Consider the following 72,089-nt stretch of genomic DNA (forward strand, 5'->3'; position numbering starts at 1 on the left):
AAAAAAATGGCTCATTGTTTCTTGTCAGTTCTATTAGTGGTGTGGCTATCTTAGCATATTCCTTCATAAAGACCCGGCACCAACCTGCTAAACCCATGAAACTACGAATTTTAGTGACATTTTTGGGAATTGGCCAATTGACGATGGCTTCTACCTTTCCAGGATCTAGAGAAAGCCCTTCTCTTGAAAACACATACCCTAAGTAGGACACCCTCTCTGTGAAGAATGAACACTTGCTTTTCTTGGCAAACAACCTTTCCCTTCTAATAATGTGGAGGACTCTTCAAAGATGCTCCTCATGGCTTGATTCACTCTTTGAGTAGATGAGTATGACGTTGAAGAAGACTAGTAAAAATTCATCCAATTTTTTCTTGAATAGGTCGGTAAGTCAATATTAGGTAAAGTGAGAAAAATATCACGGAATACAAGAGGATTCTAGGCCATTAAATGACCCAAAAAATTGACTTTTTCAACAAAGTCTCCAAAATTCAAAATTTCCCTCTCAAAACATATGTCAAGTAGTATATATATCAAAAAATCAATTTTGAACCTCTACATGCTCTCTAAAAGCCTCCCGCGCATGGAAAAAGGCCCAAAAATTGACTTTTTCAAAAATTAATTTCTCCCTCCAAAAAGACTTCCTAAGTCATACACACAATAGAAATTTATTTTTTGGACCTTCAATCTCTCTCTAGACTCCATAACCTATAGCCTCACTCACTCTTCTCCCTCTTCTACTGCAAACCTGCAACCTACATCTCCATAGCTCTCTCTCTCTCTATACATCTCCATAGTTCTCTCTCTCTCTCTCTCTCTCTCTCTCTCTCTCTCTCTCTGAGTAATCTTCATCCCTTCACCTCTTCCTTGAGCAATCAAACTTGTTGTTTTTTATTAGAATACCATTATTGTCATTACTATAGGTTTTCCTTTTCCACAGCTCTCTCTCTCTCTCTCTCTCTCTCTCTCCTATTTACATTCCCTTCTTTCAAATTCATATCAGTGATCATGTAAGGCTCAAGTAGACGCCTAAGAGAGCAGATAAATTCTATGATGTTGTGCAATACTAGGAACATTGAAGGAGCTTGGATTGAGCAGCAGTTCCAAATGGGGGATTGGGTGTACATGCGACCTTCAGTTGTTGGAGTCCATCGAGTCAGGGGTCGGCATGTACTTGATTGACACTAGAAAGGTTGGATAATGAGTTTCAAGACCTTGTCCAACATGTTTACTCTTTGTCAGACATTCACCTATAGCCACAATGAAACACCTCGAAGTTCCCCTATAATGGAGTAGTGGACCTTATCCAACATGTTTACTCTTTGTCAGACAATCACCTACAGCCACAATGAAACACCTCGAAGTTCCCCTATAATTGTATGTAACATTGTATTGGATTTGAAAACACTTGTCTTTTGACTTTTTCTTTTATGTTTAATTTTTAAATATATTTTCAGATATTTTCCCCTCCAATCTGGTAGAGGAGTATCATTTACGTAGCCTAACAGGTTAACTCTATGGCATGCATGCTCATATAGGGAACCTGCTATTTCATGATGTAGTTCCCTCTATCCTCTCCAAAGAAGGGATTCATTTTATTCCCATAACGATGTTGTTCCCAAAAAAGATGGGGGTTTTGGATGCCTTGAAGAAATCCCGTTACCTCTCCTTTCTAGTCAAGAATGTCCAACACTAGATGCTTGGATTGTGATCTCTTTGAAAACAAAGATGGCCAATGACATTCTTGCTTCATTGAAATACAGTCAAGCCTCTAGATTAGTTCACCTCTACTGGGCTTGCCTAATCCATGTGTTTTCTCAGATGTTTAATGCTATGAATTGTAAAGGAACCCCTACCATGTTTGCATGCAAGAGTGCAAATGCGCAAGTTGTCTGATCTATTTGGAGGCGGTTGCCGACATGGTTGAAGGGTGCTCAAGGATGAGAAGTTTAAATGTAATGTTGTAATCTCCTCCATTTGCTTCACATTCTTGAAAGCACACTCTACTTTAAGCATCTATTTTATATATGAACGATGGCATTGGAAAAGAAATACATGGGCTCCACTTCAAGCATAGGAGGAGGTCATAAAAGTCTTAGATCTCTACATATGTTTTCCAAGTAATGGAATTCATCTCATTCAAGAAAGAGAGAGTTGGACCTTATCAAATGTTTGTGACCACCTTGGAAACATGGGGTTCAAGGGACTCTCTACTGCAAGCTTTAAATTGAATGGTAGAAAGGTATTGGCTCTCACGTTTTAGTCACAAAAAGGATGCATAATATGGGGTTTTTTCATTTTTATCATGACTATTATTGTGTGGACATAGATTGGCCATTGCATGGAGAAGGCGATTACAATATCTTTAGAGTGGGCAACAGGTGCTCTGATTTTTTTGTGAGCCTATTGATGCTCTTCCAGCCATCATCTGACATAATCTAAATTCCTTCTATTGTAATTTTGTGATGATTTGAGCACTCATTTTGTATTCTTGTTGCTCTCGTTTTTAAATTAATCATGGTTTTTTGAAATCGGTTCAAATGAGTTCATTTTTTAGAGAGAGAGAGTTAGAGAGAGGAGGTAGAGAGAGAGGGAGAACTTTTTTATATAATAAGAGGCATGACGCCCTCATTTTATCACTTTTGCCAAGAATGACCAGTTAGAGCTCCGAAACCCTCTCTGCATTAGCCTCCTCACAGCCTTCTACAAAAACTAGTTATGGAAGCATTTGAGAACTTTCTCTCCACCACTGAGCATAGATCACGAGCAAAAAAGTTATTTGCAATGTTCAATCACAAGATTGACTTTGTAAAGACTCTTACCCTTGCCACCGCAGACTACGTCAACATCATGGACTACATGATGTCGATGCTAGATGAGTTCACCATCATTATCCCCAAGTGTAGCGATATCCAATGGGTGCCTGCCAATCTCCTCCAACATATCTACAAGTAGGACTCCGCATTTATCATGCACCTTCACCACTTCATTAGAATTTCTCACAAGTGTGGAGAGGCCAAAGTGCTTGGAATGCAGTAGATGCTGGCATACCAGATGGGAAAACTCGACAAGACCTTCATTTCATGGGTGGCTTGCTTCATCCTCCTCATCAATAATGAGGAGAATGCTCCTGAGGTCGAGAGCATAGCTCTCACAATAGGTGGCCTTGCTCAAGACTCCAGAGATCTCCATCTGATGTTGTTGGACCCAACCAGGAAGCTACATGGGGATTGACTACATACCCCCATGGACAGGAGCAAGCACTCCTTGCCTCAGCAGAAGGAGATGTGAACCCTCCAGTACTTTTAGAAAAAGTATTTTTTTCTCTCCCTGAGCAAGAGCTAATCACCCTGAGCACGATCGTCATCGATGATGATGGAGTTTGTTTTTATGCATGACTTGGGAAAGTCATGCAAGATTCAACATGATGAGTGTCTAAGCATGCTAGCAACATAGGCACAAATCCAACTTGATGATAGGGAAGAGGGCCCACTTTCAGTACAGTGCATCCCCATCTCTAGTGACCTGGCCTCTATCCTAGAGAGCACAGTTGCCATTGTCCAAGCCAGTATTGTAGAGGTTGATCAGGCTTCTATCATGAAGGAGGAGTTTGAGGATGTGCAGAGTAGGCTTGTGGCTAGTTAGAAACCCGTGCATATAGATGTGGTAGGCAATGGAGACATGGAGCCAATCCGTGTGGAGGAGTGGTCATCCATTGACCTCAGTAGGCCCAATGACAATCATTTGGAAACGATAATATTTTATTCCCAAGATTTTTTTTGGTTTAATGTTTATGAGTTTTTGGTGCAATACTTACACTAAGTTTGTGTACGAAATGTCGTGGAGATGGACGAGTGGGCATAGAGGATGGGTGGGACAAGGATTGCATTTGGCCCCAACTCTGCACTTGTGTACTACCTTGGCAAGCTTCCAATTAAAGACTTCACGATCTTCCACTCCCAATTCTGCCCCGCTCCTTCATTTAGTATTCTAGCCCTTAAAGCTTTATCTAGATGCCTTTGCATATCAACCATAGCTGCCACTTTCAATTTTGTCATACTTGTAAAAAAGAAACTTTTCCTTTTCACTTTCAGCTCTAGATTTAGGGGTAGAGTTTGGACACATACAGCTATAGGCCAGAGCGTAGGTAGTACAGAGCTCGCAGATATAGCAAGTAGAATTCTTAGTTGTGAGCTTACCACAAGGGTGCAGAAATGGCCCCTACACTGTCTTTGAAATTCTTGTTTCTGTTCCCTTATGGGTTTACTATTTTAAGATGTCAATTATACGTGAGCAAGACAAAACAATATCCTTCGTCATAAGTGACAAGATCCTTTTTTTTCCCGTATTCTTAAACTTAATTTCATGAAATGTGAAAAATTAACTTATCAAAAATTGAACTTTTAAATATTTGAAAAGTAAATATATTTGTCGAGTAGACCAAAGAAGAAGTTTACAATTTCAATAATTTCACAAAAATAGGATCATCCACAAGGGTGCAGAAAGCTCAAGGACAGGGTGCTTGTTGACTCATTTTTTGCACTTTTGTGAAAACCTTGTTATCTGACATATTTCTAGTCTAGCATACCTCAATGAACCTTAGTTATGAATATGATAACAAATACCATGTTAAAAAATTACATGGAAATGTCAAACAGACTTTGTACAATTTGCTTCCAGAAGGGTGCGGGAAATGGGATGGCGGCCTCCTTGATTAGACAATTTTTCTGCCCTTTTGGAAACTCTTCAAATTAATGACTACATTATAAAACATTGTGTCAAAGAACATATAATTACAAATATGGAAAACAAGGAAGTAGATAAAAAGGTTTTTGCATTTCACAACTTGTGATATATTATATAATCTTGAGTACAAAATTTCTAATAGTTGGGATTCTTCTCTCCGCAGATCCTATGGGCTAATTGCATATCCTTAGTCATTATAGTTAACCTTTTGGAATGTATTGTGCAAAGATTAGTATCTTCGAAGAGGCCTACGAGGTACGCTTCTGCTGCCTTACAGAGCTTCTAACGTTGCACTCTGAGATCAGAATTCAGTGTTGTAGGATTGCATAATCTCCTTGCATGTTTGTTGGAAGGGTGCCTTGCAGATCAGTAGCTCTCATGTCTTTTGGTAGTGCTTGATCTCATATAGAGCTACCACTCCCGATCTTCACCAAGAAGGTGCCCTCTATGTTGCCTGGGTCCTTCGAGGCTTGTAGTACTTCTTTCTTTTCTTGGGTCATCTAGAAGATTATCCTTCCTCTTCATGATTTTGTGCGGCGATGTGCTCTCTCTATTCCTCCTCATCATTATCTCGTTCCTCCTCATCACTGCTGCCTGTGCTAATGATATGTCTGTACCTTGCCTGTCAAGCCTCTTGATGCATTTCTCACATCTTGGGAATTGATTTTCTAGCTACTTGGCCCAGAGGTGTGTTAGGGTTAGAGCTATGGAGATTAGGGTTTAGTCTATGTTAAGAGAAAGAGCATTAGGGTAGAGTATAGACACAATGAATAAGACTCAAAGTGCATTTGATTAATGAGAGTGAAGCCTCTTAAATAGGCTTTGTACTTTTACATCATTGGCTAGAAAAGCTACATCTACTTCCAATTGGACCATGTCATCTAATCATTCATCCTAGTAGACTAGGTATGTTTCCCATGTGGTGCCACGTGTGGGTTTACCAAATACACATCTATCTATGAGGATATGTTGATAACTATGCCAATCCATGTAAGAGGACTAGACAAAGAGGACTAGACACTGCCATGACACATGGTAAGACCTTCCTCATGAGGCATCACACAATGAGCACACACATGAACACAAAACATGATATGTATGAATGATTTGCACTATTGGTCACAAAGATTGCATTCTCAATAAGCATTCCCACATGAAGATGAAGAAAAGAAACAACATCTACAACATGAAGATCAAAACCATGAAGGGGGCGACGTAGACAACCTCTCAATTCTTATGAATTAACCCATGAATGAATTTTTTGTTGTACTCTAGATCATTAGGGAACCTATCTTAGATCTCACATGTGAAGAACCATAGCGATGAATCCGGTAGAGAACCGCTATGATGTATCATGATACATTGAACCATGGTCACTGAATCCATTGAGACTCACCACGATGTATCCAATTGAGAATCGTGAGTGTTAAATCTAGTGAGAAACGACATGTTGAATAGATGAATCCTATAAACCTAGGAGTACATTGGGACATGAGGGTTACAACATCTTTGTATTTTTCCCCAAGCTTGGCTTAAGAGGGCAAATGTTAGGGTAAGCCCACACTTGTGGCACCACATGGGAAACATCCCTAGTCGACATGGTCCAATAGGAAGAAGATGTAGCCTTTCTAGCCAATTATGTAAAAGCACAAAGCCTAATTAAGAGGCTTCTCTCTCATTAATCAGATGCACTTTGAGCCTTATTCATTGTGTCTATACTCTACCCTAATCACTTGTCAAAGCTGGATCTATGTTTCAAGAGACTAGATAAAGAAGGTGGACAACTTAACCCAAAGAAGTGTAAGCTTACCCAAGCTAGAGTGCTTTTACTTGGTCATGTGATTTCACAAAATGGTATTGAGGCTGATCCTGAAAAGGTAAAGGCTCTTTTGTTGATGGGTCCTCCATCGAGTGTACAGAGTTTGGCTTCATTTGTTCACAAGCTTTGCTATTTATCTCGCTTCTTTTGGATGTTGGCTCAATATGTTTATCCCTTGCATAAGCTCAGTCAAAGTGTTCAAGGTTTTGTATGGACGGAAGAAGGTCAGGGTGCATTTGACAAGTTTAAAGAGGTGTTATGCCAGCTTCCAGCGGGGCGGTGAGCCCTCCCAACCATGAGGATGTTTTTTATAGTGTTGGTACTGTTGCATTTGGGGCGGTATTACTTCAGAAGCATGAGAAAAGTTTGAAGCCAATCTACTTTGAAAGTAAGATCAAGAGCCCTAGTGAGATGATCTATACAGAGATGGAACAATGGGTGTATGCCTTGGTGTTTGCTTGCAGGAAGTTCAAAGTTTATTTACTTCCAAAGAAGTTTGTGGTTTTGACATCGTCTAATATGCTCCCAGATGTGGTCTTACATCTAAAGCCAAGCAAGTGCATTATGAAGTGGGTTTTGGAGCTACAAGAGTATGAATTTGATTTTCAGGTTGACCATACAAAGAAGGCTCAGCTGACGGATGTATTGGTTAACAAAGAGGTAGACATGCCTTCTTACCCCAAGGTAGCTAAAGCAAATTATGATGAGGAGCCAGATATTGGTGATGCATTTACATTATGGTCTGATGGGGCATATCGCAGGGTTCTTCAACGAGCAAGCGGTGGAGTTGTCATACAGGACCCTCAAGGCAAAATCATTTTTAAGAAAGCATATGATCTTGATGATGTTCATACCAACAATGAGGCAGAGTATTTGGCTCTATACTTGGGTCTCAAGCAATGTAAAGAATTTGGGATTTCCAGGTTGATTGTTAGGGGGGATTCCCTCTTGGTGATCAAGCAGTTGCTTGGCCTATGGCAGGTTAAGAAAGACTCTTTGAAGACATGGTTTTATGGCATAAAGAAGCTTGCTAGGGACTTTGATGCAATTCAATTCAAGCATGTGCTTAGAGAGAAGAATCACCTTGCAGATGCTTTGGCTAGTGAAAAGCTTCAAACGTATGTCATGGGGTTACAGGTATCGCAGGCTACTTATGTAGGAAGAGAAGCTTTGAAGGATGTGGAAGCTTTTTTTGATGCTGGTCAATGCCGAGATTCTATGACAAAGGCACAAAAGAGAAGGGTTGTGATGAAAGCTCATCATTACACCAAGATCGGTGAGGATCTTATGGTCTTTGGCAAGGATGGAGTCCTTAGAAGGGTGCCTTTCAAAGAAGAAATCGGACTCATTGCGTCAGTGCCATGATGAGAGTGGACATCAAGGCAAGGATCACACTGTGTTTCTCATTTTGAGAGCAGGTTTTTGGTGGCCTTCATTGGTAAGAGATGTTTATTATTGGTGCAAAACTTGTCATCCCTGTCAAGTCAATGGTCAAAGGAGGTTGTTGCCAGAGCCACAAGGGAGTATCATTGCATATGATGCATTTGAGAAGTGGGGAATTGATGCTATTGGTCCCCTCCCAAGGTCTTCAGGTGGGGAATTGATGCTATTGGTCCCCTCCCAAAGTCTTCAGGTGGGGAATATGATGCGTTTGAGAAGTGGGGAATTGATGCTATTGGTCCCCTCCCAAGGTCTTCAGGTGGTAAGAAACACATAGTGCTTGCAATTGATTATCTGACCAGATGGGTTGAAGCAAAGGTAGTGAGAGAGGTGAATGCAAAAGTGGTGGCTTCTTTTATCTATGATCAGATATGTTGTCGATTTGGGGTGCCTCTCGTTTTGATTTCAGATAGAGGTCAAGGCTTTCGAAGTGAGCTAGTGGAAGCTCTTGTGGATAAGATGGGGATTCAACACAGGTTTTCATCTCCTTATCATCCTCAATGTAATGGTTTGGTAGAAAATACCAATGATCAGATCATAAAGATGCTCACAAAGTATGTATATGATTGTCCTGAAACATGGGAGTCCAGCTTGGAAAAGTGTTTATGGGCTTATAGGACCTCCTACAAGGTGGCCATGCATTTTACTCCTTATGATCTTGTTTATGGTAAGGAGGTAGTTTTACCTTTGCATGTGCAAATGGGTGTCTTGAAGGAATTGCAAGTACATGGACAAGAGAAGGATGATAGCCTGGAAAAGAGGATTGCTTATTTATAGGTTCTTCAGATGGATAGAGATCGAGCGTGTGATTTCTATGCTGAGCAGAATGAGCACAGAGTGAAGAAGTTTAATGAGAAGTTGCCAGAGAAGCATATTGCAAAAGGGGATCTTGTCATGAAGTATGAAAACTGCACTTGACTTTACCTTTCAAACAAAGTTTTGCAAGAAGTAGTCGGGTCCATATGAGGTGAAAGATGTCTTTCCCAATGGCACATATCAACTTGCAAAGTTGGATGGGTTGTACCTGCGACATTGCATAAATGGGGTGAGGTTGAAGCTCTACTTCGAAAGGGCTTCAGTTCTTGACATAAAGAATGTTTTGGGTTGAGCATGAATGCTAACCGTGTGGGTTGGGCATGATGGTGCACCCGCATAAAATCATGCTCGATTTGTACATACGGCCATGTAAATAGGCTTGTGGTTTTGTTCAAATGTGTGGGAATCAGTTTGTGGGAGGCGAATCGGTCCACAGTTTGAGAATTTCCAGATGTCATTTAGGCCGGGCGCATGCGAAAAATACTTTTTGGTGTCCGTATCTTCTTACGGCTTGACGGACCTCTACCGGCGGTTTTGCGGGATATTTTGGTAGTTCTAGGGACTTCTGGGCAGATTTCCTTCACGAAAGATGCTGTTTACAACTTTTTGGAAGTTTTCGGTCAAAAAAAAAATAAAAAAAAATCCTCGCAAACCGTCACGGCACTGTAATGGTTATGAGGAGAGAAAAAAAATTATATAATTAAGAAGGAAAGTTAACAGAAGAGCAATAGAAGAAGGGGGAAGTGTGAGAGTGAGTGAGGGAAGCCTCTTTTGTGTCCATCCATTGCCGCGATTGTCATCCCTATCACGAGCTAGCTCCGTATGTGAGCTTGGTCTTCATGGTTTTCTTCTTTGAGTGGTTCATCTTCACTTTGGTTGTGTAAGCTTCGCCATCGAGGGTGGAGGAGTAAAGGGTGGTATTCCTCTCTAGAGATTGAGGTTGAGTGGTGCTCCCTGCGATTCCCAGTGTTTGTGAAGCTAGAGTGTGAAGACTACGAAGAAGGAGATTTCTTGTGAAGCTTATGGTTATTCTGTCATGAAGATGGTGATGGCTATGGATGTTATGTATGGTTTTGTGAGGAGAATGGCTCTCTTCTTCTTCATTGTAAAGACTTATACATAATCAAGTGTGTCAGGGTTTTGTAGATTCCATCTCAATTTGTCCTCTTTTCATAGTTCTTTATCACATGTGAGGAGTCTTGTCTATGATAAGCTTGGTGATGGAAGCTTTTTGTGGTATGGTTATGGTCGCTGGTGTCTTTACCGCTTGTGCATAGGGAGGTATAGGGGATTTTGAGTCATTTGTGTGCCGTCCCGCTTGTTGTTTGAGGGCTTTCTGGTGTTGTGTCGCTTTTGCCAATTTACGCTCCTCAACGTCATCAAATTGGTGACTAGGATGTTGACTTAGTTGACTTTGCTAGGGTGGCACAATGATAAGGCATGCTAACTAGGATGAATGCTTAGGTGGAAAATCCATGTGTACAAGCTAAGAAATGGTTTTACACCTATAGCGGACAAAAGTCTAAAATCACTTCAAAATCACTAAAACATGGCCTTCCAATACTCAAATTGAGCCAAATTTTTTTTGACAAGCTCCACATGATATGAGATTCAAGATCCTATAGTAGAATATACATGGAATACGTCTATTGATTTATTATGATTTTAATAATAAAATCTCATAAGCCCTCTAAGAGATTGCACGTATTTTCAAAATTAGATACTCGTCAAACGATAATGCCAAACAATCAGATGACTACATTTTAACATTCTACACATAAAAACCTATAAGTAGACACCATGGAGGCATAGGGATCATGTTTAGATCATGAGAAATTGTGAAAAAAAAATGGTGCATATTCCAATAATTTATACTTTGAAAAATTAGAAACATTAGATTTTAATAGCAAAAAATGACCAATAAATTATCCTTTGTACTTCCCAATGTGGCAAACCTATGTGCAAAATTTGGGATTGATTAGATGTTTGTAAAAATAATTTTGAAGAAATTTACTAAAAGTAAGATGTGATGACATTAGTGATGACATTAGTGATGACAGGCCATACATGTCTACATTCTATTCAATGTAACATGGGTCAAAACCTATTGTTTCTTACCAATATTAGCGTCGTTTTATCACCTTTTATGCATGCAATGTGACAAAAAAAATTATGTAATACTCTATTATAATTACAAAGATATGTGTGTGTAAGTTACAAAAAAGGGCTATTTCTGTCCAATTTTTAGGGCGCCCGTCTGTCCAAACTGGGTCACCTCTATCTTGCTACCACCCCTAGTCTCTCTCTCCCTCCTCCCCTCTCATATTCCCCTACCCCCTTTCTTTCTCTCTCCCTCCCACCCACCCACACACACACACACACACACACACACACACACACACACACACACACACACAACACACACACACACACACACACACACACATTCAATGAGAGAGAGGCTTTTTTGTACCTTTGGTGAATCTTTATGCAGCAACAACAGATATGGAATGTGAGAGAGAGAGAGGGAGAGGGAAAGAGAGAGAGAGAGGGAGAGAGACACACACACACACAATGAGAGAGAGAAAGAGAGAGAGGGAGAGAGATAGAATGAGAGAGAAAGAGAGAGAGAGAGAGAGAGAGAGAGAAAGAGAAGAGAGAAAGAGAAGAGAGAGAGAGAGAGAGAGAGAGAGAGAGAGAGAGAGAGAGAGAGAGAGAGAGAGAGAGAGAGAGAGAGAGAAAAGAGATAGCAAATGAGAGAGATAGAGAGAAAGAGAGAGAGAGAGAGAGAGAGAGAGAGAGAGAGAGAGAGAGAGAGAGAGAGAGAGAGAGAGAGAGAGAGAGAGAGAGATTGAGAACTTAGAGAGAGATAGAGAGTGAGTAAGAGAGATAGAGATAGAGAGAGAGAAAGCATTAGAGAGAGAGAGAGAGAGAGAGGAGAGAGAGAGAGAGAGAGAGAGAGAGAGAGAGAGAGAGAGAATGAGAGATAGAGAAAGAGAGAGAGAGAGGGAGGGATAGAGAATGAGAGAGATAGAGAGAAAGAGAAGAGAGAAAGAGAGAGAAAGAGATAGATTGAGAAAGAGAGAGATAGAGAGAAAGAGATAGAGAGTGAGAGATAGAGAGAGAATGAGAGAGATAGAAAATGAGAGAATGAGAGAGAGAGAGAGAGAGAGAGAGAGAGAGAGAGAGAATGAGAGAGAGAGAGAGAGAGAGAGAGAGAGAGAGAGAGAATAGGGAGAGAGAGAGAGAGAGAGAGAGAGAGAGAGAGAGAGAATGAGAGATAGAGAAAGAGAGAGATAGAGAGAGAGAGAGAGAGAGAGAGAGGAGAGAGAGAGAGAGAGAATGAGAGATGTGGAACATTTGGAGAGCTCGTTGTCTCCATGTCCTTAGTCACACGCGGCAATCGACACGTGATACTCTAGTCCTGATTTGGCTCGATCTTATCCGTGCACTGCGTTCCACGTATGATGATTCCTGTCGGCCTTCACAGACAGCTCAGGACAGACTCCAGGCCTTCATTCGTCGTTGGGGGCGCATGGGTCTCTTCTTCAGGATTGTTGGAGGACATGCTAGATGGGAGTACACTCCCCCACAGTGGTTCATATTGCACACATCACATCATCCACCGTGATGTAGCACCGACTGCTCACAGGCTTCACGCCTCCCACTGCACAGTTTGTATGCCCCCTCAGTAGGCCACCTCTGGCACTTTGGGGTTTTTTCATACCCAGTATTATAGCTCTGTGTTTCCTCAAAAAAAAAAAGATATAGAGAGAGAGAGATAGAGAAGGAGAGAGATAGAATGAGAGAGAGAGATAGAATGAGAGAGAGAGATAGAGAGAGAGAGATAGAATGAGAGAGAGAGATAGAGAAAGAGAGAGATAGATAGAAAGAGAGAGAGAGATAGAATGAGAGAGAGAGAGAGAATGAGAGATAGAGAAAGAGAGAGATAGAGAGAAAGATAGAGAGATAGAATGAGAGAGAGATAGAGAGAAAGAAATGAAATGAAATGTTATATTAACGTCTTCAAAAGGCCAAAATGACCTATGAGACCAAACTGATACAAAAGTGGTGAATCCGTTACAATGTTTGGGTACATTAGTACTAAAGTACTAAGTGAAAATAAATGTGAAATGTGACTAAGAGAGAGAGATAGAGAAAGAGAGAGATAGAGAGAAAGAGAGAGAGATAGAATGAGAGAGAGAGAGAGAGAGAGAGAGAGAGAGAGAGAGAGAACATATTAGTCCAAAAAAGAGAGAGAGAGAGAGAGAGAGAGAGAGAGAGAGAGAGAGAGAGAGAATGAGAGATAGAGAAAGACAGAGATAGAGAGAGAGATAGAATGAGAGAGAGATAGAGAAAGAGAGAGATAGAGAGAGATAGAGAGAAAGAAATGAAAAGAAATGTTAGATTAACGTCTTCAAAAGGCCAAAATGACCTATGAGACCAAACTGATACAAAAGTGGTGAATCTGTTACAATGTCTGGGTACATTAGTACTAAAGTAATAAGTGAAAATAAATGTGAAATGTGAAAAACTAAATACCAAGTACTGAATAAACTTCTTAAGAGCATTCTGTGTGTCTGGCTAGAATGCTTCTAATCCTTTGCTGTAGTCTCTGCTAGTGAAGTGTGCTTTTGCATCTCAATCATGGTCATCTCGATTTCCCAAGCTCAATCGCCCTATCAATGAGGGTGCCTTGGTATGAGTGTGGGTAGCCCTTTGTGTTGGTTGTTGGCTTCTTGCTTCTCCTTCCTCTCCTGTTTCTCTCGATCCAAAGAAATCTGTGATCTGCCTCTGAGACTATCGTGCTCTTTGTCTTCTCATTAGATTATCTCTATGTCGGTTTAGTTCAAGTAGATACAGGTCCAAGCATCTTTGATCCTGGTATTTCATGACTTTATCTAGAGGTCCAAAGCCTTCTTTAAATAGGCAATGGAAACGCCCACGATTCTCATAGTACACGGTGCAGTGGCATATGTAATGCAACTCTGTCTCCGGTTCTATTCCACATAACTTGCAAATTCTACTCTCAGGTGGAATTCCCCTAAATCTTCCGAATTCAATTTCTAGCTGGTGAGAGAGAGAGAGAGAGAGATAGAATGAGAGAGAGATAGAGAAAGAGAGAGATAGAGAGAGATAGAGAGAAAGAGAGAGAGATAGAATGAGAGAGAGAGAGAGAGAATGAGAGATAGAGAAAGAGAGAGAGATAGAGAGAAAGAGAGAGAGATAGAGAGAATGAGAGAATGAGAGATAGAGAATGAGAGATAGAGAAAGAGAGAATGAGAGATAGAGAATGAGAGATAGAGAAAGAGAGAGAGATAGAGAGAAAGAGAGAGATAGAAAATGTTACGACATAGCGCTATGTGGAAAATATTTTATCGTAGCGCTTGACGCATAGAATGTTGGGTACAAAAATGTCGAGTACTGAAGACGATAGATCGTCTCCACTTGATGCAAATCTCTCACAGAGGGTGACTTGTCCTTGCAACCAATGCAAATTTGGAGTGCGACGACAACGTCGTGTAATGTTGCAACATGTGCGAGATTATGGCTTCTTTGATCGGAACACCATTGATCAAGCCATTGTAGATTTCAATACATTGGTAAAGACTTAATTGCTATTATTAGGATAGTAAAAATATTGGGCATACGCGTCTCTAATATTGGTGTATGTCATTGTATGTGCTTATGACAGGGCTCTAGCAACGAGTACACACCCATAAGCTTGCAACCTACTATTCAACGAGCTCGCATGCATTCCAAACATCATATGGGAACTTCTTCACATCATCCTATGACACCATCTTCACCAGATAGGCACACAATCGAAGATCCACCTATGGAGATGCATCAAGAGGAAATGAATGACATGGTGGAGGCTATATTCAAGGCCACCAATTCCATAGCCGATGACATGAAGCAAGAGGCTCGTACGACATTATATGAAGGCTCGAGGATTTCTTGCCTTAAGACCGTGCTTGCATTGCTAAATCTTCAAGCATTATTCGGGTGGAGTGATAAAAGTGTCACAGAGCTATTCAGGTATAATTGACGGTATATGAAATATGAAGTACATAAATTTTGATGACCATAGATATATGTTTAATATCATGTGGTGTACAGGCTTTTGAAAAATCACATACTACCCGCACAAAATACAATGCCAAGCTATAGAGACAATGCAAGAAAGATACTCCAAAAGCTTGGTGTGGACTATGACACCATACATGCTTGCCCCAATGATTGTGTCCTCTTTTGAAAGGAGTATGCAGAATTGGAAAAGTGTCCAGTGTGTGGTGCTGATCGATATCGTAAAGATTTACAGGGGGATACTATGCTAGAAAAGGTGTTGAGATATTTTCCATTGATACCATGGATCAAGCACATGTTTAGGTGCAAAACAATAGCACATCTTATGTCTTGGCACTCCAAAAATTGCTCCCAAGATGGTGTTCAATGCATTCCAATAGATTGCATGGCTTGGAAGCACATTGATGAGCGTTGGTCATAATTTTCACAAGAGGCTCGTCATTTGCATCTTGGTTTAGCGATGGATGGGGATAATCCATTTGGTCAGCGCTCCACAACTTACTCTGTATGGCCTGTAGTAGTTGTGAACTACAACATTCCACCATGGTTGACAACCAAGAAGGGGCATTTGATATTGAGTTTGCTTGTGCCTAGTTGTTACAAGGTAAAGAATATGGATGTTTATCTTCAGCCCCTTGTTGATGAGCTAAAAGAGTTGTGGTCTGGCATCGAGGTGGTAGACAAAAGTAAGCGTCTTGATAGACAAATAGTCGACATTAGAGGCATACTTATGTGGACTATGCATGACCACCCTGGATATGGGGAGTGCTTAGGTATAATTAATATAATATTGTTAGTATGAAATGCTTTAATGGATCTGAATCTCCAATTATCTGAATCTCAGGTCTTGTCACTAGTGGCTATCATGCATGTGGCATTTGTGGGCCAAGATTAAATGCACGTTACTCAAATGCTCTTAAGAAGATAATATACCAAGGGCATTGAGCTTATCTCTCTAAGGCACATGAAGATCATGAGGGATTCCTTGGGCGTCGACCCCTACATATGACAGATAAGGATTGGCAGCTTATGAAGCAACGACATCATGAAGGGTTGCCCCCTGGGATGAAGAGGTTTTCAATTCTATATGAGCTACCTTATTGGACAAACTTGTGCATCAAATCATCTCCTAGATCCAATGCATATCTTCAAAAATGTTGGGAGTCTATTGTGGGATCACATTACCGGAAGAAAAGACTCATGCCCGAGTGGATTTGCAAGAAGTGGGAATTATGGAAGAGCTGTGGCATGTGACCCATGCAGATGGTCGCATTACTTTGCCAAAGGATCCTTGGGTATTATCAAAGGACGAGGAGCGTAGTGCAAAGCATATTATATGTTCCATTCATATGCCAACAGGTCTCATGCACTCACTTTGAACGGCTTTCACTAAGGATGGAAAGCTGAGTGGTCTCAAATCGCACGATTGGCACAAGATGTGTCAGGTACATCCTCTCAAACTTACTCATCTTTTGTGACATAGGATGCTCTCAATGTAGCCCCACTGATAATGCTCTCAATCTATTTTTGTAGTTCATTCTACCCATCTGTGTGGCAGGGTCATTGACAGTGGAAATTCGCTCAATTATTTACAAATTGGCAGAATTAGTGCGGCAGATCTCTCAAAAAGTGATTAAAACCACCTCTATTGATTCAGCACGAAAGAATGTTGTTGAGTTGGTGTGCATGATTGAGAAGTATCTCCCTCCGTCTATGCTCACTATCCAAGTTCATTTACTAGTGCATGTTGTGGATGAGATAGAGATGGCTGGCACTGTGCATTGCCGCTGGATGTTTTTCTTAGAGAGCTTCATGAAGAATTTGAAAGGATTTGTTTGACAAAAGGCTCGTCTAGAGGGTAGCATGGTTGAGGGTTGGATTGTGCAAGAGTCTCTTGTGTACATTATTGAATGGATTGTCGAGTTTGACAAAGAGTCTCCAATGTTATGGCGACTGGGTGAAGATGAACGACTCATGACAGATGTGGCTCATGGTGGAGGTACCTCAAAGCAAATGGACATAATGCTCGAAGAAAAGATAAATTGCTTCTCTATGTTGCATCATTTGACAATGGATAAATGGCTCACAACATAGAAACAGCTAAGGAAGAGAGATATGATGCACGACGTGCATTTAGAGCACACCAACGTGGAAGAATAGTGCGGTATCCACCGGAGCTGGAGGTATTACCTTGCTTTATGCCCCTTTTATGGCTACATTAGTAGCTCACTAAGGCGGAGGAAGAAGGGGTTCATGTCAGCTTGGAAGAATGGAAATTTTCTCGTGGTTGTTCTGACAAGGTAATATACAAGAATGTACTAAACAAACTAGAATTCACAAGGTAATTAATTTAATATTGAACGAAAATATCATTCTTTTGCAGTATAAGTCATATAGTGCTGCATGGTCTCGTGGACATCACTTTTGAGTGGACCACATCGATAAGAAGTGAGTGATATTTGACTCCAGTGTGATGGCAAAGTTTGAGCAAGGTAGTCAACACCATGCAACAGATCAAAACATTGTGATTGCAGAGATGCAATACTTTGGGCTGTTGAAGGAGATCATAAATGCAGACTATCAAAGCTTCACAATTCTCATTTTTGATGTGCAGTGGTTTAAAGTGATTATGGAAGGATCCAATGCCACCGTTCAAAGAGATGTATCGGGGTTTATAGAAGTCGACTCCACAAAGCCTTGGAGTTGTGGCGTTTTTTTTGAATAAGCTTCTTGTAGTTGTTTTGGTAGAGCTGGATCAGGGTTTTGCATGTGTAGATGGTGCATGGTGTCAGCATGATAGCAAAATAAGCCCCCCATTTTTGTTTTTGGTATAGTATTATGCATTAGATGCTAGCAGTGTAGTGTTTCTTTTTGCTTAGATATGCTAAAGTGCAAGGGAATCAGTGGATGAAGAGCTGTGGTTGATGTGCATGAGTTACAAGGGTTTTATGTGGCTTAAAGATGAGGAAACAGGGCTTTAATGCAGTTGGAATCCATTGAGAAGACCAAGTTTTGGAGGACATAGAGCAGGTGCATGCAATGTGGGAACAAGGTGGATGGAGGCTATAAAATGTGCTTGAGTATGCTACTTATAGGCTTGTGAAGACAGATTTGTGTTTGGACACCCCAACAGGAAGTTATGCATGCTTGAACCTTGGCAGTTGGCTTTTGGGACTATTTTTTTGTTCAGAGGTTGATGAAGCGCCACTTTGATGTGGATTTGGTATTGCCTCATGATATTGGATTTGCTTGGATATAGGTGCCTGGATATAGCCTCTCATATGTGCTTCAGGGCTATGTAGTTGGTTTTTCATTTGGGTGCATGAGCAGTAAGTTGTGGATGCTCCAATGTTACCAGTAAGTTGTGGACGCTCCAATGTTGCCAGTAAGTTTATGATGCTTAATGATGTTTTATTTATGAAAGGTCCAGATATGGTGTTGAGAAAGGTATCTTGGAAGGAGGAGATTTACAAGATTTTGGAGGCCAACCATGAAGGCTCATGCGGTGGACACTTTGCTATGAAGATCACCTTACATAAGATTCTGCAAGAAGGGTATGTATGGCCAAGTATTGGCAAAAGGATGTACATCATTGATGCAGGTCATGCAAAAAGTGTCAAAGTATGGCATCCAGGGTTTTGAAACCAAGTTTGAGGAATACAATTATTGCTTATGATGTTTTTGAGAAGTGGGGATTGGATGCGATAGGACCATTGCCAATTACAACAAGGGGGAAATGTTATATCTGAACTGTAGTGGATTATCTTTCTAGGTGGGCGGAAGCAAAGGCAGTGATGCAGATTGGAGCTAAGGATGTTGCTAAATTTATCTATGAGGATATTTGTTGTAGGTTTGGCATGCCTTTGGAGCTTTTATCTGACAATGCACAAAGTTTCAGAAGTGAGCTTGTTAATTATCTTTGCAAGAAGGTAAAAATTTGACATAGTTTCACAACTCCATATTATCCTCAATGTAATGGTTTAAATGAGAGGTTTAATGGAGAACTTATGCAAATGCTTGCCAAAATGACTGAGCATCATGGTAGAAACTAGGATTTGGAGCTTCCTTGTGCTTTGTGGGCTTACAGGACAGGTGTTAAAACAGGTACAGGTTTTACTCCATTCTAGTTAGTGTATGGTAAGGAAGCTTTGTTGCCTATACAGATAGAGATTCCGACTATGTGGATGTTGTTGAAGCTTACTGATGATTGTTCAAATGGTTTGAAAGAAAGGTTAATTTTCTTGGAGAGAGCTACTTTGGATAGAGATGTGGCTTTGCAGCATTATATGCAGGAGAGGGAAGATAACATCAAAAGTGCAAATGAAAAGGTAAAAGAAAAGGGCATTGAAGAAGGGGATCTGGTACTCAGGTACAATAGCCGTTTGGATAAAACCATGCGTAAAAAATTTCAAATCAAGTGGGAAGGGCCTTTCATGGTGGTTCAAAAGTTTGCTAACAATGGTACCTTCCAGCTTGCAGATTTAGATGGTTTATTGCATGTATACAGGGTTAATGGATCTCGTTTGAAGAAGTATGTAGCTCATCTCATGACTGTTGTGGAGGATGTTTTACCAGGTGAAAGGGAACCAATTCTCCCCATCCTTACAGGTGAGGAGGATTATGGACCAGCTCTACAATTTTTATTTTTGACTGCTGATCATGAATGATCTAGCTGGGCTTGTGGGTGGGCAAACTATGTGGTGTTTTTTTTGAATAAGCTCCTTGCAGTTGTTTTGGTAGAGCTAGAGTAGGGTTTTGCATGTGTAGATGGTGCACGATGTCAGCATGGTAGCAAAATAAGCCCCCCACTTTTGTTTTTGGTATAGTATTATGCATTAGATGCTAGCAGTGCAGTGTTTCTTTTTGTTTAGGTATGCTATAGTGCAAGGGAATCAGTGGATGAAGATCTGTGGTTGATGTGCATGAGTTACAAGGGTTTTATGTGGCTTAAAGATGAGGAAACAGGGCTTTAATGCAGTTGGAATCCATTGAGAAGGCCAAGTTTTGGAGGACGTAGAGCAGGTGCATGCAATGTGGGAACCAGGTGGATGGAGGCTATAAAATGTGCTTGAGTATGCTACTTATAGGCTTGTGAAGATAGATTTGTGTTTGGACACCCCAGCAGGAAGTTATGCATGCTTGAACCTTGGCAGTTGGCTTTTGGGATTAATTTTTTGTTCACAGGTTGATGAAGGGCCACTTTGATGTGGATTTGGTATTGCCTCATAAGAGTGGATTTGTCTGGATAAAGGTGCCTAGATATAGCCTCTCATATGTGCTTTAGGGCTATGTAGTTGGTTTTTCATTTGGGTGCATGAGCAGTAAGTTGTGGACGCTCCAATGTTGGCAGTTTTCCATGTGTACCTAACACTTATAAAATTTTTTGAAGGTGGGGAACAAGTGACTAAAGGTCAGTTTTGGTCTCTTTGGATGGGGCCCTTACAGGTGGGATGAAGGTACATGGAGCTTATAGAATGTACTTGGATATGTAGGCTACAAGCCTACCAAAAGGGTTCGTGAATTGGAGTCTTGAGCACGGAGTACTAGCAGGTCAAAGTGGAGCAATTGGGGAGATGCTTTTCTTTGTTTTTTTTAATGTTGCGGGATCTAGCCAGGGACTACTTTTTGGCACAAGTTTCAGAGTGCCAAATGGTCTCATGAGGTGGGGCAGAGCTTATGAACTGATGTCGAGTGTATGGGCAATAAGGCAATGTATTGGGTTTGTCTATGAGTCTTCTCAATTGCAGGTGGCAGGGAGAGAAAAAGTGCCCCTAGCACTATTTTTTTTGTTCCAAAAGGAGAAGGGTTTTAAGTTGTGTATTGTGGAGAGGCCCTCAAAGACTGCCATGTGGCAATGGAAAAGAAGTGGGATAATCCCACATGCATAAAAATTTACATGGGGCGCACTCTTTATATTGCAAAAGTGTGGCCATTCTCCTAGTAACTCTCAAATGAGAGTGTGGAGCTCTCACGAGCTCTAGCTATGGCGGGCTTGTGCTTGGTCTGCTGTGCTGCCATGCATGTTGTTGGCGGTGACGTTGTTGCTCTGTTGGTGCTGGAGTACATGTGCGCACCCCTTTTTATTGAGGGGAACAATGGAGTTTGAAGCTCCATGGCTATGGATCCTGTGCAGTCCATGGCTATGGTGTAGGCCGTGAGCATGATGAGATGGTGTTGATGATGATGATGGTGCACTTCACGAGGCACTAGCGCCTGGGCTAGTTAGCCCCCCATTTCAAAAAGTAACGGGTACAAGGGGTGGTTCCCACCCCTTCCCTTGTGTAAAGGAAAAGAGAGCTCCAAGGACTGGTTCTCACACGGAAGAGGCCAACGGCCATAAAAAAAGATGCCCATGCCCAAGCATTAAAAAAAGCACACGCTCATGCCCTACAAGATACATTTGTTCTTCCGGAACACTGCGAGCAGGTACATTCATTAATTCAATGCAAACAATGATGATAAGATGAAAGTGGAGGTAACTGAATGAATGGCATAAATATTCCAGGTTATTTTCTATCCAAAGCCATCCGATGAGCATTGGTGGTATGTCATCAAAGTGGCTCCACGAGGTGCTCAAATTTATGAGAATCGCAATCTAATTACTGTCACGGATGCGGAACCCATGGAAACTGAAGTAGCGAAGCTGCCAGTTATAGACATGACACTGCCAAAGGATGATGCAGAACCCATTGAAATCGAAGTAGCGGAGAGCTAACCATAGATTTAGAAGTTGGCATCGAGTTGTGTCAAGATGCTGTAGAGAATACTTGATCGAATCTTTTGTACTATGGTTACAATAACAAAATATTTTGTACTATATGTGCAACGACATGGCTTTTGTATCTTTCTTTAAATTTTCGCAAGGAGTCTTCTATATGTCTATCTTTTTATTTGCACAATGATATGGCTTTTTACTATTTTTTTTCACAGTTTGATCTAAGAGAGAGAGACTAAGAGAGAGACATATATATACACTTTTTTTTAATATGAACAGGTGGGAGCAGCAGAGGAGGGCAGCACAGGTGAGGATCAATGTTGGATCCTCACATCACCTCGGGAGTGGCGGTTGAGGCAGTTTTGATGAGGATTTTGTAAGATTCTTGTACTTGAGCACTCTTTGATTTATGTGTATGTTAATTGTGTTGCAATAAAGCTAATCTTTAATTTGAATTTGTATAAAAGAGCAAGGGACCACAGGTAGACCGGCCAGCAGGTTAGAGAGGAGCCTTGGAGCACAGCACGGATTGGCATGGGTGATTGAGCTCCTCGATCGCTAAGGTGGAGAGGTGAGAAAAAACTGTTTACTTATATATGTGTTTAATATAAGTAGTTTATTGACGTGTATATGTTTAAGTACTTATATAATAAAACGTTTGTTCTGCTGTTGCAGGCCCCTTACACAGAGCCCTTGACACGGGCAGAGCTATCGGATCCACCTCAGCTGTGAGCTCAGTGGAGTTTTGTTGCAGCCCCTTACACGGAGCACATTTTTTGTAGTCCCTTACCCGATTCACCATAGCTGTCGTCACAGCCATTTGTAGTCATTTTTGTATATAGTCATTTTTTGTAGCGGCGTCAGCCATTTTTTGTTATACCCCTTACATATAGTCATTTTTTGTATCGACGATGTTATTTATGTATCATCGATTTGAGCTCATATTTATGGTCACGACCATATTCACATACACTTGTATATTTTTGATGCGTTGTACATGTATCACGTTATATGCAGTTATCTTTCTTCACATAAATTGGTGTCTTTTTGTTATGTAATGTTCAATTTGTAATTTAAAATTCATACGTACTCAAGTGTATGTTCAAGTTACTTTTTTAAGAAGTTTGTTGTTCTTTGCAATTTTAATGATAAATCTTACTCTGTTCTGTTAATTTTGATATATAATGACCAAGAGGTCACTGTTTTGGGGATGGCATGGCCAAGAGGGCATGCCATCCAAATTTTTTATTTATGGTCATCGGTATGGATGTCTTTGTCAGCGTCGGTATAAATGTCTCTGTACACGTTGCTATTTTCAACGCAAATAACGACACTGACAGAGACGGCTATACCGACATGTTCTTTGCGACATTCATAAAGATGCATAGCGACAATGGGGATATTAAAAAATCCTTCATAGGGCATCGGTATAGAGGTCACTAATAGGCCCTTGTGTTGTAGTGAAGTTTTAGTGAAGAATTAGGGCCAAAATAGGGTCATTTTTTGCCATTTTTGGTTGTTTCTGTGAAGGGATTTAATTTTTTCATGAGAAGAAAGCTTGGGAAATTACCTCATTGTTGAAATTCTGAATTTCTTGACTTTTCATGGATTTTTTAGAATTAAAAAACTGAATTTTAGCATTTTTCAGGCCTAAAAATGCTATTTTCTGCATTTTTTATTAAAAAAATAGCTAAAAAATAGGGAAAAACCAAAAAATTCAAAATTGAGATAAAAATTTCAGTAATGCATTTATGGTATCTCTAGATAAAAGTTATGCATAATTTACCTTGATTTTCCACTTTCTTGGCGAAAAATCAAAGATGGCGCCCAAGCGCACGCGACGTAACCCTAATGATGAGGCGCTACCTAGGGATTCTCCCTTGGCATCCACACATGGAGAAAAAGGTGGCCATGCTAGAAATGTGGTTGGTGCTTTATCCTTTTAAGGTTATTTACCGCTTATATGAATTTGTTTTAATTTACGCTAAGGTAGATTAGCAAAAGTAGATGATGAATAGAAAAGTGTTATGAAATGGTAATTAATGAGATTAAGTGATACTAGAGGGTAAATTGTACCCTATGTCACAAGGAAAGATCATAAAGTTCAATTAGCGAATGTCCTCTCCTTTGACCCGGACATGATTTGGCCATACGTATCACAATTGTATTTGCACTTGTTTTGTGTGCATGAATTAAGTTAATTCACATAGTTGCCATGGTAATTGGATAAATTACATTGGTGAGGCTAGAATAATGCTTGTTATTGTAGTTTAAAGGGGGGGCAAATATTCCATTTTAACGTTTGACCTTACTCTTGGTATGGGACAAGAGTATGATCAAACTAGGTGATTTCTTATCCCCCTAACTGTTTGAGACTGCAAGGTCGAAATCTACTTGTTTCGACAAATACTCGTCCTTTGGCTTGCCAAGTGGGCGGGGTATTTATATTCAAACCCTTGAATTTGAAGGGGCTCGGTAGAGCTAACCCCTTAGTTTGTTGGGTATGGACCCTCTAGGTGCGGGGTAACTAGGGGCCGGCCTAGATGGATGAGCTGCTAGATACCCTGATCAAGGAGCTAGTGGTGGAATTTGGCAACCATGAAGGTTACAAACCTTCCATAGGCGAGGACACTCCGCAGGGGTCTGGAGTTGAAGTTTCTACCGGCCAAGGATTGGAAGGGAAGGGTGCCCATGGATTCCAATGGGACTCATGATGACTGCATTCTAGATAAAGCAGTGCAAAGATTTTATGTGTATGTAGCCACCTGGGGAACTTGGGTTGATGGTGGGGTACATGCATCCCTTGTTTTCAATTAAGGTCTTTACTTTAATGTACATTGCTCTAAGGTTGATAAGAAGGAACGTGCTTTTACATGTAAAGAGTGTGGTAGTAATTAAATAGGAATGTGGTTTTAAAGGAAAGTGGGAGAACGGTTGCCACAACGGCTGCCATTCTATGGCTGGGTGGACCCAATCAGTTGGGTAACTTTCCAAACATTTTAGTTAGGAAATACCTCACCTTAGGGGAAGGAGTTCTTGAATCAAGGGTGGATCTTAAGGGAAAGAGTTCACAACTGTGCCCCGCATTGATGGGAAAAAATACGCAAATTCCATGAACCAAGGGTCACTCAGACAGGATACTCGACTATCCTGAGACCATAAGGTTGTTAGATCTCTACGCTCCCCCTGTGAGATAGGACTAGGGTTCTCTCATGCACTCACTTTTCAGCATCCAACAGGGGTCTGGAAAGTATTTATCTAGGATCGAGTTGAGCCTTGGTTGTCTATCATGCGTGCCCAAGGCTTAGTGACTTGGGTACGTTACAGATGCAACAGTATGCTTTGACTACAAAGGAGAGCTTTGCTATGAATATGAATGCAAAGAAGAGGGCTATTATGACCGAGTTGTTTTGGCTCTACTCAGCATCACAACTCTGCCCATCACCCGATCTAGCTGATTGGGTGAAAGAGAATGTAGGAAGAGATCAATGTCAGCATCACTTGGGCGAGCACTACTGTCGTGGTCACTCATAGTGTTGTATCAAAGAGACAGTGTTGTATCAAAGAGGATAGAAAGTTGCATCTACAATAGAATATAAAAACTTGCATATATACAAAATAGATTAGACATACTTCTCTCTCTTGCATCTCTCTCATTGAATAATTAAAAAACTGTAGTAAGAATTTAAATATCTGTGGCATGTAATTAAGAAAGTTGTGGCATATTTTGAAGACATGGCTCGTACAAAATATCTGAGGCCATTTTTTCAGGATATGGCTAGTACAAAATATTATATTAAGCTTCATCTATAGCATCTTGATACAACTCTAAAATAGCTTTGAGGTCCATGGTTAGCTCTCTGTCTAAGGAGAACTCATTTTCATCCAAATTTGCTACATCATCCTCTAGCTCTGCTACATCTGTCAAGTTTGCTACATTTTCCAAGTTTATTGTATTGTCTTCCTCTAGTGTTTCTTGTGGCACATCCTCTTGTGGTTGCATGCCTGCTTGCTAATCCATAATTGGGGCATTGGGCATTAGGTCGCAACCCTCATAAACTCGAGCAGCTCATGGAGCCACTTAGATTGCATACCACCATCTCTCATTAGATGGCTTTGGATAGAAAATAACCTAAGGATTTTGAGCTAAACTTTTAGTGTTTGTTGTCATGTAAAATATAGATGCTTTTAGTTTAGAAACAAACATGCTCACAGTGTTTTGGAAGGACAAATGTATCTCATAAGTTGTTCCAGAGCTTTGTTGAGTCCACTTCAAGAAACCCTGACACATCTCTTCAAACAGTGGCATTTGATCCTACCATAATCACTTTAAACCATTGTACATCAAAGAGAAGCATGTGGAAGCTTCGATAGTCCACATTTATAATCTCGTTCAGATGACCAAAGTATTGCATCTCTGTAATGACAATGTTGGGATGTGTTGTGTGTCGTCAACTAGATTGCTCAAACTTTGCCATCATGCCAAAGTCAAATGTCACACGCTTCTTGTCGATGTGCTCTACTCAAAAGTGACGACCCCGAGACCATGCAACACTATATGACTTATACTACAAAAGGAGGCACTATATTACTTATACTGCTAGATTATAATGAACTTTTGTTTGTTTTGAATGACATAAACATAAGAGCACTAGCCATGTCACTACAACCTTGCAAAAATTCATATTCTTTGACACTAACATATTGCCCTTCCTAAGACACCTTCGTGAGAGTACATTAGAAAATTTCGGAGGTCATTTGGAGGGCCTTGTAAGAATGTTTCAAGTTGAATATTTCTCTCTCTAGAAATTATTCCACGAGTGAAAAAGAAAAAAGAAAACGCCAGCTAATTTTTATCTGAGGGTGAGATTGTGTACCGGTCAAGATTAAAGGACATTGAAAAAGAATGTTCGGCGCCATAAAGAAGTGACAACAACTAAGTTCGTGGAGGGAAAAGATTTCAAAGTTTTAACCTCAAAGCATCAAAAAGCTCATGTTAATGATTGTACATCCATGGAAGAAACTCAGAGAAAGTATCATCTTCACATCGATCTCGATACTGAGTATGAGCCATTTCAGAAACGATGCAACAAGAATAGTAGTAGCACACATTCAACCTCTATTGATTTAGCGAATATGCGGCTCTCTCGCCACAAACATATAGATCTTTGTTGTGATGGCAGATTGTACCCCATTGACCCTAAAACCCAATCACACCCCCCATTCTCAAATTCGACTAACGTATTGCGATTTATAGGAAATGGTGAAGAAGGTTTCTTGGGATACTGTAAGGCAATATCTTCAAACTCAGATTTGGAGAGACTTCAAATGCAATATTTTACTTCTGAATCGTTTTGTTTAAGGGAAGAGTGCAGGATGCAAAGACAAAAGCTTGAAGAACAAAAAGAACAGATAGAAAGACTTTCACAATAGGTTAAAATGTACTGAGAGAAGGAGACATGCATGGGCAAAAGGCAGCGAAAACGAAAACTCAAGAATGTTGAAGCATTGAAACTTGGATCTGGAGAACTAAAGAAAAGAATAAAGGCCATAAGGTACACTAAAATCTTTTTTTGATCTATTCTTGCTGTCACATTTGTTCGTTTCGCTGTATTAAGTTTGATAGAAGTATTAGGTTCTATAAAGTGCACTTCATAATAAGTGTTTCTCTTTAATTTGTGGTTTAATTTCTTGTCACGTCATTTCATTTGCTGCTCTCTTTTTTTCATTGGACAATTATTAGTGTGTAATCATTGATAAATGTATGATACTTCAGGGTTGCGATACAACCAGACAAGGAAAATATCGACCCACTATTGAACCCTGCTTTGCAACTCAAACCACTTGTAACATCAAGAGTAGCGAAGGCACTGATTCAGGAAAAGAAATTCAAGGTGGTTCAAAGACGCATTATTGATGAGTTTGTAAGCACAAATGTTGTTTCAGCAGTTGATATTCAAGAAGTCATGGACTCTAGTGGAGTTAGCTATAAGGGTTATTCTGCCATTTAGAGGTCTTTGTCACGAGCTCTTGCTGCAAAGGGAATAAAGAAAAGGATGCTTCCCAAACCGTCACACGTTTGGAAACTACGAGGTGAGTTAAACTCAAATTAGTTTCAATACTTTGGCCCACCATTTCATATCAAAGATCAGTATAAATCTTTCAGTTATGATGAGTTCAACAATATTTTCATGGATCTTGAAACTTTGCAACAAAGGATGGTGGAATATTACAACATTAGCCTTCAGGAAACAGGAGGGGTTCTGCAATTTGTACTGAAAATGGATGAGTGCGAGATCCTAAAAGAGAAGAAAATGGAGAGGGTGACAATTACCCTTATGAATAGGGCACTATCCAATGTAAGCAAAGATTCGGATCTCTATTTTAGCGTGCAGTCCAAGTATGGTGGCTTGGAGCTTTTCAGGTAGCATACAATCATTTTAATGTTCACTGTGAGTATTTAAAATGATATTAAGCTTTCCATATTGTATGGATAGGTACTAAAAGAAGACCATGAGTTTCTTTATTGGGTATTTCATCATACATCAATTCCTGAGATAATCAGTGATCAAATGAAGGGCCAAAAGACACTCAATGTGGAGAATAGAGGAGAGTTTAAGGTTATGTGGCATCTTGCAGGTGATTTGAAGACCCTAAAATGTTTATTTAACTGCAGTATGGGAGCTAATGCTAGTTCGCCTTGTCTTTACTGTATGGAGCTGGCAAAAAACTTGAACCCAAATTGGTGGAAAAAAACCCCAAATCGAAATGAGCTTGATAAGAATTTCTAACCAGTATTTGATATTCCTCTTACTAACGTACATATCTGCACATTACATGCTCTGTGTAGAATAATTGAAAAATTAGTTCATCTCCATATTGGTTTTGCTTGGAAAATCAATGATGCTTCAGAAAGAAAGAGTGCTATTAGTGCTTTGGAGAAAGAAAGAGTGCTATTAGTGCTTTGGAGAAAGTTTTGTCCAAGATTGTATTACATGGTGGAAATGTACACATTCAAAAAGATAACAGGTCGTCCACACATGAGAAAGATGTTCCAATGAAGTGAACCATCGGAGGAGTCAAGGCAAGAAGGTTTCTTTCTAAAATTGGAAGTGACGAACAAAATAATACTCAGAGGGTCACATATACATGCAAAATTGAGTATCAGCAATGGAAAAAGCTACACAATGCAGTCAAAGATCACGAATCTGCCTCACGCAATGTCAAGAGTGAAGTTTGGCAAAAGATTGATGTTCTATTCTAGATGTGTGAGAAAACAAAGTGGACATTGCAAGATAGAAAAGCCTTCGAAGAGAACCTACGAGGGTTTCAGAAAGCATATACTGCATCATGGATAGATTCACAAGTTACACATTACATGGTAAGATCTTTATTTTCAACATGCTTTGTTTCACTTAACAACATGATGAATTTGAGTTATTTCTGAATCCTCAATGTATGCAGCATATCATTGTTAGGGGTTAACTTTACCTAAGTTGGAATATCCGAATTCTATGTATGTGAATGATCCTTTTGGGTAGTTGCTTAGGAATTCGTGAGAAGGGAGAGATATGAAGAGATGTAGTTAGTTGATCATGGGAAGGCGCATAACGGATATTCAGTATTGTAGAAGATGAAGAAGCGGAAATGTAATCCCTTACATGATTATGACATCAATGAATTCTGATCATCTATTCAGGGTTATTGTGTGTAGCGTATTTTCTGCATGATGTTTTGTATTCCGTTTTACTGTTATGATCTTCTGCTAAAGGGAATGTCTTTATGTTAGTGTTTGTTTTTTATGATATTTCCATTACCAAGTATCAGGCATTTAGTGCCCAGATACACATTGGCGATCCTGCGGTGTTCGCATACTCAGCATTGTCTTGTCTTGTTGGGTATGGGGTTGTGTTGTGCTGTGCTGTTTGGGTCTTGCATGAATGTCAGATAGGGAGAGGCAAACTAGTCCCATTCATTTCACGAGGGCACAAGCTAGGAAGCGCAGATATGACAGGTCGGAAGCTTCTAGCAGTGGAAGCGGTGATGCTGCGAAAGGGCCACCTGTGGGCAGTTACGTCGGTTTTTGCTGGCGTAATTGAGGGCCAATTGGCGCAGGTCGGCGTGGACGAGGCGGACGCTGTCGAGCATACAACACCACTTGCAGAAGGGCCGGGGCAGAATGTCGTTAGCCCGGAGCAAGCCCGGCGGCATTTGCATCAATTTGTTGGTGCCCTATTTCTGTCCAGACCGCCTGTTCGGAGTCAGAGACGGTTGCAATTTGATCCATTGAAAAATCCGCCACCAGCTAATCCACTACCAGGAGTTGTGAACATGGCTGCACCACCACCCAACCCAACGGTTAAGGCTGCTAAATTTAAGGCAAAGCCTAAGGAAGACCCAGACTGTCACGTGGCTCAATTCGAGACCCGATGGCAAGCCAGTGGGTACCCTGCCCATTTTGGAGATCCGGTGAAATTGCAGCAGTTTGCCGCAACCCTGGAGGGGGTAGCAATGAGTTGGTTTAGCCAATATGGCTTGGCCCACTTTGCAGATTTCAATGCTTTGAAGGATGCGTTTTTGGCCCGGTTCAGGAAGGAGAAAACTCCTACTGATATCGTCAAAAAGATCAAGGCCATGGAACAGAAGCATCTGTTAGTGGAGGATTATGCTTAGAAGTTTCGGGGATTGGCTGCCAGACTGCAGGGTAATGAAAGACCCTCGGATGAAATGCTTGCCAGTTATTTTATCAAAGGATTGCGGAGGAACTTGAAGAGTGCTGTCGCAAATGTGGATATTGCCGGCGGCTTTGATAACCTCGTGACAGCTGCCTCTCGGGTGGAAAAGCGCCTGGGCATTCAGAAGGACAAACGGAAGGGCAGGAAGCAGGATGACTCAGAGTCGGATAGTTCGACTGAGTCAGACTCGGATAGTGAGGCCGAGTCGGCATGCTCATCTGATGAATCGGAGGATGAGAAGCATAGTGAGAAGCAAAAGGCCTCAAGGAAGGCTAAGCAGAAAAAAGATAAAGAGAAATAGGTTAGGGCGGAGAAGGAGAAAAAGCTTCTTCACAAACTTAAAGCCTTAGGGTATGCAGCAGTCTTGCCCAAGGAGAAACAGTACTGCCATATTTGTGAGAAGGACGGCCATCTTACGAGTGCCTGTTGGTACAACCCCAACTACAGAGGCAAGGTGCCACCCAATGTGGTTCAGAGAGCACCACCTCAGCAAGTTGCAGAGGCTAATCCGGTGGTTCCGACCGTTCCGCATGTTCCCTATAATAGGCCTCCAAGACCATATGCTCCAAGGCCTAATTGGCAGGGGCAGCAAGGGTTTCAGAGGGGACCTCAGGGTGTGCCACTGTGTGATTACTGTGCAAAAGACGGGCATCGAATTGGTCCGGCCTGTGAATTATGGTGTAAGCATAGGGAGGAAAGAGGGAAACCTGTCATTCGATTCAATGAGGGGAATCGGGGTCAGGGACCTCCCCAGGACCAGCAGCAGCAGCGACCTCCAGCTTAAGCAAATGCCATCCTGATAGAGATGGTGGGAGATCAAGCAGCGGGGGCCAGCACGGGGGTTTCACATCTTCAGGGTGTGCCGCAGCAGTTCCAAGTGCTGAAAGCTTCTAGCTCTGTTGATGCGCAGGGTGCGTGCTCCACGGGTATGCTCGTTGGGGATTGTAAGGGGCAAGATTTAGTGGATACTTTGGCTGTTACCCGTGCAAAGGGTAAGGGACCTATCAGTTGGGAGGACCAGGAGGTGGTTCGTAGAAAAGTTTCCAGTCAGGTTCAGAAACTCCAGCAGAAGCAGCTCCCGGTGGAACCGATGGAGCCACTGCCAAAGGCACAGTTGTCGGAGGAACCGATTCCAGCCCAGCCACCTTGTGATCCACTTCCAGGAAAGATTTCGGTGGTCCATTCCGATCCAGTTCCTAAGGTAACTGAAACAGTACCAGGTTCTGGGGATCTATTTGATGCACTAATGCATGCGCCTATTCAGATTTCCTTCGATCAGCTGTTAAGCATGGTACCGGCTTTCCGGGAACAGCTGTTGGGAAAGCTGCAGGAGCCAGTTCCAGCAAAGATGGTGGAGGATCAAGCCCCGTTTGTGGGAGTTTCTCAAGCTGAGTCCGCAGATGTGGATTTTCAAGTCCCAGTGATTAAGGTGGCATTCCACGGGCACAAGTTTGAAGAGGTTTTACTGGATGGGGGTTCCGGAGTCAATATTCTACCGGAGACCATTTACATCCGTATGAAGTTGGGAGCGTTAGCACCAGCACCTTTTCAAGTAAGGATGGCAGATCAGCGGCGACTTCAACCTTTGGGGATTCTCAAGAATCAATCTATTAAGGTGGGTGGTCTGTCGTTTCTTGTGAATTTTGTGGTGCTCCGGATGCAGGATAGCGGGTCTGCCTATGCCATGTTGCTAGGCCGCCCCTGGTTTAAAATTGCCCGTGTCAAGCAGGATTGGGAGGATAATACTGTGGTGATCAGGCAGGGCAAGAAGACAAATCGCTTGTCCATGCTATCCAAAGTTCTCTTGAAGCAGGGGCAGAAGCCTTTATGTGCTCAGGGCATTCATTTGGCAAGTGATGTAGGCGAAGATGAGGAGGAGGCATATATGCAAGCAAATCCAACGGTAGTACCGGTCTTTGATGTAGATGTGGAAGCTATTGTCACCAGATATCAGAATACTGGACACCCTGTATCGGCAGTTCCGCAGAGTGTCGAGGGTGTGGAACAATCATCGGATGTTCCGACTGAAGACAGTGTGGTGCCCGAGCAGGAGATCCAGGTGGTTCCAGGCCAGATCATGGAAGGCCATACTTTTCAGAGGGCTGTGGAAGAAGCTTTAGCTGCCAAGGCTCAGCAGGTGCATTCTGTAACCGAGCAGGAAGCCATTCTAGCAGCTGAACAGCAATATGAACGGCGTTTGCAGAAGTCCATCAGGGTGGAGGAAGATGAATTACAGGACATGAATTTAGGTACTGTATCCGATCCTAAGATGGTTCGAGTCAGTGTGCATGTTGAAGGTCAATTTAAGGAGGACTTGCAGAAACTGTTAGTGGAGTTTCGAGATGTATTTGCTTGGGAGTATTCTGATATGAAGGGCATTGATCCAGCTTTACATCAGCACCGCATCAATTTGAAGAGTGATGCTGTTCCTGTTATCCAACAGCGGTATCGCATGAATCCAAATTTCGCCAAGCAGGTCAAGGAGGAGCTGGATAAGCTATTACGGGTAGGGTTTATCAAGCAGGTCAATGAGGTGACTTGGCTGTCTCCCATTGTGGTCGTGCCAAAGAAAAATGGCAAGATCAGGGTGTGTGTGGACTACAGGAAGTTGAATGCTGCCACAATTACTGACCCGTTTCCGTTACCGTTCTGTGATACCCTCCTTGATGCTGTGGCTGGTCATGAGATGTATAGTTTTTTGGATGGTTTCTCAGGGTATAATCAGATAAGGATGGCACCGGAGGATGTGGATAAGACGGCCTTTATCACTGAGTGGGGAGCATTTGCTTACACGGTGATGAGCTTTGGATTAAAGAATGGCCCACCATCATTTTCATTTGTGGCTCAGAAGGCATTTGAGCCATATCTGTTGGATTTTATGCGAGCCTTTCTTGATGATTTTAGTGTTTTTGGTAAAAAGGCTTTGCACTTACAGCACCTGAGACTCTGTTTGGAGCGCTGTCGGATGTTCCGCATAGCTCTTAATCCCTTCAAATGTGCTATTGCAGTAAGGCGTGGGATTCTCTTGGGCCATGTGGTGTCCCAGGAAGGCATCTTGATTGATGCTAAGAAGATTGAGGCCATTCAGAAGGCTTCCGCACCACGTAATCTTAAGGAGTTAAGCAGGTTTTTGGGGCAGGTTAAGTGGCATAGTAGGTTTTTGCGATATCTTTCAGATGTGTGTGCACCCCTTACTCATTTGACCAAGAAGGGAGTGGATTTTGTGTGGTCTCCAGTTCAAGAAAAGGCATTTCAAATTCTGAAGAAGATGTTGGTGGTGGCACCGATAGTGCTACCTCCTGATTGGGGGTTACCATTTCATGTTTTTGTAGATGCTTCGGACATTGCCGTAGGGGCTGTCCTCATGCAGGAGAAGATTAAAGGCTGGTTTCGCCCAGTGTACTATGCTAGCAAGATGTTGACAAGTGCCGAACGGAATTATGCTGTCTCACGGAGAGGGAAGCTTTGGGGATGGTGTATTCTCTTCACAAGTTCCGGCACTATCTGTTGAGCAATAAGCTGGTTTTCCATGTAGATCATCAGGCCTTATTGTATCTGGTCAAGAAACCACACTTGACGGGTAGGTTAGCTAGGTGGATGCTTCTACTCCAGGAGTTTGACTTTCTGATCATACATACCCCGGGAAAGGAGCATGCTGTAGCGGATTATTTGAGTAGGTTGGAGATTGGGGAAGTAGCTGTAGGGGTGGATGATCACTTACCTGATTCGGTTTTGTTTTCAGCTACTACTGTGGCGATATTGGATTCTTGGTATGATCAGATGTTGAGTTTCTTGACAGATGGCACCATGCCAGTGGAATTTTCCACTGATCAACGGAGAAAGCTGGTACTCAGGAGTAAACCTTTTTTGGTAATTGCAGGTGCTCTGTACAAGAGGGGGATAGATCAGATTATCCGTCGCTGTGTCCCAGAATTTGAGCAATCAGCAGTTCTGCAAGAGGCTCATGGTGGCATTGCAGGTGGGCATTTTTCTGGAGACATTACAGGTAAGAAGATTCTTCAATCTGGGCTTTGGTGGCCTACCGTGCTGAAGGATGCACACAATCATGCTAGGAGTTGCTTGGTTTGTCAACAGTTGGGGCAGCCTGGAGGTTCAGACCGCATGGCGGATAATCCGATTCTGCCCTTAGATCCTTTTCAGAAGTGGGTTTGGATTTTGTTGGGCCAATCAAGCCTAAGTCCAAGCGGACAGGTTGTCGTTATATCTTGGTGGCTACTGATTACTGTACGAAGTGGGTGGAAGCTGTTGCTTTGAAAGATAATACCGCCAACAGTGTGGCTAGGTTTCTCTATCACAACATTATGACCAGGTTTGGGTGCCCAGTGGAATTGGTTAGTGATCGGGGTACTCATTTTCTCAATGCTGTCATTGCGGAGTTGACCAAGACTCATTTGATTATGCATAAGAAGTCTACTGCCTATCATCCTCAAGCCAATGGTCAAGCAGAGAGTTCCAACAAGATCTTGGTGAAGATTTTGAAGAAGATAGTAGCAGAGAATAGGGATGACTGGGATGTGAAGCTTGATTCTGCTCTATGGTCATTCCGTACAGCTTTTAAAGTCACTACAGGTTTGACACCTTTCAAGCTGGTGTATGGTTTGGAGGCGGTGGTTCCAATGGAATATGTAGTTCCTAGTTTGCGGGTGGCTATTGCTGATCGGTTATCACCGGAAGAATCTGTTCAGTTCCGACAGCAGATGCTGTATCAGCTCCGAAGAGGATAGGATTGTTAGTGGGTATATCACAGAGGTGATTCAGCAAAGGCGGAAGGCTTGGGTAAGTAGACAGATTAAATTCAAAGTTTTTCAGGTTGGGGATTGGGTTTTGCTGTATAATTCAAAGCTTGGTCCTCATCCGGGTAAATTAAAGCTGAGGTACATAGGGCCGTACAAAATCATGGAGGATTGTGGTCAGGGTACTTTCCGACTTGCTGATATGTTTGGGACTCTGGTCGAGAAACCGATTAATGGTTTCCGATTGAAGAAGTTTGTGGGTCAGCCACCAGTGGTCGGAGTAACCGCAGAGGTCGGAGTTTTAGCAGATGGAGGAATATCCGCACCAGTGGGCAAATTAGGCGAAGGTGTAAGTGGGGATGTGTTAGAAAATTTGGGAATGTCCGCTAGTGTACAAGTGGAGGATATTGATGGGAAGTCGGGCATGTGTGGTAGATTTGGCCGACTGGGTGACGTTGTGTTTTATATCACCACGTGTGGGGGTTTTTTCATGCACATTTCAATTTTGGCATGCTTGGAGGAGACTTTTTGCATGAATAACGCAGAGCGCTTAGCGAAGCTGAATTCCCTGCGTCAAGCGCTGGCTGAGATGGGGCGTTCGATGCCGCTTAAGGTGGTTCCTGTGGAGCGCTCTTCTCCCCGGCGACGACTGCGGCAACAACCCGCCGCCAGTAAGGAGCTTTCTGTTCGTGCGTCTGTGGAGGCTGATGAAGATTTCGAGCCTGAGGATGCGCTGTCTGCAGAGGTAGGGGGTTGGAAGCTAATACTTTGCAGGCTTTAATGGATCCTTTCTTGGATTTTTCTGTTCATCTGGATCTGTCAGAGGAGGCGACTACTCAGTGGTTGCAGACCATTGGGTTATGGGAGTTTGCATCTTTGCCGTGGGACAGATGGCGGGAGAATGTTTATGCCAAAACGCAGTTGGAGGTGATTCGTAAGAGGAATGGTTACCTCTCTGCGACTGTGGGTTTGACACCTCAATTGATAGCAGAAGTATTTCATCTCCATTATGAAGAAACTGTGGCTGTGGCAAAGTGTTCGGATGTGGCCATGAGGAAGGAATTTGGGCTTCCACAGGGGTCTAGAGCCTATTACATGGTGAAGAATGTCGCTGAACCCCGTCGTCAGCATTTAAGATGGTACCTTGAGCGAATTTGTCAGGTAATCAAATTGGAATACATGTCAAAAGACAATTTTGCACCTTTGCTGTATGCTGAGAAAGGGGGAAAAGTTAGTTGGGCTTCTTTGGTGCACAATAGAATTCTGCAGGAGGTGGAAATCACTGATAAGAGGAAGTCTCAAGTCACTTCTCGGCTGTCGGCGTTCTTAGCAGCTTTGTTTGAGAAGGTTCCTATGATTTTTGCCAGCAAATTGCCTCTTTTGCCGACTCAACCAGTGCATGGTGGTCCTGAAGAACCGGGTCAGGATGACGTTGTCCCGGAGGGGGCAGTGGATTCTCCATTGGGGTTTGAGCATCAGCCTGAGAAGATGAAGGTGTTTCAGGATTTGCTGGAAGCACGCTATACTCGCTTCGAAGCCAAGGAGGTGTTGGTCTCACCAGATGTTCCGAAAGGGCTAGATTTGTTGCATCAGGCCACAGAGTCTGTTGGTACTGATCCATCATTAGTTTCAGTGGGTAAGAAATTCACTTTTAGCAAGAAAAGAAAATTGGATGTGGATTCATCTGCGATCCAAGATGTGGTAAAGACGATGGATTTTACACCTGTTAAGTCAAATCAGTGGGATTCTGTTATAGTTATAGCCAAGGAAGCAGAACAGAGTGTTCAGAGTGGAGAGTTGCAGGATGTGCTCTGGTCTTTGAATAAGGTCCAAGAGTATGTTCGGAAGCAGGAGAGTAGTATTGCAGATTGGAAACACTAGGTTTGGGTTATCCAGGAGTAGTCGAGATCGGAAGCTACTTATCAGCTTAAAGTCAAGTATCAAGAGGAGGAGTTCGTGAAAACTAAGATGTTGTTAGTTCAGGCTCAGGAGGCAGTGGTTAAAGAGAAAGACCAGGTAGCAGAGTGTCAGAGAAATTTGGTGAAGACAAAGATGTCGTTGGGATTGTTTCAAGAATGGACAAATCAATTGCAGGAGAAGATGCATAAAGAGTTGGAAGTATTGTCTGAGCAAAATGTGGGTTTGCAGGTGGAGAATCAGATGTTAACTCAACGTATTCAACCATTGTTGGCTATTGAAAGACAGATGCTATCTCAGAGTAATGAAGATGTAGAGGGAGTGTTAGTTTCAGAGTCTGATTTAGCAGTGATTAGGAGGAGCTTAACTGAGGTGGGAGTCAAACTGTGGCAAGGTATCCGAGATCGGATTGAAGCCTGGGTGATGAAGCCATTTAATACATTAAGTGGAGCTTTCATTTCTGAATCTGAGCAGATATTGTTGGATCAAGTAGCAGGTTTATAGTCGGAAAAGGATGCTTTAATGTTGAAATTGTTGGAGTTTGAGAAGCAAGTTCAAGCCATGTGTTTTATGGAGTTGCCTAATGAGGGACAGTTGGATACAGAGCAGGCTACTGTGGGGGATCATGGACAAACTGTGGAGATTATGTCGGAGGTTGACAAGGAAGCAGTTGGCCAGGCTGAAGTCATTCAGATGGTGTCACAGGATATAATACCTGCAGATCAGATTACTGTTCCAGTCGTCAATTTGGAGCCGGTGGAAGATTCAAAGACTAAAGATGATCCACCGAAGCCGTTGGAGCCGGTGGTGTTACCTTAGTAATTTATGCTTTTCTAGTGTTTTAGGATTTCTAGTTTAGTAGGATTTTGCTTTCAGTTTGTAGTTGTGTTTTCTTTTTGAAGCAATGTAAAGACAATGGATGGTTTGATCAGGGATTTATGGGTTCGAGTCGGGTTTTCTCGAAAACCCAACCACCGGGCTGTGCCATGTGTTAGGGGTTAACTTTACCTAAGTTGGAATATCCGAATTCTATGTATGTGAATGATCCTTTTGGGTAGTTGCTTAGGAATTCGTGAGAAGGGAGAGATATGAAGAGATGTAGTTAGTTGATCATGGGAAGGCGCATAACGGATATTCAGTATTGTAGAAGATGAAGAAGCGGAAATGTAATCCCTTACATGATTATGACATCAATGAATTCTGATCATCTATTCAGGGTTATTGTGTGTAGCGTATTTTCTGCATGATGTTTTGTATTCCGTTTTACTGTTATGATCTTCTGCTAAAGGGAATGTCTTTATGTTAGTGTTTGTTTTTTATGATATTTCCATTACCAAGTATCAGGCATTTAGTGCCCAGATACAATCATGTACAATCACATGCCTTTCTTTATTCAGAAATATGTTAATCCAAGCATTTGGAATACTCAAGGTATGGAAAAATCACATTATATGGCATGAAATGCCTACTTCAGGCATACACAGCACGGTGGAGGAAAATCCAAAGCAAATAGTCTTTTGGAGTTGCACCAATGGTTTTATAGGCGTATTCTACAGCAACAACGAAAGAAACAAATGTTAAGGTCTTCTGAAGTGGCGCAGGCAATAAAGACTGCAGAAGAGAGGAAAGCAAAACGAATCAAAGCATTCAAAAAATCCAAAGCACTTGAACAATAGCATATCTAGAGAGAGAACAAAACATATCAAAATCATCGATGGGTTGACTGTATCTTAGAGCCATGAGATGGAAACCATTTTGTAATCATTTATATTAAAAAACTAAGACAATACATGTATTTTGGAATCAATTGATAAGATCTATTCTTCCTTTACATCTTGTTTCTCAGTATTAACATCAGCCATTTCTGGCTTGTCTTGAAGTAACAAAGGTTTGTGTCCTCGAAAGCGTAGAAGCTGCTATTTGCCATAATCTTCAAGCTCCTCGACATTACTTATTCCTGCTGATAGAGCTGCCGCAGTGTAGGTATAGAAAAAACTTCGTCTACACCTTGTATATCCAGGCAAATACCCAAAAATGTCCAAGGCTTTCATTTTATCTATAAGAATTACCTTACTATAATTTTTGGGTACAATGGTTCCACCTAAAAAGCATGACAACGTTTTAAATACAAACGTGCCAACTCTCCCTTCCCTGCTCAGTGTGTTGTGAAATACTATTATAGGAGCTTTTGCAAGATCCTTCAGGTAATGTCCCAGAGTAGCGTCTTTTCTTGTATGAACTCTTTTGTGGCGCAAAAGGAATTCATCCCTCTCTGCCTCTATAATCTGCAGAGATATAAAAAGATTGTTACTACAAGAGAGAGAGAGAGAGAGAGAGAGAGAGAGAGAGAGAGAGAGGGGTGGGGGGGGAAGGATCTACACCTCTACGCCCTCGTCACTGAGAAAAGTCTCCTCCCGATAAAGATCTATAGAGCTAGAACATTCCTTCTTTAAATCCTCTAATGATGGCTCTACAGAGAGAAATTTGTCAGCTGAGCTAGGTAGGAGATGGTAGCCTTTCTTTTCCTGGAAAGAAAGAAAACTCTTGGCATTCAGAAGAGCATTCCCCCTTTTATATACATCATTAGTGTCAAAACACTTTCTAAGGCAATCCTTCGCATTAGAATTGAATTCCATCCTCTCGTCTTCACTCGCATCATCTGGCACCCACCCATATTCAAGGTCGTGGAACTTCGCTATTTTTGATAAGGCATAATCCTCACGAATATTAAAAACATTTTGGATATCTGCAAGCAAAAGATATGCCCTGTCCCCGAAATAGAATTCAGGCAAGATTGGTAAAATTAAACCCCACACGTCTATATTGAGGGGGTCAACATCCATTACATTCCTGGAGAGCGTATTTTTAATCTCAGTAATGTCAAGCTGTTTGGTGGCTTCAGCTTCCTTCTCCTCGTCCAACTGCTCCTCTAGGTCTTCTATTTCCTTCTCCTCCTCCTCACCTTCAGCATCCTCCTCTATAACGTCCTCAGAAATGAGGTCTTCCCCTGATTCAGGAAGCTCTGGATATAAACAATGGAGAAAGCAGATAAAACCTATGAGCTCAGTTACAATTTTACAGTCTTTTTTGTGTTTTGAGCACCAAAATGGCCTGTAAGAGGGATTTAGCTATGTGTATTTTTTATACAATGCATTTGCGCCTTTATTCCCTTTAAAGCAATCCATCAAGTGAACGCATTGCTTTCCATCTGCAATGACCCTCCCCTTCCCAACACATTTCTGGTATTCGTCCATTTCCTTTCTGAAGTACATAATATTTTGATTAATAATATCTTCGAGGGGGATAGGCTTGTTAAATTTATCTGCAAGATGGTGGAATACATGAGTGGCTCCGGATTTGCGGGCAAAATCGAAGAGAGCCTCGTCACACAAAATATCTTGATTTTGAAAAAAGACTGCTGTCTTCGGTTCTTTATTTGAAGCCTCCTTTTTCCCAAAAGAAGAGAAATTTATATCCTTTTTCTGTGAGGGTCTTGTTGGAGTTTTTTGAAGGGTTTCTTTTATTAAATCCAATGCTGTATCTGCATCAAAATCTTCTTCGGTGTCTACTAACTCGTGAAAAAATTTTGCCTACACCTCCTCTTCTGGGTATTCAACCACGCCTTCAATGAGGGCATCAGACTCCGCTTCACTATCATTATCACTGTCAGGCTCTTGCACACTGAAGTCTATATCCCTTTTTTTGCTCGTTTGAACGAGCCTAAATTTCAAAGGCATTGATTCCATCCTTGCTACACTACAAGTTTCCGGATCAATTAAAACTCTTTTGGGAGTTTCACTCTCGAAATCTGCAAACAAAAAAGATTAGAAAAATTCTCTCCCTCACTATCTTCCTCTCTCTCTCTCTCTCTCTCTCTCTCTCTCTCTCTCTCTCTCTCCCTAGATTATACACACAACAGAATATATTGGGACATGAACGTGCTCGATGATTTAAGCAAACATTTCTGCCATTCAACACGTATAGACGTGCTTGTTTAAAGCATGCACGTTCATGCGCGTTGCTCGGCAGGAAACGAGAGAGAGAGAGAGAGAGAGAGAGAGAGAGAGAGAGAGAGAGAGAGAGAGAATTGGGGGAGAGAAAGAGTGAGTAAGAGATTTCAGCCATTCAACGCGCATAGACGAGCTTGGTTTTAGCATATGCGCATTGCTCGACAGGAAACGAGAGAGAGAGAGAGAGAGAGAGAGAGAGAGAGAGAGAGAGAGATTCCTTTTGATTGTGCTATGGAATGCACAGAGGAGCCAACCGGAGAGGTGTCAATAACAGACAAACCAGGATCTTCAGGTGGGAAAGTGCAGGATGAAGAAAGAAAACGCAAACACGTGTAGGGCACAGTGCCTTGCACCATTGATATCCAAGCTAGCTCATTCCGAGCTCACTAAGCTGCGTTCACGCGCAGTGGTGTCTTTTTGTCCGTAGAGCTTCGTTGACTGGTCAATTCTCACCGGAATTGGAGAAGGTCTCATAGGCTTGTAAGTCTCATCTAGGACAAGAGCTCTAGGTCACTAGTTATCCCGTCGGGACCCATTAGGCTGCGTTCACGCACAGAATACGCTCTAGAAGCCTACTAGTCCGTGGATAGCCTAACAGGGACTGAAAGCCACTCAAGCTTGATAAGCCTGTCCGCGATACATAGTGCTACACATTGATAAGGATTCTTGCAGGATCGAGCTAAGTTAGGTTGCGTTCGCATGCAAATTGATAGTTTCGGCTATTTGACATAAGCACCTGACCAAACTGACTCGGTTTCATACCCACATTGAAACGAGGCATCATCACACTGCCATACACAGTTGTCACCAAGTCTAGCTTGTTCCGAGTCAATTTGGGCATGTTCGCATGCGCAAAAGCCTTTTGGATACAACACTCTCCAGAAAAGGCTAAACGTGATCTATAAGGACCCTCACACTTGATAAGTCCCTTAGTCCAACCCAGTACATTGCATCTATATCATTATAAGTCAAATTGGACTAAGTTAAGCCACGTTCACGCGCTGTGAGGTTCCTCGAGCAGATTGGGACATTCGGTGTCGCCTAAATGACACCCCTTGTCAATAGGTGAACCCAGGTGTGAAGTTGTATATATATGCCCTTTATTAATGTTTTCTGGCATGTTTCTTCACCCACGTTTAGTTAAACACATGTACACTCGCACCTAAGGAGCACGTGTACACATTGAACCCTCGGTGGATGCAGGCCAGCGCTCCAAATTGTTTTACAGTTGTACGCATATCAGCATCAACTGTCGGAAAAAGGTGTGCACAATTTCTTTTTCAGTACGTTTTCCTTTGTTTAGAGTTTTATTTTATCTTTCTAGCAAAAAACATCAAAACCCCAAAAAAACATCAAAACATTCAAAAATACAAAAACATCTATAAAACTTCAGAAAATCACAAAAAATTTAGAAAACAACAAAAACTAGACCTCGAATTAGGGTCAAGTATCAGCTCGTATGTGTAGGGTTAAGTGTAGAAGACACAACCAGTGTGCTTGCGAGTGCAGACCTTTGCACCTCCAGCAAAACTATCCGTCTTTTCCCTTCCATCCACCCAGTCAAACTGTGAGCGTATTAGCGGCCATTGAACAACGACAAATCCACGCCCGTTGGGGTTGGGATTCCTACGTGTACTGCCCTGATACTCCTTTTGGGGAATACTGTGGCAAACTCCTGTTAATCACAGCCCATAAGAGTCATCGGGATAGACCTATCACTGACTTAGACCTCAACCTAGGCACCCTTCTCCCTCCCGGCCGTGAAGATCAGGATTCTAACACTTGGAACATCACCGAGGCCACAAGAGACTTAAACCTCTAGAACAATACCACTTTGGGAAAACATGCAAAAGGGAGAAATCATTTCATCCTATGTGCAAGGTGCGCTGTGAGAAACATCAACAGTGTGCCTGTGAGTGTAGACCCCTCCATTTCCAACGACGCACCACACTTTACCACGTACCCAAAGTCTCCCACAGTTTGTTAATATCCACGGAACAGAGGCAAATCCATACACAGTGGTGTTGGGATTCGTATGTATATGCGAGTTACAAACGCTACGGGAGAACAGTCTGTCAAATAGCTCGTAGAAATCGTTTTTCTCGACCTTTGACAGTACTAGATATCCCAAGCGATACTCCATCTATACCAACACAAAACCAAGAAGAGTCCCATCCTCCCCTAACCCATGTGTGAAGAGTTCTGTGAGGAACACAGGCAATGCAAGTGTGAATGCAAACCACTTCACGAGCAAGGCCCGTCTCTTCCGATCTCGGCAGGATTCACTAGCCGTGTCTCAAATCTTGCCATAGCCATTGATAGAAGCCTAATTTGTTCTAATTGGAGTTGGGAATCGCGTACCCTTTATTGTATGCGAGCAAGTTGCCCAAGATATCGTAGATTGTCAAGAAACTACCCACACTTTGTCTTGTGCAACCAACCCTACCCAGGCAATCCTTCGTGGAAGGCACAGAAACCCCCAATCCATGACCATAATTAGAAGCCTATGAACTTGAGGTCTGGACGCATCATCCAACCCCACGAAGAGAGTGCTTCGAACGATCCAAGATCACTTCCTAGTATTGGAACAGGGCCATCTGTAGGGTCACAAGCAAGTGAAGCAACCCACCTCCGTAGGATCCTTAGTGAATCCTCTTTCTCTAGTGATACCATGAGTAACTACGAGGAAGGAGATAACCCAAGGGTCGAGGCACCCACAAACAGTGCAAGCCTATAAGACAGATTTTCTAATTTCATCGGCTTGGGTAATACGAACGCCAACGCTTCCCCTGAGCCACTGGGTGGCAGATGAGGAAGTTAGCTCCTACTTCGCTAAGGAAGCCCCAACCGAACCACCCCACGTAGAGATCACAGTTCCACCGCTAGCCATGGATGAAGAGGTTCCTCTTGCTGACAATGGCATGACTAATGAGGAGTTGCATCAGATTGAAGAAGCTCTCCAATTGGCTCACCAATTGGAAGCGGAAGACACATTAAGAGGGCAGCAACGCTTAATCGAGCGCCAGGCTAAGGCCAAAGTTATCGCCGACAAGGGCAAGGCAAAGGTGACGACACTGTACCAATTGATGCAAGAGTGTTCCACACTAACAATTGGGAATATGTTGTCAAGACACAAACTCTCCATGACAAGGTCACTAAGTTTACCTACCCAGTGTCGTGGGAAGAGTTAAGTGAGCATACGAAAGCTGCCCCAACCTACCCTCTATTCAAGAAGATACTTGCAGATTGTCTTAATCACATCCTCATGCAAGAACGTCTGAGATTGGGAGTAGACTATCCTTGTGAGGGCCCCATCTTGTTTGTTCAGACAAGCGAGTCACGAGGTCCAACCTTAGAAGAAATGGAGACCCCACAGAAAAGCAGAAAGGATCCTCCCATGATGATCTCTCCGGGTTATCAAGAGAATCCTCGCGCTTCTACTTCCATCTCCACCAAGGCTCCAATTGATGATGGTTCCATTCCCTTGAGCTACATACCTTACGAAGAGACAGTCACGCACCCACCCCCTGCGAGTAATGTTCCAAGCTCTAGTAAGTCTGTTCCAAGGAACCCCGCAGAGCCATCTACATCCAAACCCCCATTTGGACCCACTTACACTTACGTCACCAGCTCACCAAATACACTAGGCTCCGCTCCTAGACCGCCCATGTACGCTGCATATGCTCCAAGACCTATGGTAGGACCTGGATTTATGCCGCCTACTACCATACCTCTCCACCGTACACCCCCAGGATTTCCAGCTCGTGCCCCGGCACCCACCACTACCAGAGCGGCATCACCTTTCCAAAGGGTGGACTGTCCTTACCATTCTCCCCCAGCAGTTGCTACCCCAACTGTCGACCCCATCGCTGTCGCAGCTGCTGTAGGGAAAGCTATGGCTGAACAATTAGCCCCTCGAGCAAGGGATCCTAATCGAGCTGACTTACGACGCTCAGTAGATATTGCCAAGCTTATGAGCAAGTTCTCTGGTGATGGAGATCCTAGGCAGCACCTAGAGATCTTTGAGCAAGTATGTGAGGCCCTGAGCGAGAGGAATGATGTCTCGAAAAGCCACGCCTTTAGTCTCACCTTAGATGACAAGGCTGGAAAATGGTATCGCACGCTCAAACCCGAGGAGAAGCGAAACATGGCCACCATCAAGACTGCATTTATAGCAGCTTTTGCTAAGCAAGGACCTAAGTGGGGATTATCATCCCAATTACATTCGGCTGAGCGAAACAATGGTGAGTCCATGCGTGATTTCATCAATCGTCTCAAGCACCTGAACTCGCAATGCAAACCCCACGAACGGTTCAGAGATGATCAGCTTTTGGATCGTCTAATCAATGGGATGAAACACACCGAGTTGTACAATAGCTTGGTCACGAGGGGAATAACCACATGGGATGACACTGTTGCAGCAGTAATTGAACTAGAAGATAACTTAGAGATTAAAGAGGCAACTAGTGCACCTAGTGAGACTGCATCAATCCCGCCTTCTCAGGCTACTGCCCCATCCACCATGGAGCAGATGGTAGCTGCCTACATCCAAAAACTATTTCGTGCAAATGCGCCCCAACAGCGTAAGGAACCTACTCGTGAGCTAGTCTTTTGCTCTACTTGCAATGAGAACCATCCCACAAGTGAGTGCCCCACACTTCGACCCAAATATTTCCATCCTGGATATCAAGGCCATAGGTATGGCTATGAGGGCCAAAACCATAGATTTCGCCCCCCTTATCAATATGCTCCTAGGCCTGTGGCAGCCCCACTTGCCTTACCCGCACCACCTGCTAATGTCCAGCCTGCCGCCATTGTCCCAACTCAGGCACCAAGGCCCTACGCCCCGGCTCGTCCTTACCGCCCCTACACACCTTATCCGCCACCAGTCTTACCCCCTCAGCCACGAATAGTACCAGTCAATCAAGTAGTAGCTGAGGAGGAACCAGAAGAGGAGTACAACCCACCCGAGGGCGAGGAGGACTATGAGATCTATCCCGAGTACTATGTCAATGACCCCGAGGGACCAAAACCAGTCTATCAACTAACAAGATTGCAAGCTAAGGCTGACCCAGTCCTAGCTGCCAAGAACGAGAATGACGCCAAAAGTACTACCTCAAACAAGAGACAAAACAGAAAAAAGAAGGCCAAAAAATCAAAAAAGAAAATTGTGGGTACCACCTCAGACCCCGTCACCATACAAAACGCAAGTGATGATTCAGATAACTCGTCAGTCTCTGAATCTAACCATGATCAGCAGTCTGGGGATGCAAACAAACCAAACCATGTGAGACAGCCTAAGAAAATAAAACCCAACAAACCTGGTGTTTATCCAGCACCGGAACAGGAGATTCAAAAGCTCCACGAGGCTATTGAATTAGTCCAAGAAACTCAGGCTGCTCTAGAGCCCAACCCGAAACCCCTTCCTGATGCTTGGAAATTACCCACTACAATCAACAAACCCATCCAAACTGGAAAACCCCTACAAGTACCAAGTGTAATTTCTGAGAAATCAGAAGAAGAGCACGAAGCCCAATTTGAGCGTTGGTATCAAGACATGCTCAAACATCCTAATCCCGAGGAGCATGAATTAAGCCCGCGGTTCGGGGAGACTGAGTCCCAACTTGGTCCCCTTGATGCTACATACCCCCCATTGGATAGTATACCTCAATCGGATCACGATGAGCAAGAACCATGGAATATGCCATTCCCACCCCAAACACCCTCAGAAGGACGCAGCGTGGTAGGTGCCCAATTGAATGCACAGAAACTCATTAATTTCTTAGGCATGCCTACCACCACTAGCATGTTAGTCAGGCTCAAAGGGGATCCGGAATTGGCAGAAACCTTACGCTCCTTCCTGAATGATGAACTCACTGTCAATCTAGAAACTCTTCAAGAGGCTCCTCTAGTACACATGCCCCCTCAAGAGATGATACATGATAAAGCTCCTGAGAACTCACCTAAAAATGACACAGTGGTGGCGGAGACTGATCCCAAGTCCTTGTTTCGACTTCGCGTCAACATGCTTGGTGATTATTTTGAAGGTGATGACTCTAATGCAGTATTGCCAATTGTCTGCAAAGGCAATACCATTCTGGCTGTACTTGATGGAGGAGCTGGTGTAAGCATCATCACCAAACGATGCTGGGAAAAAATGGCATGCCCACCTATGGAAGTGACCAATCTCACTGTTAAGCTGGCTAATGGAGGCCTAGTCAAGGCTCTGGGTTTACTCAAAAACCTTAAGATGAAGGTCCTCGATCATCATATATATCATACCATTGCAGTTATGGACTTCAATGATAAGCCCGGCTCTTACGAGATGATTTTGGGAAGGCCATTCATGAGAGAGCATAGTTTGGTCCATGATTGGTCTCGTAATCATGTCTATCTGACACTTAATGGTGAGCATGTACGAGTAGATCTTAAGTCCGGAAAAGCACATCCATTGGCCCACGGATTCTTCCACGAGAATTCCGATACCACTGTATTTTCGGACTCGGATGCTACCACGTCTCTTAACTATTGCAAGACTTGCAAAAAGGAGACTGACCCTGACCGTAAGGACTATACCATAGATTACAGACCAGCATTTGATGATGATTGGAATCATTTGCTAGCTACCGTAGATGTTTGGGGAAAACGAGGAATCACGTGTGTAACGGCTGATGGAACCCCCATTCCTGAAGTCGTTCCCTTAAACACCTTTTCGGTAGAGCATCTAAATGACACAGAGGAATCAGATGATTCTGATCCTAGTCCCGACCCTAGCACCAACGGTTCTGAAGAGGAATCTACAACCAAACCACCCAAGAGTAGGAAATCCTTCAAGTTATGGCAAAGGGGCAAAAGGACTATTGCCCGACGTAATCAGAAAGTGAAGGATTGTACTACTTCAGCCCAATGGCTCCAGTACGTAGGTGCCTTTGATGCCAATCAAAAATTAGTCAATGATTGGGGAAGAGCTACAGCACTTGATGCATCGTAAATCCCCCCACATTGAACTAAAAAAGATTGATGCGCAAAAGGATTCCAAATCTAGTAAAGCATCGCGTAGGAGAAAGAATCGTGAGGCTGCACAGGCAGAAAGACAAGCTAAGAAAGAGCTGAGGGAAAACAAAGCCAAGGATCTGAAGACAGATTCATACCCTGTACCCGATAGGTTTAAAGCTTTTACTGTTGGGGATAGACACCTCGTTTTTGATAAAGCTCAAAGAAAGCCATCCGAAGGAAGTAACACAGGCTATGATGGCCCGGCTGAAGTCAAGGAAGTTGACTTAGCTGATGAACAGGAAGATCCAAAACCAGTTTTCATTGCCACTGATCTCTCCCATCTAGAAGAGCAAGAGTTGCTAGCTTTGCTTCGAGAGTTTAGGGATTGTTTTGCATGGACATATAAGGACATGCAAGGCGTACCCCCTGAGGTTTGCGAGCATACAATACCTATGAAGCCTGATGCCAAACCAGTGCATCAAAGGCCGTACCCAATGAACCCCAAGTATGCTTCCCAAATCCAGGAAGAGATCAATAAATTAATTGAATGCGGATTCATCTATGAGATTGAACATCCGACTTGGGTATCGCCCATCGTGGTGGTCCCTAAGAAGAATGGGAAACTTAGAGTCTGCATTGATCTCAAGAAGGTGAATGCTGCAACTTGCCGTGATCATTACCCACTACCATTTAGTGAGCATGTTCTTGAAAGAGTGGCAGGAAAGGAAGCCTATAGTTTTTTGGATGGTTACTTCGGGTATAACCAAATCTCTATTGCTGAGGAGGACCAGCCAAAAACTGCTTTCATCACTGAATACGGAGTGTTTGCTTTCAAGCGAATGCCATTCGGTTTGACTAATGCACCAGCAACATTTCAAAGGCTTATGAACCATGCATTCAGGGAATTCCTAAGACAGTTCTTAGAAGTGTTTTTGGATGACCTATGTGTGCATTCATCTTGGGAAGAGCACCTTGAGTGCCTACGAAAAGTCTTTATGAAATGTCGCTACTATCGCATATCCCTAAATCCCCATAAATGCCAATTTTGGGTAAAGCACGGTGTGATCCTAGGTCACATTGTGTCAAGGAATGGGATATCCACAGATGAAGGGAAGGTCAAACTGATATTAGAACTTCCACCCCCCACAAACTTTAAAGGAGTTCAACGCTTCATGGGACATGTAGGATACTACCGACGATTCATCCTATTCTATGCTCAAATTGCTCGTCCCTTGTACAAATTGCTCATTGAATTCAAGTGGACTGATGAATGTCAAGAATCCTACGAAAGGTTGAAGCAAGCTCTAGCATCTGCTCCCATTTTAAAATCACCTAACTGGGAAATCATCTTCCATGTGCACATTGACGCATCCAAAGTGCCAAGAGAGAAGTCCACTTTGAAACCACAAGCCCTTTTTCACATACCATGAGGCACATAACATCACGGAGGCACATTGCTGGTCTAGGAAGGAAACCCATCCTCAACCAATAAAAGCTTTTCATAATCCCTTTTCCACCCACACAAGGCCACCTTCCATACTTCCCAGCTACCTTCTCCCACTTCGCCGAAACGTGGTAGGTAAATTGACATCCTATATGGCTCTGTAGAAGGAACAAATGGATGTGGCATAACAAGCCCTCCTCTTGAACCTTGCCTAGCTGGAGACCTAGAAGAATACAGCTATTGGATGGAATTCCCCAACGGCACCATCGTATGGACGGGTGGACTCGATTAGTCGGGTAGCCTTCCAACATATTAAGTGAAAGCCCTACGTTAGATAAATAGGTTCTCGAGCAATTCTATTCTAGAAGACTAGGCAGCGGTGCTGTGCCTTGCATGGATGAGGAAAAAAGCGTTGTCTCTAGGAATCAAGACTAGTAGCCCAAATTATGATCAATTACCCTATGGTGATTTGATTTTTAGAAGACCACGCTCCTTCTACGAGGGAAATGGACAAGTTTGGATCTCCAAGGATCGGTCTCGTACTCAACCACTCCCTCACAGTATCACCCAACCCATAGCTAGAAGCAAGCGTTGTATTTGGGTTCGCAAGGACCAAAATCAACTCATATCCTCAGTCCCACAGGTCTTCAAGCCAGTAGCACCCGATGATACGGGTAAGGTTTCAATACCATGCCCGCCCCAAATCATAGAAACCACCCAAACCTCTACACCTCTTCATTTGGATTCAGCATGCATGAACATAGGAGACCCGCACACAATAACAGTAAGCCACGAAGATGACGATAACCAAGTGCTCGTCTTTCCACCCCCACGCCAAAGGGTCTTAGCCAATCAAGATCAACTAAAGCTAAAAGAAATAGATGCTCTAGGGATAGCCCCGTCTTCCACCATCTCGCCAAGAATACAGTTGTCACATGCAGCGGAGATAATCAAACGCCACATCCAACCCCCACAATGGTGGGTTAACAGGTTCTCAAGACCACAATCTCTCGGGACAACCATTCCAGAAGCATCTATGGCCCGCTTGACAGAACAACCAATTCCAGTGTTCTTCGCCGAGGCAGATCCTGAAGAAGATCTTCTCATAGCCTTCCAACATTGGATACCCTATGCAGAAGAAAGAGCGGAGTATGAGCGGCTATTCCTTCAACAGTTTTGGCCTGAATTGCCTAGGGAGATCCGAAACAAGGTCAGGGTGCTAGTCTGTAAAGCTCACTATCGTAGACATTACCCTTTTGGAGCTATCAATGCTCCAGCCACATACCAAAGAGCAATGGCAGATCTACATGCAGCGCTACCGACATGAACAGGGGGAAGAGATGAGAAAAGAAAGAAAATAAAAATATAAAAAAAATAATAATAAATAAAACTGGTTACGAAAATCCCACTAGGGCGTGATCAGTCCTTGATGCGTGAAAATCTGGATTCCAGACATGCACAAGGGGGAGATTCATGAAAACCCAAAAAGGCATGAATCTTCTATTAATAATTTTGGGGTAGTATTCTGTGTATATAGTCTTTCATTCTCTTCTATTTTTTATTTTAGTTATCACTGCACTGCATTCTTCACAAAGGAGGTTTTTACGGAATTGCATTGCATCCATTTATGATGCACAGGTTCTCATAAAGCTCTTTTGCAGAAATGGCTGCTAGTACGCGTATGATACCCAAGATTCCAACTCTACCTATGGAAGATATAGCGGCTATGGGAGGAAAGTTCCTCTCAGGGAAGGTCACGGCTACCTCAGGTGAACAGATTGGCGTTTGTGTCTATACGACACCAACATACAAGATTCTAAAGGAGGAGAAGTATAGACACATTCTCATCACAGTGGGCCTAGGAGGAGTGCTGGAAATGCTTCCACTTGGAGTTGACCTTCAAGCTTGTGCTGACTTCATGGCTACCTATGATGCCAGCTCACAAATCGGCACCTTTACAAGTCATGAAGGGCTCCCCTCAACTGGTGGCCGATGCATTGCAGATGGATCTAACCACACCCAAGGTTAATCCAATAGCCCTACCCACCTTAAAGGCAAAAGGAGTCGTCCAAGAAGGGACAAAGAAAGGGTTCAAGTACAGTGAGCTGCTTAACAAGGAGTTAGCAATCAAACTGCAAGGGTTCGACTTTCTGACTACATGGACACTGGTAGATCATGCCAATCGTGTAAGTCAGACTGCCTTAGCAATCGTCATGGAAGGAAAACCTTGTTTTCAATATGTGTATTCGAGCCTTTTGGAAGGGCTAAAGAAGAGGCAGCCAGTGCTGAGCAACCCGCAACTACTCACAAGAATTCTATACTTCATGGCTTCCATTCCCTTCTGCGGCCCAGAAACAGCCTCCTTAAGGGCATTGCGTGCTCCTCAAAGCCACCTCACAGAAATCAAGGAGTTACCTCTGGAGGACCCTGCAAGTGAGGAAGAGAAGGTAGAAGAAGAAGAACAACAACAAGGGACATCCAGCTCCATGATGGGTGAAAAGCCTCTACAGCTCACAGAGAAACCTCATCGGGATATTCCAGAAGGAGAGGAAGGACTTCCACCCCGACTTGAAGGAAAAAGACAGGAGCAACGTGAAGAAGATGAAGGTCCATTCGAGATCAGAGATGTCTTTCAAGGGACCCTACACAATCGAAAGCGCCAGGGTGAAGCCTCTGAATATTTTAATTCACTCTCCAGAAAATTACAACATCTTGATGTGTTCCCTGAAGAAGGATACCCTACCACAACATAAGCGGATCCATCTCAAAGTCCTATAGGGGTAACGGATGCCTTGATTGTCAGTCAACACATGCTCCTACGACAATATCAAGAGCATTATGCCAGAGTGACAAGAGAATATGTGGAGTCAAAGAAGGCCAAGATAAGAGGGAAATACGAAGAGAAGCTGAAGGTTGCTATGGGGGAAAAGGAGCAAGTCCAAAAGGAGCTGGTGTCTATGAAGTCCAAGGCGGAAGAGGCCCTACACAAGGTGGATAATCTTCATCAGGAACTCGATAATGAGCAGAAGCAAAAGGAGGAATTGTCCACCATAGCTAGCAAATTAAAAGAGCTGAGCAACTCACTCAAGGAGGAGAATGACAAGCAAAAAATCACGCTTGACCAAGTTGTGGGAGAATGTAATACCTTGGACACACAATTAAAGCAGTGTGCAACAGAACTTGAGGTGTGCAAAAAGAAAAATGCTTCCAAGGATGGAGAAATAGCATGTCTCAAGGAGTTCACCCCAGATATGCATGCCCAAGAAGCAATAGATTCGGCGAATAGGCGGCTGACGGTGGTACTTAATGCACTCAGAGCCACAGGACAGCTCTTGTGGGAACCCAAGACAGTGACCCAAGCGCTAGAGTTGGTCCAAGGCAATATCACAGTGGCCCTAATGAAATACGCCGTCAACATTTTTGCTTTGGATGCTCTTGCTTGCAAGAGAATAAAGGTTTATGGCAAGGCAACAACGCTTGATTTCATTGCCTTCTCAGCCTTTACACAACACATCAGTGTGCCCGCCGACTGGAGCTTCCTCACTGAACAGGACACTTTCATTATTGTTAGATGTTTGCGTGCCTGGTGCACTCTCATGGAAAACTCTGAGGAGTATAAGGAGGAGGATGGTGAGATGATCCAACTGGATGTGGAGGCTGCAAATCTCCCCTCATCTCCAACTACAGAGGCACAATATCCCCACAACTGGAAGCTCATGGCCACGTTGAAGAAAAGAATCCTGGCAGTTCGATCGAAGATGGCCAAGCAAAGTGATAAAGTGTACCAGGAGAATGGACTCTGCTATTTGTTCTCATGTGTATATGAAAAGATGATAAAGGGTGAGCCCAATAGCATCAACAACAAGGATGTCCAGTACCCTGCTAGTGAGGAGGTGGAATCGCAAGAAGTGTTCTCTCTGTTCAAAAAGTTACAAATTCCAGGGGAAGTCATCGACATTGATGACAAGGGAGATAACAAAGGTGACGACGATGATGATGATGCCCCAAGTTCAAAGAGAGCACCCAAAGAAGGCACAGATAAAGAAGGGCCTGGACCATCAAGCACCCCTCCTGCTAAAGAGACAAAGGAAACACCCCAAAAGGGAAAAGGCGCTGCTCAAGGCCATGAAAACAAATCTCCCCCTCCCAAAGAAAAAGCTCTACTGCAATTAGAGCCTGCTAAAGTCATGGAGGCAGCAATGAAGGGTCAAGCACGATCAACATTTATCGCTAACCCTCTACTTGGCATACCAAACATGGTCCCATCTAGTGCTAAAATTTCGGCAGGCAAGGAAACAGACCCTCACATTGAGCTCTATCATTATGTGGAGCTACAAGCGATGCCAATCCTTAAACTCTGCAATCATTGCATTCTGCTGCAGAAAGCACTAGGGTCTTCATTAAGCCTCCTAGAGAGCCTTCGCCTGTCAAGTGCAGAAATAGAAGGAGAACATGAAAAGATGAAGAGCAGGATAAAGGGGAATGAAGAGCAGTTAGCCAATGTAACCACAGAATTGCTACAAGCTAAGGAGCAATTGGAGACGGGCACTTCAAAGCCCAAAAGAGCACCAAGAGGAGCTGCTGCCAAGCAGATAAAGGAGCTAGAAGAACAGAGGGATACTTGGAAGAACGCCTTCGACGAGCTCAAGGCATCCAAAAAAGGAGATAAAGCCCTAGATGAATGTAACACCAAAGTTGAAGAGCTACAAAAGAAGCTAGCTGAAGAGCATCAACGAAGGAAGGAGCTGGAGGACTAAATGAAAGCCTTGGAGCAAAAGAAAACAAAAGAGTCAAAGCCTCCTGCAAAAGAACATAAGGGGTCAGCACCAGTATCTCACCCTCCTCATTCCAAGTCTCTACAACAAGAAAGTGGGGAAACTGATGCTCAAGCACTGCAAAGAGTGCGACAAAATAGGGAGGACCTGCGAGACCAAGTAGAAGAACTCAAGAAAAGCAATGCAGAACTGTTGGCAAAGGAGAAAGATCTCAAGAAATCCATAGACATACTTCAAGAAAGGAACCAGCAGCTTTGCAAGAACCCTGTCGTCTCTCAAGCACATTACCATCCTTCACCTCTCCCAAAGGAAGAATGGTATTACATTCATGGAAGTATAGAGCAAACCCTTCAATGGTTCCAACAAATCGTTGAAGATGCAGTCTCTGGACATCAAGCTTCCAAAGAAGCAGAGGGACTATAGGGAGCTCTTCAAGCAAATGGAAGGCATCATAAGGACCTTGAAAGAGCATGAAGCATTGCAACCCCCTGAAAAGGAGTTTCTCACATTGGGGAGCAGGGCTTCGATATTGAGAAACATGGCTCCAAACTCCTGCAACCCATGAAGGATGCTCTCGAGGACCCAAAGCGCGTACGGCTCTTTGATATTCTGCCTCCTCGGTCAGGGCTTGACAAAACAGGTCTCGGAGCTAGTAGCATGCAGGGCATGGGTAGTGCCTCAAGTTCATTTGTCAAAGGAACTTCCTTGCTTGACGAGCAAACCACTCAAGTGGAAGTTAGCCAAAGCAGTACTTCAAAAGGTCATGCAAGTCCACCCCATGCATATCCAGAATGGGCACAACTACATACTCCACCACATTCGCCCTTGAGAGCTGAAGGAATAGATGCATTTCAAAACATTGAGCATCTAATTCAAAAGGCGGATCATGCCCCTAAGCAGCTCTTCCACAAGAAGTTCCCACTTCAACTCATCCTGGAAGAGTCCGAGGTTGAAGAACAGGTGAAACATCTCAAGGATCTCTTTGGAGATGAAGATGCAGAGGATCGGGAGCAATACATTTCAGAGCTCAAGGCACAATATGGGGACAAATGGAAATTCACATCAGATCCATTCCTTCTCCATATTCGGCTAAAAAAGATAGCCCCTATCCCCTACACAGAGTGGCCTCACAAGTCCCATCGTTTCCAAGTATACCCCTACATGTCAGATGAGGTTGGCTCACATGGGACTGGTGATAGTAAAGCTCGCCAGGAAGGTATTGGATGGGCATGGATGCGATTCCAAGACACTTCATTTTCAGCCCAAAACTTGACGGACTTCATGGAGATACGCATTGTCACCACTGAGATCCAATACCTGGCACGCCACTGGATACGTAACCATCACAAGCGCCAAAAAGAGCAAGAGCCACCTCTATATGGGACACCTGAATGGGAACAAATGTTTGAAGAACAACCTTTATGGAGGCACAGGTACTTAAAGGTACAAGAATTGTACGAAGTGTACAAAGCAGCACCAAAGGATATACGGGCTGATCCACTCTACTACCCAATAGAGAGGAGATGGAAATGGGGACAATGGGAAGCACTAAGGTCCAAAGATAAAAGAATTTCCTATAACTTCCCAGTGCTACCCGACAAAGAGTACACAACTCTCAGTGCCTTCCAAGGCGAAATGGTGAATATGGTGGAAGCATGGAATCTAATTCCAGACCCAGCGATAGTGGCAACATGCCGCTTTTTGAAGCTCATCCTACTGCTCACAAAGCTCCCAAACTACAATGAGCTAGAAGCTACCTCCATGCGCATGAACTACAATCTTCACAAGGGCCCAGAATTACAACAAATTTATCATTATTTCCACAAGGTAAAATACATCGGTGGAAACTATATGATAACATTTGAGGATATGTTCGACACAAGATTCTGGGATACAAAGGAGGAGCTCTTCTTTACAAGGCACACCCCTAGTCCACTGGCAAGGTATGAGACCAACTTCACCAACAAAACACTCAGGAAACGTGCCCAGGTCTCTCTACGAAACGCCAACACCCAAGGTTGATGCCGAGGACGGCATCAAGAACAGGAAGGGGGCAATGTTAACTCGGCATCTCGATGGGCTCAGAAGCGGGATGGATTGAAGCAGAAGCAGGAAGGATCGAAGCTCAAAGGACCAGTGGAGGAATAAAAGCAGCAAGCACAAGAAAAAGGAGGAATAAAAGCAAAGCCACACCCATTATTTTTGTAATTTTAATTAATGTAAAATCCGTGCCCAATTCTTGCCGGATTCTTGTAATTTAGGGATTTCCCGTCAAACCTTGTAATTTTTAATTTTTTCCGTCAACGGCCAAAAAGTAGGAGTTTTGAGTGTCCCGGGAGCGCCAAAACATGTTCAAAATGGCCTAGGGTCATAGTATGGGCGCCCGGGCACCTTTTGAAAGCATAAAAGGGCCAAAAATTATAATTTGGGGACCGATAATTTTACTTTTTTGACAAAAAACGTGAGAGCTTTCCTGTTCTCTGTTTTCTCTGTGTATTGCTGAGTGTGTGAGAGAGGGAGAGAGGAAGAAGAAGGCTTGCAGGGAGGCGCTTGGAGTAGTGGAGAAGCATCTCATCGCCGCCCTCTATGCGCGTGGAGTGCTCATCGCGAACGAAATCGACCGAAGGTGAAAGGGTGAGTGACACACCCTCTCTTTTCCTTCCTAGCAAGAGCAACCCTCTTGTTGTGTATGCGTATATGAAGGTATACGCATGCACGGCCATAGCCCAAGTCCCCGCATCGATTATCTCTCCCTTGCCTAGCCTTCCTGCATAAGGAGGTGAAGCAAGAGAGAGGTGAGTTAAACTACTCTCCCGCATCATCTCTTCCTGCGTAAGGGGAGACGGGTGGGAGAAGGGCTTAACATGCACCTTATGCAGGTATCTAGTAAGGACCTGCAAAGCTCCACAATGCACAATGCCAGTGTCAGCCATCGCACGACTAACAACTCCCACTACAAATGAAACCACTGCAGCTGTTAACTCAGGTCTCGAGAATAATAGGTCATACATGAGAGACCCGAATACTGACAAAACATGTGCTGTCTCTGCCAACCTCACTCTGTCAGCCAACACCATATACATACTGTGCATCCTGAGGACCACTTAACACCGGAATAGCCTGCGTGTCCTCTGAATGTCCTGGCAAAATGTCAGCATCACTAGACAAAGGCATATAAGACAAGAATGACTGCAAAACCAAAGAATCAGCACCATTTCAATCACTCGGCCACTACATGGACTCTCCGATACACTGCTGTGACTCACAAGTGCAAAGACGCTCTAACTCTGCAATCACATACTCAACTGTAGACATATCATGCATAGCTGCATCTAGGTCGTCCTCAACCTCAAAGGAATCTGACGCATCATAGAACAATGCATCTATCTCTGGCTCAATCGTCACCTCAAGTGACTGACCAAGTTGTGCATCGCCAGAGATCTCACCATCTGCATGAGTAACACCACAGACTCTCTGCACAACTGGCTCTAACTCTGTCGTGTCTGAGTCCACAACTGACATGTCCTGCATAGTATTGGAGGGTACTCGCAAATGAGACACCTCTCATCTCTCGCTCCCCACAAGTCAGTGTTGTAATCAAGACTTTACCATCTCGGACATAAGGTATGAGCAATGGGTAAACAACATAAGTCCTAGCTCCACGAGCAATGACTAAGGAACCCAACTGCATCAAAAAAGATTGCTCTGCAAGCAGTACATGATAGCCACTGTCAAACAATTATCTCACTGAAATGAGACTCTGTCCTCCCAAATCTAGAACATAACGTACATGACAAAGTGTGTACAAAACACCACTGAGCAATGACAAACATATATCTCCTGCACCTGCGATCTCATACACTAAGCCATGTAGATGCATACAACCAAGTCTCCCACTAGAAAATCTGCTAAACCACTCATGATGAGATGTGACATGAAACGTAGCATCTGCATCTAGCAACCAACGTGGAGAAAGTGAGCATCCATCAAAGTATGCAGGAGGAACACTAGAGGCAAAGGTGACATCACCTTCACGGGTGTACTCAGTCACAGTAGCTACCTCTCTCACCTGTGTCAAAGCAGTGTATGCATCATGCATATATCTCCATCTCTGTCGCCTCATACGCCTGAAGCAATGATGCCTAATGTGCCGTGTGTGGCCACAATGCCAACAGTGCATATGATGGGAAGAATGAGAACGATGTGTACGAGACCTCAATGTCTCAACCTACGACTGTGTATGTACCTGCTCATCTGTACCATGAACACGGGCTACTACATTCTCCATCTCTGAAGCCATGAGCGCACAAGGAAACAATGGACAACAAGATGAGCAATGTACAGTCAATAGAAAGAGTGAATGGATGCGGAATCCTCAACGCAAACCAAACACAAAAGATGCCTGCCAACAATGACCTGCCAATCACCGCAACAGCCACTGCCACTCGCATCAAAGTGTGCTACACACGGCAAGCCCAATGGCAACTCAAGGCATCAAAGCTGCTACCAAATTGTAGGACAAAATGGACTCAAATCAGCCTCAACTAGCATACATAACCAACTGTAGCAAATGTATAACAACTGGCATACAAAACAATGCCAAAACTGTATGCAAAGCAAATGTGCTGGAGACTGTATACACTCTCCCACCCGAGAGCAAATCACTGCCAAAATGCTCAATGCACGAGCAACCAGCTGCCAACAAACATGTGCAGAATCCTTGATGTATAACAACTGGCATACAAAACAATGCCAAAACTGTATGCAAAGCAAATGTGCTAGAGACTTTATACACTCTCCCACCCGAGAGCAAATCACTGCCAAAACGCTCAATGCACGAGCAACCAGCTGCCAACAAACATGTGCGGAATCCTTGACGCAGTAAAATGGCATCCCCACCAAAAAATCACAAGTCTCAAGCAATGCCACAATCAATCGTAACCAATCTGGGAATCCCTCAACCAGATCACATGAGCATAGAGCTCCCATAGTAACTTACATAAACTGCAATGTGTGAGAGAATGCCAAATAATGGCCAAACTGGGACTCAATCGACCAAAAAATGCAATCCACAAGATGCATACATAGTGTCTTGGAGCTCAACAGGATATCCATTGCTCTAAGCTAACACAACGGGCACCAAGAGCATACACGCTGCCAAAACTGCAACTTGTGGACTCACAATAAAGCACCTGCACTCAAAGAAGACAACAAAACTATGGTCACGCACGAGGAAGCTCAACTCATTGCAAGAGGAGCATGCATAAGGACCATAAAATAACTCCACCTGTGTCCAAGAACTCCTGCTACCAAGAAAAGTCATCCACAATACATAGAAGAGCACATTGCTCACATGCCTACAAACTGTGAATAACACCTGCCATTGCAAGGCAAACATCTGCAAAGAGGAAACACCTGTACTTGCAATAAAAAAGTGGATGTGGGAGCTCAAAATAAGGTGATGGAAGCCCTTAAACCAAAAGGCAAACACCTATGAGAAAGCCTTTTAAGAATTGGATGTGTGGCAGACAACAAGTGACAATAGGGCAAAACTGTGAGCCAAAAAATAGTTTCTGTGTTCTGGTTTTTTGACAAACCTGCACTTCGAATCATACTAAAACTTCTTCTACCAAGTCGTAGAGCTCAAAGCTGGCTTCTGTGAGGTATTTTATGGAATTAGAGTTTCCTAGCTCAAGTTATGAGCAAAATAGTGAAGTGCTGTCCAGCTGCCCTATTGAGCGACTTCAATGATTTGAAAGTTGTGGGTTGATCTGCAACCTATGGGCTGATCTGCAAGTTCCACACACACAAATACACTTAAATCCAGGCTCACACATACACTTGATAAACCCACACACTCACAATCTCTCCACTTCACACAAGCTCTACAAGCTCGCCATAGCCGCGAGACTCAAGCTCCTGTCGTGACTGCGATGCACGCACACGAGCGTCACGCACACCCCGCACACCTGCGCTCTGATACCAATTGATGAGGATGGTGGGAGCGTACACAAGAGCAAACAAGAGGGAGAGAGAAGAGAAGGCAGACACGATGAGGGTGGAGCTATCCTCACAATCTAAGGTGAGTGAGCCCCTTATTCTATATGTATAAAGAATAAGGAATGTGTACACATGTGGGCCGGCGGACACTGGGTGCAGGCACACTGCCTTTACCCAACAATGTAAGGTTCTACACTCGCACAAGCACTGTTCGTGTTTCTTACACTTAACCCTACACATACGGGATGAAACGTAGCCCAAATTGTAAGCCCTGATTTTTGTTGTATTTAATTTTTGAAGTTTTATGGATGTTTTTGTCTTTTTTGATGTTTTTGGTGTTTTGTGGATTTTCTGCTAGAAAGATAAAATGAAAGCTTAACAAAGAAAAACGTATTGAAAGAGATTGTGCACACACTTTTTTTGACGGTTGATGCTGATATGTGTACAACTGTTTTGCAAGTTAGAGCACTCAGCTACATCCACCGAGGGTTCAATGTGTACATGTGCTCCTTAAGTGCTAGTATACATGTGCTGAAGAATGGGAAAAAAACATTACAAAAAGGGTGTACATACATATATCTTCACACCAAGGGCCACCTGTTTGACAAGGAAAATCGTTAGGCGACGCGTAGTGTCCCAATTTTCTCAAGGGACCTTGCAGATAGTGTCCGATTGCATGCCAAGTGATATAGATAGTTAGGACTACCTAAAACTTATTAACACATGCAACCTTTCCACTTTGTTAAGTCCTGTGTTTTGGTGTTATTGCTAGAAAGCTAGGTTTGTGAGAAAACAAGGCCTAAAGTGATCGGAATCAGTCAAGTTTTGATTGCACCTGGAGGGGGCAATGTAATAATATATCGTTTTAGTTTGGGTTGGATTCTGATGCCTGTTAGGCTCGTTGTGTATCTCAAATAACTTAAACCTGTGTATGCACATGAATGCGGCTTAACTCAGTTTAATCCAAGTTGTAATGATATAGATGTGATACACTAAGCTCGACTAAGGGGTTCACCAAGTATGGAGTCTTTTTGGTCACGTTTGGCCTTCTATAGGGAGCCTCGCATCTGAAAGCCTTTTGTATATGTGAAGGCACTCTAAATTACTCGGAATGAGCTAGCCTTGATTTCAGTTGTGTATGGCAACGTGATGTTGCCTTGTTTCAATGTTGGTCTGAAATCGAGTTCGTTTGGTCAGGCGTTTAGGCCAAATGGCTGAAAATTATTTCTATATGCGAATGCAAACTAACTTGACTTGATCTTGCAAGAATCCTTATCAATGTGTAGGACTAAGTACCCCAGAATCAGAGCCCGGATAGGCATACTAAGTCTGGAATGCTTTGTGTCCCCTTAGGACATCAAACAAAGGTTTTAGACTCCCAAACGTATTCTGCATGTGAACACGGTCTAGTTGGGTCCTACGGGGTGAATAGGGGCCTAGCACTATTGTTTTGGATAAGATTTACAAGCCTATAAGATCTTGTCTGATTCCGACGAGGATTTGCCAGTTAATGATGCCCTATGATCAAAAGGACAATATTGCGCGTGAACGCAACCTAACTAGGTTGGAATGAGCCCACGTTGGTAACAAAGGTATATGACACTGTGTCCAGACCGAATATGTCGAACAAGCGTGTGAAATTTGGTCTCAATCTGACCTCGTTTGGCCGGGTTCACGGGGGGACGAAGAAATGATCCTATTTTTGTTGCTTTTTTTGAGTTTTTCGGTCTACAAGTATGCGTGTGTATGCACGTGTGTACTTTCTTGGTCTGTCGGACAGGTGTGGACAATATACAACACTGTCCAAGTATACTCACGCATACCTAGGTCTGCTTACGCATGCCCAGGCGTGTGTAGGTGCCTCTTTTCTTTCTGCTGACATAAGGGGGGGACATGTGTGTGCTTGGTTTAAGTGCATGTGCGTGTGTGAAAGCAAGAGAGGGGAGGGAGTACCTTGTGAGCAAGGGGGGGGGGATTTTGTGCGAGAGTGGAGAGAAGCTTTTATTTTTTATTTTATATATACACACACACACATATTTTGTTTTTTTGTTGTTATTTTGGTTTTGTTTTGTGTTTTTTTAAAATTTCAGTTTTATTTTTAATTTAAAAATGTTGTGTACATGTGTGAGGCTGTGTGTGTGTGTGTGTGAGTGTGTGTGTGTGTGTGATGTGTGTGTTTACAAGGCAGGGGAGCGCGGGTGCAGCAGCAGCAGGCGCGCGAAGGAGCAGCAACCGCGGGAGAGAGCAGCAGTAGGGGGGAGAGAGAGAGAGAGAGAGAGAGAGAGAGAGAGAGTATGTTTGATGTGTGTGTTTACCTGGCAAGGGAACGTGGGTGGCCAGCAGAGGCGTGGGGTGTGCAGAACTGGGCGCGGCAACAGCTGGCACCCGAAGGAGCAGCAGCCACGGGAGAGAGCAGCAGCGCAGGAGGGAGCAGTTGGCGCGGAAGGGAGCAGCAGCGCGAGCGGGTGAAGGGAAGGAGGGGATGGAAGCGAGGGGGCGGGGGGTGTCCGAGCGAGGGCGCGAGGGGTAGGGGGAAGCGGGAGTTTTGATTTTTATTTACTTATTTTATTTTTTATTTATTTTAAGGGGGAGTTTCCACACGAGGAGGGAGAGGGAGTGAAAAGGAGAGAGAAAGGAGGAGAGAGGGGGAGAAAGAGGAAGAGAGAGGGATAGAGAGAGAGAGAGAGAGAGAGAGAGAGAGAGAGGAGGAGGAGGAAGATAGAGGGGGTGCGGGAAGTTTTTTTTAAAAAAAATTGTATTATATATATGTGTGTGTGTGTGTGTGGGAAGGGGTGTGTGGCGAGGGGGTAGAGAGAGGGGGAGTGTGGTGTGAGGGACAACAGGATAGGGTAGGAGAGGGAGAGAGATGGGATAGAGAGAGAAGGTGGGGTCACAGGATAGAGAGAGAAGGTGGAGTCACAGGATAGAGAGAGAGCGTGAGAGAGTGCGTAAGGGAGAGAATAAAAAATAATAAATAAAATAATAAAATAAAATAAAAAATAGAAATACACCCTCTAAAGGGGTCTTCCCCGCCCTCTCGAGAGGGGGTTCGGGGAAAAGAAGAGAATTTGGGGAGAGAGGAGAAAGGACGGGAGAGAGAGAGAGAGAGAGAGAGAGAGGGGGGGGTGGTTAGAGAGAGAAAAATAAAAATAAGTAAAAATAAAAATAAAAATAAAATAACAAATAAAAATAAAGAGTAATAAAAGGTGGACATGGGAGGGTGTGGGGTGAGAAAAGAATATTCGTGTGGACGTGTAGGTGGATGCACGTGGGGGAAGTAGAAAAAAAATAAAAATGACAAATAAAAATAAAAGAAAATTAGAAAAAAGGTCCAAAAAATTAATAGAAAATAGAAAAAAACACAAAAAAGCTGGAAAAATTTGCACATGCATTCCCACGTGGGGAGAAGGCATGGGACCGCAACACTGCGTAAGGAAAATCACTACGGGCGGGCAGCGGAGCGTGTGGGATGCATTCCACGCGCTATGGACGGGCGCTCGGAGTGAGTTTTTCGGCGCTCAACGGTGCCAAAATTAAAAAATAAAAAGAGAAAAATGAATAAAATGCCACCACGAATGTTTTTGAATTTCTTTTTTTTTCGGCCCACGAGTGAGCGCCCAGATGGGTGGCTAGATACGGGCGGGCGATCCCGAGTATGAAACGGGCAACTTGGGTATCAACTTATTTGGCTCAACAAGGAGATCACTATTCCATCACTGAAAATTAAAAATTTTAATATATGCATGCGAAAAATATGATTTTCAACCGTTCACTAAAGCGACGCACACCTAGATTCAAGCGAGCATAACTTGACCATATGGGATCGGATTGCCGAGCTCTTTTGTACAGATGTTCCCCTCATACCCTAATTCACTCCTACCAATCCTTGCCCGCATTGGATTACTGAATCACACGTTCCCATGCGGTCTATATTCGGATGCCGACAAAGGCATCTTGGGAGCCAAAAGTGGCCGTCCTTGATGTCGATTGGACCCGAATCATGTTGGAATGGGATGAGATGGTCCATCCAAGTTCTACTAATGCTATTGCATGTGTTTATAAAGTTTCATTCCAATCAGATCCCGTTTGAATGTGCACGAGCAGATTTATGCTTGTTTTTTTGGAAAAATTGCCAAACACGGTCACCTATGAGCGAAGGTAGAGCGCTCCCACTTATTTTGATCATCAAATCGGTCTTTGATCATCACCACATGTTGCTTAAAACTAGGGCTATGCACCTCAGTCGTTGCTATGTGAACGGTGATGCCATCATATTGTAAGATTGTTGCAGGAACGAGCTTTGGCAATTTCTTTGCATCAACATAGAGAACCTGTGATAAACAATGACAGAGAGTTTGTGACACCATAGATTGAAGAGTGAGCTAAACCACGAGCCAAGCTCCAATGCATGGTACTACATCTTTTACAGATGCACGTACGAATAAAGCTATGTAGGGGGCGAGTTAAGAAATTTTTAGTCTTATCTAGGTAGGGAGGAGACATCTCTAATGGAGCCACCTAATGAGAACCCCACCAATCCCTTGCATCAAAATTTTCATGCACAGGCTGAAACATTCTCATTCTAGGAAAATTCAAACAAATAAGAAAACTTAGAAAATGCTCACAAAAAATTGAAGTATACAGAAATGGGTCCTTGCATGGAATGCGGAGGGGACCATTGGAGGAAGGATTGTCCACATAAAGATCCATAGGTAGTCAAAATAGTAGAGGCCAACATACCATTTCTACCTATAGAGAGGTATTGTGAAGAGTGTTATCTAGAACACCTTCCAAGGCACTGTGATTTATGATCGAGAGATGCCAAAGGGAAAGGCAAAATACCGCTAGAGAACATGGAAGTACTACCTACCCCAAATACGTCGGAAGTTGAAAAGGAGAGGATTCCTTTGCGAGTGGTCACACGCACTCAAGCAAAGAAGAACATGCAAATAAAGATAGAATAGGGGACAAAAAAACCTATGGAGGAACAAGTGCAAGAGGATACTCCATCCTCGAGCAAACAAAAAAGAAAACGACCTAGAAGTAGGCGTGGCAAGAAGTCTACTAAGTAAAAGAGTTCTGAAGAAGCTAGTGGACAAGGTCAATGGGCCATTGGATATTATAAGGAAAGCCTATGAAAGTCGGATTATGACTTTGATAGAAATTCCACCAAAGCTACAAGAGTATCCTAATCCTTGAGAGGAAAAGGTTAGACTAGCAATCCATCATCAACTGATTAGGGATACACAAAATCTAAATACCAATTGCACAAAAGCCAAGCTTGGAAACGGTACAAGAAGTCACATCAAGTGTGGAAAAGGGAAGTGATCCATCTATTATTCCACCTTTGGTGGATGAGAATGTGCTTGCTAAAAAATCACCAATGGTTGAAACTCAGGAGCCAATGACTATGATTGAATTTGGGGATGAGATACCTGAAATGGAAGAAGCATTGGTTAATGAAATGTGGGAATCAATGAGGAAGCATGTGGGGAAAACATCTGTTGTCAACTCTCCACCTCTTTCTATGTTGGATTTCACGGATCAGCTGGCCAATGAATGAGCAAGCTTCGGGTTCAACACCTAGTAAGCAAACCCTCAGGACAATGCCATCGTACATAGGTGACTACGAGGATCATTCTCAAGTCATGCGAGTGCCATCAATGAGGAATTTTTCTCCTAATAGGAAAGACACATTGAACTTCTAGGCATTGTTGTCAACACGTGTAACATGTACCCTTCCATTTTGAAAGACTTGTTAAAGGTCAAACGAGAACTTTGGGACGAGGTAGCTGGCCAATGAATGAGCAAGCTTCGGGTTCAACACCTAGTAAGCAAACCCTCAGGACAATGCCATCGTACATAGGTGACTACGAGGATCATTCTCAAGTCATGCGAGTGCCATCAATGAGGAATTTTTCTCCTAATAGGAAAGACACATTGAACTTCTAGGCATTGTTGTCAACACATGTAACATGTACCCTTCCATTTTGAAAGACTTGTTAAAGGTCAAACGAGAACTTTGGGACGAGGTAGCAAATTTTATGAGTGGGCAAGAATCAAAAAGTAGGTCCTTAGGACTAAAAGACCTTATGAATGAGCACTTGAATGTGCATTCAAAGCCTACTCCTATGCCTATCAACAAAGTGGGACAATATGAGGGCGATGACGGAAATACTACACTGCCAATACTGATCAACAAAATGAAATCCATAGCTATTCTAGATAGTGGGACAGGAGTTAGTATAGCAACAAAAGCTATTTGGAAAGCATGGGGAGCACCAACTATAAGAAGAACAAGAATGAATCTACAACTCATAGATGGAACTCTAGAAAACCCTATAGGACTACTTGAGAACATCCGTGTGGAATCCTGCGGTATTGAGTACGAGCATATGTTTGCCATAGTAAACTTTGGCAAGAACACAAACTATGAGGTTATTTTGGGACGGCCTTTCATGAGACAGTTCAGGATGAGGCTACAACTATTTGTACCTCCACCTAGAGATCGCTATGACAACGATAAACCTTAAGAACCACAACTATAGGGATGTCACTAAATCACCAATCGATGAGTTTGACTCGAATTCTTCCTCTGAAAACCCAAAGGACATCATTGGTAAGCCTACTGAACTCTGGATGTGTGGAGCTTCATGTCGATCCATTAAGATAGGACCAAAAGAGAGCGCTAGAGCTAAAGAAATTAGGGAACAACCCTATGTTCCTATGCCATTTCTAGAACACCTCATTGACCCTCTAGAGTGGATCCATGTCTTAGCCACTTTGGATGTATGTACTGTGCCAAAGACAACTTAGTTCTATAATGAAAATGGCTATGATATTGTCCCCATATGAATGCTGAGAGTCTATATGGATTCTGACAATACGAGCTCTGACAATGAAAGCTCTATTGAAGAGTACTATGAAATAGACCACAATTCCAAGTCAAGTAGGATGTCCGAGATGCCAGAGAGACAACATGTTTCCTTGCTATAAATTGCTAGAGAAAGGCAGATTGGGAGTATCTTGCCAACAATAGTATCATGGCCAACAAAATCAGTTGAAATCTTATCAAACAACAAAGCCATAATACCAAAATGCCAAATAGAACTGGTTTACAAGAAGATTTATCCATAATTTTACAAGTATGAGGATGATAAGGGTAACTTGTTAAAAAAGGCATGCCAAAATGTCGATCCACCAAGCCCGGTGCTAACTCTACCTTGATTTAGTCACGGGAATGGGAAGCTAACTCTTTTGGATGACTATGGCAATGAATACAAGATGGTACAACTTCCTAAGAGTATAGAGTAGTCTGGGAAGGGGGGAGCTTCTTCTTCTATATCTCCTCCAAGAGCAATACTGGGTGTTCCACTAGGTTTTGAAAACACAAAGAATCAGGATACCAGAAATTACCACCCACCAATGCCAACTATCACAAAGGTTGTAGAAGAGAGAATAGATTAGATGAGAAAACACTCTCACATAAAGGTCATTCTTGTGTCTAAAAAGATGATTAGGTTTGTGTCTACAAATGTAAATCATAAAAGGAATCAGAGCATGGTGTCTTATGAAGTTTGGGAAGCATTGAGTAAGCCGATTCTAAAGCCTCTAGAACCAGAAGACAAAGAATGCATGGGATCTATAATCTTGAAAATTAGAATATAACTACAGCCTATATATTGTACTTTTCATGTTGCTAACCCTGGTCAAACAGATGAAGATGCTACTTTGGGATGGTTTTAGATGTGTTGAACAGATTATCAGGAGGAAGAAAAGGACAATGAATACATGGCAAAGGTAAATTCTATAACCCTAATAGGAAAAAGATCTTCAAATCAGCCTAAATCAGTCCAAGAATTTTGATCTCTTCGAGATGTTTCTTCAAAGTCCATAGCAACTCCAATAGTGGAAGCAAAACCATCAAAAAAGAAGATCACGTTCAAGGAGCCTGTGACGACATTGATGACGATCATGCAGGAAGACCATTCAAATCATGTTGGTGTAGAAAGGGGGAATAATTATTAGCCAACACAAGAACAAGGAAGGGGGGAGTCCATTTCCTCCATGGCCACTCCAACTTACCAAGAAAAAGGCAAAGCCAAAGTAGAATCAACAGGAGGACATCAGTTCCACGTCAACTCATTCAAGAGTCATATGCAAGTTCTTCATCAACAATCAAAGAATCATCTAATAAGTGGCAAGGTAAAATCTATCATCCAAAGTATCCTTCACCAAGAGCCCAATAAAGACAACAATCACAGAAAGTCTTAGTGCCAAAACACATGCTAAAGGCACAAAGACTATGCAAGGATGACGAGCACAAGTGGGTATAATGCAAAGCAATAGAAAGCGATCATTCAAGTAGATGGATTTCTACTCGAAGATCATTGGAAGCACAAAGCTACAACCAAGGAAATAGGAAATTATGGTTACTAAAGCCATAGTTTGTAGCATACAAAGTGCCTTTGACAATTGATCTTTCTACATTGGAAGCTGAAAGAAGACAACAAAGAACACAATAAAAAAGGCAAACGAAAAGAAGATCAAAGCCATGAAGAAGACAACAACCTATTGGTCAACCTATTGAGTATGCTCAAACATGGATTCCTAAGGAAAATGTATCTCAAATATCATCTAAAGGAAAGAGCCACCTAGTCTGGATCCTTGCAAAGAGAGACAACTCAAAGGTGTACCAAGAGTGGATTGTCCCAGAAGATCTCATCCAAGCACAAGGCTACTATGAGGGGAACACACAATTGTGGCTACCAAAGTATCTTCTTCAAAGTCAATCAAACCATCAATGTTTTCTAAAAGAGGAGCCATGCCAACAAAAGACCACCCAACAATGGAGGCCAATCACCAATTCCATCAATCCTCAAGTCAATCAGACCAGAGTTGCCAATCAAGAACTAAAGTGGGTTCCTAAAACAATTTCAATCAGCAAGCCAAAGACACATTCAAAGTCAAACCCAAAGCTGATACAAAAGTGGGTCCCTAAGAAAGCTTCTACAGTCAATCTCAAATTGTCTTCCAAGCCAAAACCAATAATACGAGAACAGTGGCTACCAAAAAGAAGTTCTACTGTAGCAAGTGTGAAAAGCACTACCCATGTAGCAAAACTAGAAGAACCACCACCAACACAACAACTTCAAGGCTTTTCAAAATGTTCAATCCAATTTTTGATCTGCTAGCACTGATGTCTGAGTATATGAAGCCTTGTCAAAGAATAATCAAGTCCTCTCTGTGTACTCCAAGACACAAACACGAAGTCCAAGTCGCCAGTAGTAACTACTATGGGCATATGAGTCAAGAGTCAGGCATCCAAAAGCCAAAATGTGTCAAGAGTCAGGCATCCAAAAGCCAAAATGTGCTTAGGTATCAGACCCAGAGCTTCAAGTCTTTAATAACTCTATGAATATGAGTCTTAGCTACTAGGTTACTGCTCAAGATGGAGATTTGAGCTAAGTATGTCAGTTGCTCATGCTGGACGGGGTGAGTATAAGAGTCAAAGTCAAAGTCTATTTATGCGTCGAAGGAGTTGGAAGTTCACACATAGCACAAATTCACGATGAAGTGAATAGAGTGTGATAACCTTGTCAACAAATGCCACTTAACTGAGGGTTGAAAGCCACTTGGACGCTTTTAAAGTGTTAAAGTTGCTACAACTTATCTCTTAAGTACCCATAGACTATTTTGCACTGCATATTCTTTGAAATGCATTGATCTATGAAAAGCATATAGGATGTCCCCCATTTGGACATAAAGCATTAGGCACTCTTTACTAGATTACCCAAGCACAATACCACAAAATAACAGATTGACTACATCTTTTTACAGGTGAATAACAGGTTCAAAACACTATCCACAAGTAAGGAATCACCTTTTGATGTTGATAGGTACATTGAAATGTAAGCCTCATCAACAACGAAAACACTTTTAGGTGTTTTGCAAGCTTTTAGAGCACTTCCAAGTGCTCCTTCAGCTACAATTATTCCTAAAAGAACCCTTCATTACTTTTGTCTTGCACATCATATTGTTTATAACGCCAATTTTGCAAGCATATAGGGTGTTTTTCCATTAAACACATGCATTAGACACTCTTTTTTACTTCCACCCATGCACAGATGCACCGCATGAAAGACTCTTACAATAAGATCGACAAGTTGAGGGCACTTTTCTCCCATAGGGTTTTTCCCCCTTGACCATATTCGGTGTAAAGCATCACTATTTTCCTTTTTCTCTTTCAAAAAAAACATTGACCAAGCATATCCAAAGAGCAAAGAACTAAAGCATCCAACAATGATCTTCAAGAAGCTTCCTATTCACCGCTACAGGTGCAAAAGCACCAATGAACTTCAAGTCTTCAATGACTTGAACCTCCAAAACACTCACATCAAAGTCATCAGGAGTCAGCATTTCTACAACACGCGCCCAAGGACGTGCGCAATTTAGGAAGGGGGGGAATGTTAAAGGAATATTCAAGCATGCTTGGAATGTATGCGGGAATGCAGTTATGGGATGCAGAAATGGGCTGTTTACTATTTTTAGCCATAAATGGCGCATACAGAGTCAGATGGACATGTGGGTTCATTCGTTGCAAAGCTTATGTGAATATCTTTGATTCAAGCACCGAACTTCATCAAACGGATGCACGAGCTAGAAACAACTAATTTAAGTATAATTACAACATTTATGCTATGATTGTGGGAATGTGCAAATGAGCTGTGGGTTACCCAGTAATTATTGTGGGTTAGTAAAAAGGGCTCAAGTGAGTTCCAAGATGTAATGCTAGTACTTTTAGGGTTTAGCTTTATTTGGCCGGCCGGTCAAGTGTGAACAACTTTATAAAAATCGTATATAAGTCACTTTTGTGTGAGGATAAAGGAGACTCTTATCATTTTGATGAAATGAGCTACACTCTCCTTGAGAGCTCTAGCTTTGTAACCTTTTGAGAGCAACAACTTTCTGGCTTGTGTGCCCATGTAACTTGATTAATCAATGCAATATATTTCTCTTATTTTCTCTTAGTTAATCTCTTTATGTTAATGTGATTTAGCTTAAGCTTTCCATTGATTCATGCATGCTTTGTTGTGTATCTATGTGTATGTGAATGATAGAGCCCTTGAGCTCCTCTTCTCTTTGCTTGAGCTTGCTTGAGTAGTTGCTAGCTTGAGAGTGTGTGCTTGCTTGTAGTTGATTCTCTTTGAATGCTTGATGAAGTAGATTAAGGAGTGATTAATTAGTTGATTTAAGCACCATTCTTGATTGCCATTGCTTGTGGGTTTGTAGAGGGAATGTCATTGCTTAAGTGGGTAGGAAATGAGTGAGATTGAGTAGTGTGTGTGCATGTTTATTGAACCCATTGCTTGCTTCTCTTTCTTCTTACATTAGGGAATGTGGGTGTGCATTGCTTGCCTCTTTGTTCTTAATGAATAAAGGAGTGTGTGTGTGTGCATGAGAAGAGCTTACGGATGCAAATCCATTGCTTATTGATTGATTAGTTGGTTGAGATGTAGTAAAGAAGTGTATGCTTATTGATTGATTAGTTGGTTGAGATGTAGTAAAGAAGTGTATGCTTGTGTAGATGGATCTAGTAATGTGTGTATGCTTTTGTGGTAGCATAGCTATTGAGCATAGAGTTGAGAGTGGGTAAATTAAGCATAGTCATAGTTTGTCTCTCAAAAGGGATAAACTATCATGTACTAGCCGGGTTAGAGCTCTTCGGAATGACCGTGATAGAGATATCACTCATGGGCATAGCCGATTAGTAGTCTTACTACCCATTCCTACAAAGATAGGGAATTCAACTCTCCATTTGGCTATAAAACACAT

General features: G+C 42.8%; 1 long non-coding RNA gene and 4 pseudogenes across 1 annotated transcript; 4 read left to right on the plus strand and 1 right to left on the minus strand.

Annotated features, from left to right (window-relative positions):
• Positions 1 to 14,232: 14,232 nt before the first annotated feature.
• LOC147625147 (uncharacterized) lies at positions 14,233 to 21,676 on the plus strand (annotated as a pseudogene).
• Positions 21,677 to 21,812: 136 nt separating this feature from the next.
• Positions 21,813 to 22,584, plus strand: LOC147625148 (uncharacterized). Its single transcript, XR_015269027.1, has 3 exons — positions 21,813 to 21,999; positions 22,091 to 22,194; positions 22,299 to 22,584. It is a non-coding gene; the product is annotated as an uncharacterized LOC147625148 (long non-coding RNA).
• Positions 22,585 to 25,635: 3,051 nt separating this feature from the next.
• Positions 25,636 to 26,735, minus strand: LOC147625149 (uncharacterized; annotated as a pseudogene).
• A 1,556-nt stretch (positions 26,736 to 28,291) lies between these two features.
• Positions 28,292 to 38,705, plus strand: LOC147625150 (uncharacterized; annotated as a pseudogene).
• Positions 38,706 to 44,304: 5,599 nt separating this feature from the next.
• Positions 44,305 to 45,168, plus strand: LOC147625151 (uncharacterized; annotated as a pseudogene).
• The last annotated feature ends 26,921 nt before the right edge of the window (positions 45,169 to 72,089 follow it).

The sequence above is a fragment of the Cibotium barometz genome, chromosome 24 (genome assembly GCF_041138505.1).
Source record: "Cibotium barometz isolate CiBa-2024 chromosome 24, ASM4113850v1, whole genome shotgun sequence".
Lineage (NCBI taxonomy): Eukaryota > Viridiplantae > Streptophyta > Polypodiopsida > Cyatheales > Cibotiaceae > Cibotium > Cibotium barometz.